General features: G+C 39.0%; 1 protein-coding gene and 1 long non-coding RNA gene across 4 annotated transcripts; one reads left to right on the top strand and one right to left on the bottom strand.

Moving 5' to 3' along the window:
* Positions 1-9185: 9185 nt before the first annotated feature.
* Positions 9186-49775, bottom strand: ATAD1 (ATPase family, AAA domain containing 1). Of its 3 annotated transcripts, none has more exons than XM_027529129.1 (10): positions 49644-49731; positions 46238-46412; positions 35588-35686; positions 33649-33769; positions 31616-31816; positions 26925-27031; positions 21102-21191; positions 17942-17992; positions 12512-12645; positions 9186-10833 (listed from the first exon to the last, which is right to left on the bottom strand). In XM_027529129.1, the coding sequence occupies exons 2-10, from the start codon at positions 46397-46399 to the stop codon at positions 10713-10715; spliced, it is 1086 nt and encodes a 361-aa protein (XP_027384930.1). In that variant the 5' UTR covers positions 46400-46412; positions 49644-49731; the 3' UTR covers positions 9186-10712. The 3 variants fall into 3 exon arrangements, with proteins under 3 accessions (XP_027384930.1, XP_027384931.1, XP_027384933.1); XM_027529130.1 differs by having other exon boundaries at positions 49230-49648; XM_027529132.1 differs by lacking the exon at positions 46238-46412 and having other exon boundaries at positions 49644-49775.
* LOC113884511 lies at positions 49775-57118 on the top strand. The gene is made up of 3 exons (XR_003508894.1): positions 49775-49889; positions 50379-50482; positions 56464-57118. It is a non-coding gene; the product is annotated as an uncharacterized LOC113884511 (long non-coding RNA).
* Positions 57119-60655: the final 3537 nt, after the last annotated feature.

Below are 60655 nucleotides of genomic sequence, written 5' to 3'. Positions count from 1 at the left end.
TACAGATAAGGGAACAGATGCCCACAAATGTAAAGAGACTTTGCCCAAGGCTACACTGTGTGTATGCTCTCCACCACACTGTTAGTAAGAGCTCCACAACTGCGAATGGAAGCCATAAAGCTGCAAGTGGACTTTACATGACTTGTAATAAATATCTGCACAACTTCTTTTGCTAGAATGTAGAAAGATGCAAGACTTTCACTTCCATAGTAATAAGAAAAATCCAGACAAAAGAAAAATAATACTTTTCTATGAAACTAGCAAAGAACAGTGGACGCAGAGTCTTCTTCATGAACTGACTTCCAGGGAGAAATAAGCCCTTCCGAGGGAGCAGAGCGCCTTGGTCCTTTTTTATACCTTTTTTATACTCAGGGTAGACTCCTGAGTCTGGATATATTGTTTGGAAGAGCAGGCCTGGCTTAGATGGGAGTCTTTGCAGGCATGAGGAGAGTTCAGTTAACACTCAAGACAGTAGTGACTGAAATCAGGAAAAAAACATTTAAAAACAAACTGCTAGGCTAGGCAAGTACCCTTTCTGGATTGTATAGAGAAAATGGCAGAAGAGGGGTTGGAAGTCTTATACAGTCTCGTGGTGACTGGATGCCAGAACCCTGTCAGAACTGAATACAAAGAACCACAAACATCTGACCATCAGAGGAACGGACTTGTACTTCCTGGAAATAAAACAAAAATCCATGTTATACTTCGGTGTCCACTGTTCTTTTTTTACACCTACTATCTTGAAAAAAATAAATTACAAGTTAGAAAAACAATCATTGTGCTGAAGAGTTTGGCATGCCAAGTAGCATTCCATCCCTCATCAAGTGGTAAAACCTATGTGATTGCACCAAGCAGTTTCTGAAGGCCTGTCCACACAAACTGGAACGTGTGTTGCTCGTATGTCCAGCATGCCCACCTGAGTCGTAATACTGCCCTTTACTCAGCAGTACAGGTCTTGTGTGACCAGCGGGTCATTTACCTGTTGTGTCTAGCCACAGTACAGGTCTTGTGTGACCAGCGGGTCATTTACCTGCTGTGTCTAGCCACAGTACAGGTCTTGTGTGGCCAGCGGGTCATTTACCTGCTGTGTCTAGCCACAGTACAGGTCTTGTGTGGCCAGCGGGTCATTTACCTGCTGTGTCTAGCCACAGTACAGGTCTTGTGTGGCCAGCGGGTCATTTACCTGCTGTGTCTAGCCACAGTACAGGTCTTGTGTGGCCAGCGGGTCATTTACCTGCTGTGTCTAGCCACAGTACAGGTCTTGTGTGGCCAGCGGGTCATTTACCTGCTGTGTCTAGCCACAGTACAGGTCTTGTGTGGCCAGCGGGTCATTCACCTGCTGTGTCTAGCCACAGTACAGGTCTTGTGTGGCCAGCGGGTCATTCACCTGCTGTGTCTAGCCACAGTACAGGTCTTGTGTGGCCAGCGGGTCATTCACCTGCTGTGTCTAGCCACAGTACAGGTCTTGTGTGGCCAGCGGGTCATTCACCTGCTGTGTCTAGCCACAGTACAGGTCTTGTGTGGCCAGCGGGTCATTCACCTGCTGTGTCTAGCCACAGTACAGGTCTTGTGTGGCCAGCGGGTCATTCACCTGCTGTGTCTAGCCACAGTACAGGTCTTGTGTGGCCAGCGGGTCATTCACCTGCTGTGTCTAGCCACAGTACAGGTCTTGTGTGGCCAGCGGGTCATTCACCTGCTGTGTCTAGCCACAGTACAGGTCTTGTGTGGCCAGCGGGTCATTCACCTGCTGTGTCTAGCCACAGTACAGGTCTTGTGTGGCCAGCGGGTCATTCACCTGCTGTGTCTAGCCACAGTACAGGTCTTGTGTGGCCAGCGGGTCATTCACCTGCTGTGTCTAGCCACAGTACAGGTCTTGTGTGGCCAGCGGGTCATTCACCTGCTGTGTCTAGCCACAGTACAGGTCTTGTGTGGCCAGCGGGTCATTCACCTGCTGTGTCTAGCCACAGTACAGGTCTTGTGTGGCCAGCGGGTCATTCACCTGCTGTGTCTAGCCACAGTACAGGTCTTGTGTGGCCAGCGGGTCATTCACCTGCTGTGTCTAGCCACAGTACAGGTCTTGTGTGGCCAGCGGGTCATTCACCTGCTGTGTCTAGCCACAGTACAGGTCTTGTGTGGCCAGCGGGTCATTCACCTGCTGTGTCTAGCCACAGTACAGGTCTTGTGTGGCCAGCGGGTCATTCACCTGCTGTGTCTAGCCACAGTACAGGTCTTGTGTGGCCAGCGGGTCATTCACCTGCTGTGTCTAGCCACAGTACAGGTCTTGTGTGGCCAGCGGGTCATTCACCTGCTGTGTCTAGCCACAGTACAGGTCTTGTGTGGCCAGCGGGTCATTCACCTGCTGTGTCTAGCCACAGTACAGGTCTTGTGTGGCCAGCGGGTCATTCACCTGCTGTGTCTAGCCACAGTACAGGTCTTGTGTGGCCAGCGGGTCATTCACCTGCTGTGTCTAGCCACAGTACAGGTCTTGTGTGGCCAGCGGGTCATTCACCTGCTGTGTCTAGCCACAGTACAGGTCTTGTGTGGCCAGCGGGTCATTCACCTGCTGTGTCTAGCCACAGTACAGGTCTTGTGTGGCCAGCGGGTCATTCACCTGCTGTGTCTAGCCACAGTACAGGTCTTGTGTGGCCAGCGGGTCATTCACCTGCTGTGTCTAGCCACAGTACAGGTCTTGTGTGGCCAGCGGGTCATTCACCTGCTGTGTCTAGCCACAGTACAGGTCTTGTGTGGCCAGCGGGTCATTCACCTGCTGTGTCTAGCCACAGTACAGGTCTTGTGTGGCCAGCGGGTCATTCACCTGCTGTGTCTAGCCACAGTACAGGTCTTGTGTGGCCAGCGGGTCATTCACCTGCTGTGTCTAGCCACAGTACAGGTCTTGTGTGGCCAGCGGGTCATTCACCTGCTGTGTCTAGCCACAGTACAGGTCTTGTGTGGCCAGCGGGTCATTCACCTGCTGTGTCTAGCCACAGTACAGGTCTTGTGTGGCCAGCGGGTCATTCACCTGCTGTGTCTAGCCACAGTACAGGTCTTGTGTGGCCAGCGGGTCATTCACCTGCTGTGTCTAGCCACAGTACAGGTCTTGTGTGGCCAGCGGGTCATTCACCTGCTGTGTCTAGCCACAGTACAGGTCTTGTGTGGCCAGCGGGTCATTCACCTGCTGTGTCTAGCCACAGTACAGGTCTTGTGTGGCCAGCGGGTCATTCACCTGCTGTGTCTAGCCACAGTACAGGTCTTGTGTGGCCAGCGGGTCATTCACCTGCTGTGTCTAGCCACAGTACAGGTCTTGTGTGGCCAGCGGGTCATTCACCTGCTGTGTCTAGCCACAGTACAGGTCTTGTGTGGCCAGCGGGTCATTCACCTGCTGTGTCTAGCCACAGTACAGGTCTTGTGTGGCCAGCGGGTCATTCACCTGCTGTGTCTAGCCACAGTACAGGTCTTGTGTGGCCAGCGGGTCATTCACCTGCTGTGTCTAGCCACAGTACAGGTCTTGTGTGGCCAGCGGGTCATTCACCTGCTGTGTCTAGCCACAGTACAGGTCTTGTGTGGCCAGCGGGTCATTCACCTGCTGTGTCTAGCCACAGTACAGGTCTTGTGTGGCCAGCGGGTCATTCACCTGCTGTGTCTAGCCACAGTACAGGTCTTGTGTGGCCAGCGGGTCATTCACCTGCTGTGTCTAGCCACAGTACAGGTCTTGTGTGGCCAGCGGGTCATTCACCTGCTGTGTCTAGCCACAGTACAGGTCTTGTGTGGCCAGCGGGTCATTCACCTGCTGTGTCTAGCCACAGTACAGGTCTTGTGTGGCCAGCGGGTCATTCACCTGCTGTGTCTAGCCACAGTACAGGTCTTGTGTGGCCAGCGGGTCATTCACCTGCTGTGTCTAGCCACAGTACAGGTCTTGTGTGGCCAGCGGGTCATTCACCTGCTGTGTCTAGCCACAGTACAGGTCTTGTGTGGCCAGCGGGTCATTCACCTGCTGTGTCTAGCCACAGTACAGGTCTTGTGTGGCCAGCGGGTCATTCACCTGCTGTGTCTAGCCACAGTACAGGTCTTGTGTGGCCAGCGGGTCATTCACCTGCTGTGTCTAGCCACAGTACAGGTCTTGTGTGGCCAGCGGGTCATTCACCTGCTGTGTCTAGCCACAGTACAGGTCTTGTGTGGCCAGCGGGTCATTCACCTGCTGTGTCTAGCCACAGTACAGGTCTTGTGTGGCCAGCGGGTCATTCACCTGCTGTGTCTAGCCACAGTACAGGTCTTGTGTGGCCAGCGGGTCATTCACCTGCTGTGTCTAGCCACAGTACAGGTCTTGTGTGGCCAGCGGGTCATTCACCTGCTGTGTCTAGCCACAGTACAGGTCTTGTGTGGCCAGCGGGTCATTCACCTGCTGTGTCTAGCCACAGTACAGGTCTTGTGTGGCCAGCGGGTCATTCACCTGCTGTGTCTAGCCACAGTACAGGTCTTGTGTGGCCAGCGGGTCATTCACCTGCTGTGTCTAGCCACAGTACAGGTCTTGTGTGGCCAGCGGGTCATTCACCTGCTGTGTCTAGCCACAGTACAGGTCTTGTGTGGCCAGCGGGTCATTCACCTGCTGTGTCTAGCCACAGTACAGGTCTTGTGTGGCCAGCGGGTCATTCACCTGCTGTGTCTAGCCACAGTACAGGTCTTGTGTGGCCAGCGGGTCATTCACCTGCTGTGTCTAGCCACAGTACAGGTCTTGTGTGGCCAGCGGGTCATTCACCTGCTGTGTCTAGCCACAGTACAGGTCTTGTGTGGCCAGCGGGTCATTCACCTGCTGTGTCTAGCCACAGTACAGGTCTTGTGTGGCCAGCGGGTCATTCACCTGCTGTGTCTAGCCACAGTACAGGTCTTGTGTGGCCAGCGGGTCATTCACCTGCTGTGTCTAGCCACAGTACAGGTCTTGTGTGGCCAGCGGGTCATTCACCTGCTGTGTCTAGCCACAGTACAGGTCTTGTGTGGCCAGCGGGTCATTCACCTGCTGTGTCTAGCCACAGTACAGGTCTTGTGTGGCCAGCGGGTCATTCACCTGCTGTGTCTAGCCACAGTACAGGTCTTGTGTGGCCAGCGGGTCATTCACCTGCTGTGTCTAGCCACAGTACAGGTCTTGTGTGGCCAGCGGGTCATTCACCTGCTGTGTCTAGCCACAGTACAGGTCTTGTGTGGCCAGCGGGTCATTCACCTGCTGTGTCTAGCCACAGTACAGGTCTTGTGTGGCCAGCGGGTCATTCACCTGCTGTGTCTAGCCACAGTACAGGTCTTGTGTGGCCAGCGGGTCATTCACCTGCTGTGTCTAGCCACAGTACAGGTCTTGTGTGGCCAGCGGGTCATTCACCTGCTGTGTCTAGCCACAGTACAGGTCTTGTGTGGCCAGCGGGTCATTCACCTGCTGTGTCTAGCCACAGTACAGGTCTTGTGTGGCCAGCGGGTCATTCACCTGCTGTGTCTAGCCACAGTACAGGTCTTGTGTGGCCAGCGGGTCATTCACCTGCTGTGTCTAGCCACAGTACAGGTCTTGTGTGACCAGCGGGTCATTCACCTGCTGTGTCTAGCCACAGTACAGGTCTTGTGTGACCAGCGGGTCATTCACCTGCTGTGTCTAGCCACAGTACAGGTTTTGTGTGGCCAGCGGGTCATTCACCTGCTGTGTCTAGCCACAGTACAGGTCTTGTGTGGCCAGCGGGTCATTCACCTGCTGTGTCTAGCCACAGTACAGATCTTGTGTGGCCAGCGGGTCATTTACCTGCTGTGTCTAGCCACAGTACAGGTCTTGTGTGGCCAGCGGGTCATTTACCTGCTGTGTCTAGCCACAGTACAGGTCTTGTGTGGCCAGCGGGTCATTTACCTGCTGTGTCTAGCCACAGTACAGGTCTTGTGTGACCAGCGGGTCATTTACCTGCTGTGTCTAGCCACATTCCCCACAATATTCCTTCCAATGAAACTCCACTCCTTTTGTAGTTGACCAGTGAATCAAGGTAGAGTTAACCCTTGAATAAAGTAGGGGTTAGGAGTGCTAACACTCCGTATCCACAGTTCCCCTATACCCAAGATTCTAAACCTTCATTCAACCAAAGGCAGGTAGACTGTGTAATACTGTAGTACTAACTGTTGAAAAAAATCTGAGGGTAAATGGACCAATGCAGTTCCAAGCTGTGTCATTCAAGAGTCAACTGTATTTGTTCTCAAACCATTTAAGCCAAAGGAGTTCCTGAAAGGTCATTCTCTTAAAGCTCCAGGATTGCCAGGAGTGACTTTTTAGTTGGGTTTGCACAATTCTAGGATTCTGAAACTTGTGTAGGGCAATTTAAACATTTGGAGTTCATTTAATCTAGTAGAGGAATAAAAGCAACTTTCTTAAGCAATTCCTGTTTAAAAATAAACCTTCTGGAGCTTTCAGAGTTCCTAACCTAAGTCCACTTTCTTAGCCTCCTATGATCTTAAGAGGTTCCTCATATCCTTCAAATAAACCCTTTATTGCTTAGGTCAGCTCGAGTCGATTGCCTGCAACAGAACCCGAAGGGGCACTCTTCCTAAGACTGTGACTGTGGCCCAGTGGACAGTGCTCATCTCCCCAGACATGTCTGCAAAGAATTTTGCTTACTGGACGATATACTACCAACCCGTTTGAGTATCTTGGTCATTTTTAGAATTTCTGGAAGCTGCGTATCCTCAGGGCAGTGAGGCATACACCACTATGTTCTATTCTCAGCTCCAAATCTTGCATGTCAGTAATTATTTCAATGTTTGGCTCTAGTTTTACCAACCTATTATGATGCGCAAACCTGTGTCCTGAATGCATTCCATACTAGCCCTAACATTCACTGAAACTATATCACAAAGCACACAAGCTTTTATCTAAAATTGTTCTCAAGCAGATTTATAACAGTAAATGTTAGACAATCACAAAAATATACTCCCAGTTGAGTATTTTGGTAATGAGACCCTTCTGTTCTGTTAGTATTAATAGTGTGTACACCAGTGTTAAGGAAGGATGTTGTGTTTTTACTCACATGCTAAATGGTTTCTTTTAGGTTTGATCTTGTTTGCATTTGGCATCTGTGCTATGCAGGCATACCTAGGACATTACTGTGCCTTTTGCTGCAGACCATTGCAATAAAGTAAATCTCTCAATAAAGTCACACAAATTTTGTTTTCCTAATGCATAAAAAAAGTTATGTTTACACCATACTGTAGTCTACTGAGTATGTAATAGCATTATATCTAAAAAAACAACGTACATACCTTTAAAAGTACTTTGTTGCTAAAAAATGCTAACCATCATCGGACAATGCAGGGTTGCCACAAATCTTCAATTTGTAGAACACACACACAAGTAAAAGCACTATCTGTGAAGCACAATGAAACAATGCATGCACGTTTACCTTCTTCTCAATACAAGAGCCTACTGTATACCATAGGGAACTATATTCAATATCTAATAATAACATACAATGGAAAAGAATCTGAAAAAGATTTTATAGACCTATATATACTTATGTATATAAGATATATACGTGTATGTTAAGTATATATAGATCTATAAAATCAAATGTGCATGTGTATATCTGCATCACTTTGCTGCACACCTGAAACTAACAAGAATGCAAATCAACTACACTTCAATTGAGAGAGCGAGCGAGCACTGTAACCTTTGAAATGATTAGTAAACTATCTTTGGTAACTAAGTTGATAATAATTTTGGTAAAATCATTCTGTCAGCTTTAAATGGAATGATTCTGTGGCTTTATCTGAGGCTTCTAATTGGTGTTGGGGTTTTAGTCTTGCAAGTTACATGCTTAGCATATTAGAATTCTAGTCAATATTCTGACATTGACCTTAAGAGAAACTAAAAAAGGAATTACAAAATATATACATAATCCAATTCCTTTCCTTTATCCAGAAGCTGTATTTGTCTACAAATAAAACAATTCCAGCTGAAAAACAAATTCCTACTGACGAATGTGTTTATTCAGGCACACTCAAGGCTTGAGACATCTGCAACACCAAATCTTCCAGTTATAGCTACTAAGTAATGTTAGGTTACTGTGATCATATAGGCTATTTAAATTACTCCAATACAGCTACTGATCACATGGTAAGTTCTGGATCACCCTATAAGTGGGGGACTGAATGAGAAAGGAGATAAACTGGACAAGAAACAATGAATTGATTCAAATATTGAGTTTCTAAACTCTATTTTAAAAAGGCCAAGGAATAGTTTGAGATACACCAGACTTACCAGAAGTCTTCCACCAATGAGGCTTTTAGAGAAACACCACAGCTGATCATTTCATCTCAATCCCTAGAATAAAGATCTAGGGAATGGAAATAGGTTAAGCATGAAGAATGCTCAAAACTGAGCCTGGCCAACAGATGTGTACATCAGTGTGTAAAAGTAGTAAAATGTGACAATGAACATTTGAACATACTATGCCAGGCTCCATGCTGAGTGTCTTACAGGCATCATCTCATCACATCATCTCATCACATCATCACATCATCTCATCACACCGCCTGTGAGTGCTGCTGCCACGCCAGTTTACAAACGAGCGTTAGGTGACTAGTCCAAGGTACAGTTAATTAACGGACAGTCTGCATTTAAACTCAGGCAATCTAACTCTAGATCTAGTACTTCTAACTGTTACCCAAAGTGAAAATATACCTTAGAACTTAGAATCCAATGCATGCCAAAAGCTTATGTCAAATATGTCTATAGCAGAAGGATCTATTACATAACACTAAACATTCTTTAAAAGCACATAATAAGGTTTCCTCAGTTACTTTAAGACACTAAGATACCTAGATGAGTCATGTGGTAATGGCTTTGTGGTGTTGGTTAGTGTATTTTTCTAACTTCATCTGATGATTAAAAGTGTGATAAATTTAACTACTACTATTGGTTATTCTGAATTTAAAAGAAAATAAAAGAACATGAAGAGAGGTATATTACCCCTATTTTTGATCAATATGCCATCAGAATTAAAATTAAATGACTACTAAAATAAAATACTAAAACAAAGTAATAAGTTAGATACTAGAATGTATTCTATAAAAATTACACAGCAAGATGAAAATAGTCTAAGGGCAAGTTTTATAAACCAAAGCAACCCCAGAAAATTTTATGTAACTGAAATAAAGGAGTAAGTAGAGAAAACTCAATTAAGAGGGACCTCTTTATTGCATATTTATAAAATAATAGTATAATAGTTATTAAAAATGGAGATGAAATATTTTATTTTTGGTATCTTGTGTTTTGCATCAATTTTTCAATCATCTTCACAATTTTTCAAAACTTGAACCTCTGCCCCATCCACCATTCAAAGAACAAATGATGAACAAACTATCCAACGGGTTCTTGTGAGAGACTTATTATCGAAGAGATTAATTAATAACTCATAAATAAACATCAGAGTTTTCAAAGAATACAATAAAAACAAAAGGTCAGAAGGCACCTCAAGATCGCATCGTGCCACTTTCCTCGTGCTTGTGTTTAAGTGCCTGTGACAGAATTCTGGTTAGTGACACTTTGGACAAAACGTGTCGTCTTTTGTGCACACAGCATCAGACTACAGATACAACAGGGGGATTCTGATGTGTGTATCCGTACTAAGTAGGGCATAATTGATAATATGCTAAGAAAACAAAAAGTCAGGATTACAAAATGGGTATTTTTAGCACATTTAGTAACAGCTAGTTTTAAACTATCATTTTTGATGACCAAATTATATTTGACATAATTAAGGAACATATACTTTTAAAATATTGAAAACCCACGGTTACAACAGAACTGTTACATTAAACGAAGAAAGGAAAAGTCACATACATGGGGCTGAATGGCACTGAGGTTTTTCAAAGTCATTCTTTTGCGAGGCTTTCAGCCCACCTTTACATACATCAATAAAAAAAAAGTCTCTACTCAGCATGCTTGCAGCAAGAGGTGAAACAGGTGTCGATCACACAACTGCCTGACAACCATTCAGTGCTGATCACCGAACAAGCATGTTTATTTAATTATCCCAACAACCATAATTGAGCCACATCTAAGTTTCTGATGTCACTGACTTCAACTATTCAACTCCAGATAAACACTCAACTTAAAAAAAAAAAACCTGAAATAAGTGACAACTAGAAATGGCTGAATCATTGTACGTTTTAGACACAACCATTAATCTTAGTTTTGCTATATGCTATTTGGTACTTTTTGATTCAGTAGTTGGGATTACAAAAAAAAGTTTCTGTATTCAAACCTATCTACAGAATGTCAATATAAAATGTGTGACTATATACATTTAATACACACATACACACATACACATACTCTCACATATCTAGAAACCAGCACTTAAGCACGTCTCCAATTCTCACTAATGACTCAATAAATCATTTGTTACCTTAAGACCAGCTTAGACACTATAAGGCTGCAACATATGGCTAAAGAGGTCAAACACAAGCACCCACAGTCAGGCTGATTAAATTGTTCCTCCTCATGATTTTTCACAAGTAGTAATACCATTTATATAACAACTATGTCTCAATAACTTAGAATTCAGAGTATAAAACCAGTGTCATGAACATAAAACTCTCTCGCTGTTGAAAGAACACTCCTCCTTCAGCTATTTCCACTGATGATAAGAGGGCACACCAAACTAGATCGTGTTGAGCTGTACAAATGATCTTTACTCTTAATCTAAACAAACGTGTGTTAGAACATTCTGAAATGCTGCATCCTTTGACTTCTTCATCTTTTCAATTGCCCGATGCAGGTCCTGTTGTTGTACAGGTCGAATTTCATCTTCATCATGGCTAAAATGTAAAAAAAAAAAAAGACAAAAACAGAACAACCCACCGATATTCACACAGCTTTAAAATACATCTCCCTAAAATATTTTACCAAGATTAAAAAATGAAGTCTCTTTCCCATCCAAAACAACCACAATTAACAGCTTAAGGAATTAATCTACACAGATAAGTATCTTAAAAATTTTTAGAAAACACGGACTGCCAAGAGGTAGGAAGCTTAAATGGCTGACTATAAACATTATAGCTTGGTTACAATCAAATACTTTACACTAAGAATATATAAGTGTGAAATTTGATCTAAATAGGATTATAATTCTAATGAATGAATAAAAAATTATTCCCATGAAAACTGGAATTAAAAAGTAGCAGTTGTACGTATCTATTACTCATGTATGTGTTTGCTTTTGACGAACTGAAAAAAAATTCACTGCTATTAATAAAAACCAACTACTCTAGGTTCTCCCCACTTCAGGAAGAAGGAAACACAATCCAATATACAATGTCTCCTCTGTCATTTACAAACACTTAGGGAAAAAAATTCAGGGAAAAAGTTATGATAACCTAAGTACATTACCCACATTTTTCATACTGAAATGTAACATTTTCAGGGCTTTAAGGACAGCAGAGAAACAATTTTCATTAATGTAATTTAGGCAATAAACAGATGGAGTGACCCTCTCCACGAAGGGGCCCACGGAAACACTGAAGATAGGTCCAGAACTAGCGCAAGGAAAAACCACAGGTTAAAAGGGCGGCTTTCATATGCGCCTCTCCACACCAAGAAACCTTTTTTGGCAAAGGTTGCTATGGCGATACAGTGTAATTAAGTGCATGAATAGGACAGGCAAATCCAGGTCACTTGGAGTGACAGCCTCAGGGGATGAATAAGGGAGACCGGGAAACAGCAGGGCAAGAGCTAGAGAATTCATTCCACACAAGCCCCCAGGGGACACTGGTTTGCTAAGAGTCACAGAAATTCTTCATTAGAAGGTTGATATTTTGAACAGGGGTTTAGAAATGGTCAGTGTTATACCAGTCTAGGGTGAATGACCTTATGGGAAACACAGGACACTGGTTTATCAGGGCTGAGCTATTCCAGTTCACTAATACAGCTGGTACAAAATTGGTTTCTTAAGCTCCAAATACTTTGAAACTGGATTCAAGTAAAGTTTGCTGCTGTCACAAATGACTTCTTTTTTTAGTAAATACATTATTAACAAGTTGAAGTCTAGTCAGCAGCAACGTCCCCATAAATGTGAAATTTCTGGAAGACATGGTACTCATTTCCATATGAAATGAAATTTAAAATTTTAAAAATAAAAATAAAAAGCAATCTAGGGATATCAGAGCAACAGTTTTCATGGTAGAAATGGGCAAGCCTCCATTTCTGTGAGCTTGATATAACCCAGTTCATGGATGTTCAGAGAAATTCACTTTTTACTTCTTTCTCTTCATTCCAGGTGCTCCCCATAACCACCCTCCCTTGCAAATTCATTTCCAGAACCCCCTTCAGAAAAAAGGCAATAAAGTTGGTGAATTTTTTATTTCAATTTATCTTTTTATTTCATAAATAGAGCTGGTATTATAAAGCAAAACAGAAGACCTAGCCTAACCTGTTAATAACCTAAAAGCTCTAAAAGGGTTTGACAAATATTAAGAGATGAACTCTAAATATACATACCTTTCTTCCGATGTAGAATTAACATATTCTCTGACACAGAGGAGGGCAGCATCTCGACACATTTCTTTTAGGTCACTGCCTGAAAACCCATCAGTTTCCTGGGCAACTTCTAGCAGGTCCACATGCCTATCCACCTTAAACAAACATAAAACATACTTAAAAAATATATATATAAAATACATGGCAAGAGATATATCCAAACACTTCTTAGAATTAAAGAAAGTTAAAGCATACTGGAACAGCAGGGGAGGAGAATCATTAGAAATTTTCAGTTCTAGAAGTTTTCTTTTTTTAACCATAAAAGTTTAAGATTTGAAATCTACTTTTCAGTAATTGTCACTATGACCAAAACTGAAATAAGTCTCACGAGACACTTCACAGAGTGATGGGGAAGAACAGGCATTCAAATATTGTTGGGTTGACTTTGGTACCTCTTAGGAAGGTCCCACGTTCTATAGAAAAGGGGCACTTTTCTATAAAAAGTCAACATACATGGCGAACAGCCCGGATCATTAAGTCCTGAGTCCATTACGAAAATCATATTCCACTGACACACTCTAACCCTCATTTGAACTGTCATGCTGTGGTATTCTATTCTAATTCCTCAACACTCATTAAGCACCTATGATTTTGCTCCCCAACTAAGCTTATATAGTGAAGCTAAGAAAGTGATCCTCCTGGGCACATAACAGACTTATAATTACGCTTATAAAAAGGTTAAGAAGAGAAAGTCAATAGTTAATTACAGTAACTAACAGTAATAAATGATTCTTATGTGTCATTTGCTGTCCTAAGTACTTTACATGGATTATGCTCATTTAATCCTGTCAGGGAAGCATTCTCATTTTTAATTTCAGATAACAGTAAAACCTGTAGAGGTTAAATAAATTGCCCAACGTCACACCACAGACAGAGCCAGCATTTGAACACTGTGCAGGGAGATCCAGCTGTGTTTTTCCCCCTACCTAGCTAACCATTTGTCTTAACATTTATTTTCCCCAAGTTGATATGAAATGCCATCTTTATCTGTTACTAAATTCCCACTTGTCTTTGTGGAAAACTCAGTGTAAGTTAAGAGTAGCAACTCTGCACAAGGACAAGAAGAGGCTTGGAGGTCAGACGACATGGAGTCTACTGTTAACTCTGCAACTGGGACTTCACATGCCAGTGTTCTCACTCCTAAATGTGGAGATTAAGTAGAGAGAAATCACATACTCATACACTCTCTGATAGAAAGAAAACTGAACCCAGAAGGGAGGTGTGAAGGAAAATGGTAAACTATATACAGATAAATGTAAATGAGTTCATATATAAACAGTAATAATAATCATTTAATTAAGGGTAGAGAACTAAGTGGGCTTCCCAGGTGGCACTCGTGGTAAAGAACCCGTCTGCCAATGCAGGAGCCATAAGAGACGTCTCACAGGGCAAGGGTCTCACAGAGTCAGACATAAATGAAGAGACTTAGTGTGCAGGCACCTAGAGAACTAAGTAGCACTAAAAAAGAACGCGTAACTTCCAAGTGACTAGAGGAAGAGGGGAAAAGAATGAGGAACACAAGAGCAACACTGAGAATGAAGGCCTGGGGCAGAGGTAAGTCAACTGGAAGGTGGGAGCGGATGGTCTGGGTGGGCTGAGGGTGCGGGGAGTCCAAGGAGAAAAAAGGCTCAATAAATGGGAAGCACTAAAATAAGAAAGAATGAATCCAAATTTATCAACAATCACCACAAACACAAACAAATCATTACATAATGATAAAAAATAATTCACCAGAAAAATATAACAATCGGACAAATCTACAATAACACTGGGAGGTTTGTCACTTAACGTCTTACGTACTGATACATCAGAGCGTGAGCTCCTAGGGCTAGTTATAGTAATAGCTAGATCCGTGATGCGCTGAACAAACGCACAAGTTGACAACCTGATTACAAGAGTTCTGTGTACTTAGGACATTAGTCTCCTGTTGGTTACAGGGTTGCAAGTATTTCCCCGGTGGCCTGTCCTTTCACTTTGTTCATTTTATCTTGTCATACTTCTAGAAGTCTTAAGTCTGATTACAGTCAGACTTTTCTAACTTTGCAGTTTAACTTTTCTGTGTGTCTCAGGAATTCTTTTTTACATGTGTACTTAAGAAATCAGACATATCAGGATGTAGTTTCTCTATAGTTTGTAAAAGTGAGGAAGAAAAAAAAACTATACAACTATACCTATACATGAATTATGTATCTATCCACACATATTTATGGAAGTACACACTACCAACTTCAGGACAGTGCTGAGAGCTCTCCACAGCGCGCTACCAATGACGGTGTAGGGTGGAGAGAGAGGGGAGGGGGTGTGTGAAGCAAAATATGTCAAGATTAACCTTTTAAGTTCAGGTGCTAGATTTAAAGTTATCTGTGTATGTGTTTACAACAAAGGACCTTCCAAATTATTCTTCGAGATGTTAAATATTAGTTGTCTTCCTCCTTCAAACAATCAATACCTCCACCCCATCCTTTGCCCACTCCTTTGCTGAGAAACACTATGTTCTCACCACTCACAAATCTTGTTCATGGCAGGGTGAAAATGCCACAAAGATGAGCAGAACAAATATAAGAAAATAAGAAGAAGAAGATTCCATTCACTGAGAGAGCAAGATTTACTAACATAGCCTTCCATAAAGGTTAAAAGAAAGGCTCTCTCACTACTCTATGTAAACCTGTGTAACTTATTATGTAACTTCTCTGGATTTTGGCTTCCTCAAGTGTAAAATGGTATTAATATGCACTGCTTAAAATGAGGATTAAATAAAACTATGTATCACCACAATACGTGGCACACAGTAAGCACTGTAGAAGTAGCCCTTTTTAAGATCATGGTTCTAGACAAACCATGTAGTGAGAATTATTTTCATTAGGCAAGTATGAAGGAAATTCCCAAGTTAAAAAAGGTTTTGAATAATAGGAGCAAAACAGGATATATAATAAATTAATGAACTGCCAAAATAGCTTGAACACTGGCTGTCCACTGCATGGTAATCCAAGCATCTTATATATATATATATATATATATATATATATACACACATACATATATATATTCACACACATTTAATATAAATTATCAAACCAATTCTATGAGATTGTTGACATCTTCAATTTCTGAGTGAGAAAATGAGGCATAGAGATGCTAGTGGTATTTGCCCAAGGTCACACAGTAGGAAATGGTCAAGCCAGAATGGAATCCTCAAGTGTCTCTTCTAAACCCATGATTTTAAATTTCCACTGTTACAGAAAATATATACATTCAGGTTAGTCTGTATGGGGGAAAAAAAAAACAACATTCTTACTGTAGTGTCAGATGTGATACTTTATTAGGTATAATGTTATTAGTTCTAATTCTTTCATACTTAACATTAAGCCAGAACCAGTATATCTTTTTTAAAAGAGTGAGCTGTATTAAGGATCTATCAATAAGGAATGTGAAAGACTGGAAAACAGTATCATTACAAAAGCTTCATTTTTTCCTTCAGAGAAGAAAAAACTCAAAATATAAGTCTATTTGTATGTTTGCATCAAAAACTCTAATTCTGCTCAGGGATGAATAAGCATGATAGTGCTCATCTTATTAAATAAATTTGTGTGCTACTGATTTGAAGCATCTTTTCGCACAATTAATTTTTTTTCATATTCTATTAAACAATATGCCTCCAGCACAGTAATAGCAGCTAGTAGGAAATCAGACATTCCTATGTCAGCAATTATCCAGAGAGCATTCATATTCTGCATTATAAAACTGACTAAAGACTCATCTGTACTTTCATGAGTAAGAAACTGAATGCTAAAAATTCCCTGTACCAATGACAAACCTAATTCTAAAAGAATTCCCAAAGATACTACAGTTAAAAAAAGGCAGAATGCCCTATTATGTTGGCACAAAGTTCCATAACATTTGCTGGCAAGGCTACAGGGCATGAAGCACTCTATCTAACACCGCTGGCATAAAAGAGTAAATTGGCATGAACAAATTTGGCAACTACTACCAAAATTATAAGTGCTTCCCAGGTGGTGCTAGTGGTAAAGAACCTACTTGCCAATGCAGGAGACATAAGAGATGTGGGTTCAATCCCTGGGTCATGAAGATTCCCTGCAGGAGGGCATCCATGCCTGGAGAATCCCATGGACAGAGGAGCCTGGCAGGCTATAGTCCATAGGGTCGAAAAGAGCTGGACATGACTGAATTGACTTAGCACAGCCACACCAAAATTATAAATATCATACTCTTTGATCTGCTGCTGCTGCTGCTGCTAAGTCACTTCAGTCATGTCTGACTCTGTATGACCCGACTCCATAGCCAGCAGCCCACCAGGCTCCACTGTCCCTGGGATTCTCCAGGTGAGAACACTGGAGTGGGTTGCCATTTCCTTCTCCAATGGATCAAAGTGAAAAGTGAAAGTGAAGTCGCTCCGTTGTGTCTGACTCTTAGCGACCCCATGGACTGTAGCCCACCAGGCTTCTCCATCCATGGGATTCTCCAGGCAAGAGTACTGGACTGGGGTGCCAGTGCCTTCTCCGATACGCTTTGATCTAGTAACTTTTTTTCTAGGAAATTCACCCCACTAATGTTTCTGGCACAAGTGCCAAATGACACATGTACAAGGTTGTTCGATGCACCGTTTTTTTAAGAGTGAAAGACCAGAATCAACCCAAACGTCCTTCAGTGCGGCACTGATTAAAGAAACTATAGTATACCCATGCAATGGACCCTATGCAGTGCAAAGGAAAAAAAGAGAACAGAATGAGGAAACCATATGCTACTATGGAATCTCAAAGATTAAGTGAAAAAAAGCAACACACAGAACACTGGATAAGCTTTATTAATGTGGCTTATGTAGAAAAGGCGAGAGGAGTAATAGTACATTCTAATTTGCTTGTATAGGCATAATGCCATCTGAAAGGATACATAAGAAACATAAGAGAGAAATGAGACTTTTCCCTGTATATCATTTAATATATGTACTTTAACTTTTGAAACATGTGACTGCACTATTTTTAAAAACCTTAAATTATTAAAGATTATGATTATCATATATTTTTAATTCTAATTTTCAACTTCAAAAAGTATTCCAATTAAATGAAAAACAAAACCTCCCCATACTTCTCTGCAAAAACAAATGTATAAAACTTGAAACTGGTCTGAAAAATATCAGAGGATTTTAATCTACAGATATGAAAACACAAGGTTATTTAAAAAACCTTTAATTATCTTTAATTAGTTCAAATATGCCATGGTGATTGAGTTATACAAGCAGCCAAGAGTTCTACAGTAATTTACAAGTTCAAAACTATATTATTCTCAGGTTCCTTTTTCATTTCTAAAATGATTTTATGAACATAATTTTTTCTTTATTTATAGGATGGGGAAAAACTGTAATTTTCTACTTACATTTTCATTTTTCAAGATGAGTTTCAGGATTGCTTCTCTTTGTTTCAGAGCCTAAAAGCAGGATAATTCTCAATTAGCATTAAAAAAATAAGGATCAACTAATTTTCCTACTATTTCTTCCTTTCCTTGTAAACTACCCAATACCTACAGGAAATGACAGAAACTCTGACAGGTCATGGAAACTTTTGACTAAAGCAAGGTCTAATTCTAGACTCTAGACTAATCATTTATGGTTCTTGTACTGAACTGTAACTTCTTATTCTGAATCCCCAGTGCCTAGCACATGCCTTGAAATGAATGACCAATGTCTTTCCTCTATAGCTCTGCAAATCTCCTTTTCTACATTTAAGAAACTTCTGAAAACTCATTACTGCCATAAAATTTTTACCAGTAACTGGATGAGATGGCAAGAACACCTACTTGGTTCTTCCACTCAACATGTAACTTTCATGTCCACTGATTTGTGTTAGTGAATTTTATTTAGTGTTGATAGTGTATTTCTTTATATGCTTGTATGCTTTTGCCTCCAGTGATGCTGCCTAATACTGTACTAGGAACAGGAGTTTTTCAAAGAATATCTTGCTGCTGCTAAGTCGCTTCAGTCGTGTCTGATTCTGTGCGACCTCACAGACGGCAGCCCACCAGGCTCCCCATCCCTGGGATTCTCCAGGCAAGAACACTGGAGTGGGTTGCCATTTCCTTCTCCAGTGCATGAAAATGAAAAGTGAAAGTGAAGTCGCTCAGTCGTGTCTGACTCTTAGCGACCCCATGGACTGCAGCCCACCAGGCTCCTCCATCCATGGGATTCTCCAGGCAAGAGTACTGGAGTGGGGTGCCATTGCCTTCTCCGAAAAGAATATCTTACATATATAGTAAATACAAATGCTTTTAAAAATTATTGTGGGTGAACTCCTCCTGCCTATTCCCACAACTGCTAAAAAAAAAAAAAAAAAAAAAAAGGAGAGCCAGTTACCAGGAGTATCAAATTAAATGATGTGAAAATCAAAACCAAACCAAACTGCTATTTCTGTAACTCAACTGTGTTAAGTATAAAGGTTAATTTGGTATGTTATGTGATCACCAATAAGTACTTGCTATTAATCAACATTTAACTTGGAAAGGAATTTTAAGGTAAGGTTTATCATATACTTCGATATCACAGTTATGCATAAGAAAAAAATCACCCTATAAAATGTGTGTGTGTTCACTAAAAACAGAATGAAAGGGAGATTAAAAAATCGTAGTTTCTGCATTAACAGTATACAAATTTATGGCAAACTTGATAAAATGTGTTACACAACCCATTCTGAACTCACACAATAAATATATTAAACTTACAACTTTAGCAAGGGCTAATTTACAGGCTGTTGTACCCTATGTTCTATTCTACTACCGTACATCAAAACCCTTTGTTTGCTATTAGACTACAAGCAGAGATTCTATCAATGTAATCTTTATTTTCAGAACCACTGAAGTGAACTAATTATTTCTAAAAATATTCTGATGTTCTGGTAATAAAATCACATATCTTGTATGAAGCATATAAAGGTCATCTAAACCTTCAGCAGTCAACCCTTTCCGCTCATAACCACTGATTTTCCTTGGCGCCTTGTAACTGAATATCCCCAAAAGTCTCCATTAAATATGGGCTTCCACACCTCCTTGCCTTTGTTCACTGTGGCAAAAAAGCATTTCCTTGCTTCAATTCAGTTCAGTTCAGTCGCTCAGTCGTGTTCGACTCTTTGCAACCCATGAACCGCAGCACACCAGGCCTCCCTGTCCATCACCAACTCCTGGAGTTCACTCAGACTCACGTCCATCGAGTCGGTGATGCCATCCAGCCATGTCATCCTCTGTTGTCCCCTTCTCCTCCCGCCTTCAATCTTTCCTAGCATCAGGATCTTTTCAAATGAGTCAGTTCCTACCATCCTTCATCCTTCAAGCCCAGCTGGATTCTGTAAGTTGCACTAACTCCTCGGATAGAATTATTAGTTTTCATCATCACCTCAGGTCCTTGCAGTTGGTTACACATATCTTTGTAAAGTACATATTGCATTATTTATTTTTGTGTCTGGTTCCCCCTGCAATACAGAGTTCTTTTAGGGCAGGGGCCATGTTCTATTCATCAGAACCTAGTGGGTATCTGACATACAAGCTCAATAAATATTAATCAAATTTTCCAGTCTCCCGTATCACATTAAAAAATCTCTCCACTGAATTATCAGGTAAATTCTCTAATAGACTGCCTAAGTAAATGTATACCCTCCAGAGGAATCAGAGGCTGTAGCTGTAGCAAACAGTCGACCAGAGTAATTTTACAGAGATCACAACTACCAATTTTACATAACCATGTTTACAGAGACAAACTGTTAGGTTAAAGAATATAAAATAGGGCAAAAGCTTCCGGCCAGAGATTTTAAATTTGAAAGGAGTGACAGTGGAAGTTCTAAACAGCGATCCGTGTAACATGATGTTTGCACGCTGCACAGTCTAGTACTAACCCTGTTTGTTTTTTCTTTTTTAATCTAAAAGCAGACAAAATTCAAGATTTGGGGATTCTGTGTAACAGAGTATCAGCAAGTTATCATCCTCTACTTGAGGGTACTTTTAACCAGCAAAAAAGAGTGCTGTAAGTTACAACTGGATCAACACCAATCTCAGATTTTCATTCTTATATTAAAGTGCAATATCGTACTTACTGGTTACTCATTAATCCTGTCAGAGGAAAGCACCAATTACAACTACTAATAATTAATCAAATAAATAGCAGATATTCTCCCTGTCCAGCCTTCTGAACAGAACAGTTCTTTAACCCTAAAACCCCTAATTTCATCCTATCCTAAAACAAATCGATAATTTACATTTTCTTGCTACATTCTAAAGAAAATCACTAACATGTCTAGGGAAACTTGAGGTAATTCTATACACTGAAGAGACGCAAATGTATACAGACGTAAACAACACTGATCTCAAAGACAGTACAAAGGCAAGAAAAGGAGTAGAAAGGACACCAGTAATTATGGGGTTCTTGCTCTATTCCTTCCCTGCCTGTGATAAATAATAAGTCTTATTTTTTAATCATTCCCTTCCTGAAATCACAGATAAAGATCTGCAAAAAATGAATATATAACTGTTCATAATATCAATCAAACCCACTTACAGGCTGGTTGATATGGAATCTCGTGGGCATTCTCCTCATTATAGCTGAATCCAGATCCTGAGGACGATTAGTAGCTCCCATCACGATGACCTAAATATATAAAGAAAACAAAGCTATTAAATATACCAGTAATACTCCTTTTAAGTTGTTACTACTAGGGCTTAGAAGATATAGAAAATTAAGTGGGGCTTATACTAAATCTTCTATAAGAAATCTGTTTTAATCCAGTATTACTCAAATATTTATAGATACAAATCAAAGTTAATCCTAAATAGATCAAATGATAGCAGAGCTGGTAAGACTGTTGCATTTCACCAGACTTCTAGTAACTAAAAAAATATACTATTCAGTTATGAAGGAATTATAAAAATTTAAAAAAACCTCCTCTATTTTGCAAAATATGGTCACTTGATCGCTACATGTTGAATAACTGAAAGCTATTTATGTTATAACAGCTTGGCAGTATATGTGACAGAATAATTCAAGTCCTTTAACAATATTAAGGAGAGAATCGTTTCCCTACCAGAGTCTGAGGATTCTGGTAATAGTAATACACATACTGTGTATTTTTTCCTCTAGAGTTCACACCATCATTTCATGGTACTATCAGCACTGCAGGTAGAATCTTCTTAATAATAATAGAACCTCAAGCAATCCAACTTTACACAAGGGCAACAAAATAAAAGCAGACATCAAAATGCTGGGTAGAATATTAAAAAAATAGAAAAGAAAAAAAAATTGCTGGCGGCCCTACCAGCCTCTGAGTCTATGCCACTTATGTATAAAGGATATAGAGATGAAAAATCAACAAGAATAAAGACAAAGATACACAAAACAATTTAATTTCTGAAGGGCTTCAATATTACTATTATTGATATTTCTGTATAATACAATAAACATATACATCTGCTCTCTAAAATGAAATTCATTGGTATTCTAATGAAAACTTTTATTTCAGCCTGAGATGTCTTAGGTTTTTGAAATAGTCTGAAATCTAACTCCAGAACATGTTGAAAAATCCACTAAGTTTTATATTCTACTTCTACTCTTTACATTAAATGTCACTCAACAGCCAAATTACTTTCAATTAACCAGGAGAGACTGCCATCTACAGGGAAAAAATATAAATACAAATTTGAGAAAAAGTTCCAAAACATAATACAATTTTATAGTTGGTTTAACTGGTCCTCAAGTCAAAATATTAATGCTCTTACCTGTTTCTCTTTATTGACTTTCTACAACTCTATAAAACTAATAAGGAAAATTTCTACCCAATGTAAAACAAAATTTATCTTTAGAAGTGATCAAATGAGTTCGTTTTTTATACGAGCAAATATCAACATTAAGTACGTTCTGAGATAGAGTATTCATAAGATATTGAAAGAGAGACTCTAAGTGACATGGAAGCTTGTTGAAGATGACTCTATTAGGTTGAGGATCACAAAAACCATTGTGGTTGAGGAAGTACCGAGAAAAAACTCAAAAGGGGGCTGAAATTTGAGAAATATTCTAGGTAAACAAACAGCCTAACACAAAAGCCCACTATGAAAGAGTAAACCCTAAAAATTAGGATCAAGGAATACAGACAGTTTAGCACAACATGGTCTAATGAATACATGTAAGGTAACAACATATATCCATGATGAATAAGCAAAGCAAGAGTGACCAACATTACTTACAGAAGCAAATTTTAAGTGGCAAAACTGATAACATTTACATATATATTAACTCTAGTGCAGATAAGCTAAAATTAAAAATGGGAAGCAACAGTAATTTTTTTGTATTTATGTAGCAAAATTAACGCACATTTTAGGTATTAGTTATGACTGAACTGACGATTTTAAAAAATCTTTAAAACAAAATATTAAAAAATTTTTTTAAATTATTTTACATTTAAAACAATCAGATCTAAATATACATCTCAAAAGTTGAACTATGTCAATTAATCCCCTAAAAACAATGTTAGCTTTTGTGTCTCATGTATTTCAAGATGAATATGTCATCAGCCAACTTGGATTTCCAGTAGCAGTGACAGGCTTAATGGGGTCATGCAACTATTTCAGTTTCCTCTGTGGCAAGAACCCCACCATGGGGCTTTGGATGAAGCAGCTCTGAAGTATACTTCATTCAGATATTATTATTTCCTTGGTTTTAAAACTATACTCTGATAAGATATAATATTAAATTATTTTCTCTTACAGGCACTAACTAGTCAATTCTCTGCATACTATAAATACTATTGCTTAGGAGATAATTAGTTTTTGGAAACCTGCACACCAATCTCATTGAATAGATTTACCAGAACCAATTATTAATAAAAATCATTTCTATTAATTCACCTACATTTATCTCTGTTGTGCTTTCTTGTCTAATCATCCAACACTAAAGGCAATTTCTTCAAAATGAAATTATATTTTCATAAAAGGGACTTTCCTGGTGGCTCAGATGGTAAAGAATCTGCCTACAATGCAGGAGACCCAGGTTCAAACCCTGGGTTGGGCAGATCTCCTGGAGAAGAAACTAGCAACCCACTCCAGTATTCTTGCCTGCAGAATTTCATGGAAAGAGGAGCCTGGGGGACTATAGGAGTAGCCTATAGCTACTCCCTATAGGAGTTGATAGGGTCACAAAGAGTTGGACATGACCGAGCGATTAACAAAAGTGACGTAGAAGGAGGATATGAGGCTTAATTTTCTTCCTGAGAATTATGTCTCAGGACTTTTGATCTGTGGTAATGTGACAAAGGATATCCTTAAACTCTGGCTACAAAATATGTAAAAATTAATAATAAGGTATTAAAAAGAAAACCTCAAATTAAACAATATGTCTGCAAAAAAGTAAAGGAATTAAACTGACAGGTTTATTTATCAGTAAAGCTTCTCCATATAATGGAGGTAAGCAGGGGCAGAAGTTGACTGCATAACATGGATGTGAACAGATCTTAGACAGTGGGGTGTGCTGGACATCTGACAGGCTAGAGGGCCTCATGAGAGCATTCTACATAAAGCTGGACTCATCAAGTACTATCACCTGAGAAACATGGTGAAAAATAAGGAAACCTACTCAGCAGAGTCAAGCCTTGGTTCCTGGTAAGACACAGAAACTTACACATATAAACATATGAACATAAACAGCTACAGTGATCAAAACAGTATGTTACTGGCACAAAGACAGATTTATAGATCAATGGAACAGGACAGAAAGCTCAGAAATAAATCCACACACCTATGATCAATTAATCTACAACAAAGGAAGCAAGAATACACAATGGAGAAAAGACAGTCTCTTCAATAAGTGGTGCTGGGAAAACTGGACAGCTTCATGTAGAAGAATGGAATGAGAACATTCTCTAACACTATACACAAAAATAAACTCAAAATGGATTAAAGAACCAGATGCATAAAACTCTTAGAGAAAAACATAGGCAGAACACTGACATAAACTACAGCAGTTTTTGGATCCACCTCCAAGACTAATGAAAATAAAAACAAAAATAAACACATGGGACCCAATTATTAATTTCCAAAATAAACAAACAGCTTATGTAGTTTAATATCAAAATAATAAACAACCTGATAAAAAAAATGGGCAGAAGACCTAAGTAGACATTTCTCTAAAGAAGACATACCGATGGCCAATAAGCACACAAAAAGATGCTCAAGATCGCTAATTATTTAAGAAATGGCAATCAAAACTACAATGAGGTATCTATCACTTACATGGGTCAGAATGGCCATCATCAAAAAATCTATAATCAATCAATGCTGGAGAGGGTGTACAGAAAAGGGAATGCTCCTACACTGTTGGTGGGAATATAATTCGGTGCAGCCACTAAGGAGAGCAGTACAGAGGTTCCTTAAAAACTAAAAATAGAGCTAACATATGATCCAGCAATCCCACTAGTGGGCATATATCTGGAGAAAACCATAATTTCACAAGATACATTAACCCCAATGATCACAGAAGGACTATTTACAATAGCCAAGACATGGAAGCAACCTAAATGCCCAATGAGAGAACAACAGACTGATTCAAACTTGGAAAGGGAGTATGTCAAGGCTGTACACTGTCACCATGGATATTTAAGTTATATGCAGAGTACATAATGTGAAATGTCGGGCTGCATGAATCACAAGCTGGAATCAAGACTGCCAGGAGAAACATCAACAACCTCAGATATGCAGATAATATCACTCTAATGGCAAAAAGCAAAGAGGAACTAGAGTCTCTTCATGAGGGTGAAAGAGGAGCTGGCTTAACCTCATCATTCAAAAAACTATGATCATGGCACCTGGTTGCATGACTTCATTTCAAATAGAAGGGGAAAAAGTGGAACCAGTGACAAGTTTTCTTTTCTTGGGCTCCAAAATCACTATGGACAGTGATAGCAGCCATGAAATTAAGACACTTGCTCCTTGGAAGAAAAGCCATAACAAACCTAGACAACATATTAAAAAGCAGAGACATCACTTTGCCGACAAAAGTCCAGACAGTCAAAGCTATGGTTTTTCCAGTAGTTACGTGTGGATGTGAGAGTTGGACTACAAAGAAGGCTGGACACCAAAGAACTGATGCTTTTGAATTATGGTGCTGGAGAAGATTCCTGAGAGTCCCTTGGACTGCAAGCAGATCAAACCAGTCATTCCTAGAGATCAACCCTGAATATTCATTGGGCGGACTGATGCTGAAGTTGAAGCTTCAACACTTTGGCCACTTGATGCAAAGAGCTGATTCGTTGGAAAGCACTGGAGAAGGGGGCAGCAGAGGAAGAGATGGCTAGATAATATCACTGACTCAGTGGACATGAGTTTGAGCAAACTTCGGGAGATAGTGATAGACAGGGAAGCCTGGCGTGCTACAATCCAAGGGGTCACAAAGAGTCGGACATGGCTGAGCGACTTAACAACAACAGAGGAATGGATAAAGAAGATGTGGTACATACATACAATGGACTATTACTCAGCCATAAAAAGGAATAAAATAATGACAACTGCAGCAATACAGATCTAGAGATTATCATACTAAATGAAGTATTTCAGACAGAACGACAAATATCACATGATGTCACTTCTATGTGTAATCTGCAACAGAAACCGATTGACAGAACATAGAAAACAAACGTAAGGATACCAAAAGGGAGAAGTGTGGGAGAGGGATAACAGAGTTTGGGGTTACTACACTATTATACAAAAAAATTAAGTGACAGAAGAACTGAGAGTAAAGACTAGAAGGACTTAGGGTAAGAGTCAAAAGAAATGTACAGAATACTCAGAGCTAGTCACTTCCTTTTCTGTGACATAATACCTGGTTTTTCTCTCTTCTGTTGTATTTGTTTTGGGCGTTTGGGAAATCTTTTTTAACATTTTATTAATTATGAAGCCCTCAATGGATGAGGGAAAAGGCAACAGCACCCCACTCCAGTACTCTTGCCTGGAAAATCACATGGACGGAGGAGCCTGGTAGGCTGCAGTCCATGGGGTTGCTAAGAGTTGGGCACGACTGAGCGACTTCACTTTCACTTTTCACTTTCATGCATTGGAGAAGGAAATGGCAACCCACTCCAGTGTTCTTGCCTGGAGAATCCCAGGGACAGGGGAGCCTGGTGGGCTGTGGCCTATGGGGTCGCACAGAGTCGGATACGACTGAAGCGACTTAGCAGCAGCAAAATGGATGAAGACATAAACAAATCATACTCTTTCAGATTCTCACCATTTATGGATAAGTATAATTTAAGAAAAAAAATTGTAAAAAAGCTTAACAAACAACTGGACACATTTTCTACCACCATCAACAATAACACAAAATAAGGCAGATTTATAATACCTGGCAGCTATGATCAGTATCCAATCCATCCCAGAGACTCATAAACTGAGCTTTCATCATGGCTGTAGCTTCATGGTCAGAACTGGAACGGTTTCGTAGAAAGGAGTCTAGAAGAAAAAAAACGTTAACCTTAGAAATTAACAATAAATTATTTATTCTTTCAGTTCAGTTCAGTCGCTCAGTTGTGTCCGACTCTTTGCAACCCCATGAATCACAGCACGTCAGGCCTCCCTGTCCATCATCAACTTCCGGAGTTTACCCAAACTCATGTCTGAGTCCGTGATGTCATCTAGCCATCTCATCCTCTGTCGTCCCCTTCTCCTCCTGCTCCCAATCCCTCCCAGCATCAGGGTCTTTTCAAATGAGTCAACTCTTCGCATGAGGTGGCCAAAGTACTGGAGTTTCAGCCTCAGCATCAGTCATTCCAATGAACACCCACAACTAATCTCCTTTAGGATGGACTGGTTGGATCTCCTTGCAGTCCAAGGGACTCTCAAGAGTCTTCTCCAACACCACAGTTCAAAAGCATCAATTCTTTGGTGCTCAGCTTTCTTCACAGTCCAACTCTCACATCCATACATGACCACTGGAAAAACCATAGCCTTGACTAGATGGACCTTTGTTGGCAAAGTAATGTCTCTGCTTTTCAATATACTATCTAGGTTGTTCGTAACTTTCCTTCCAAGGAGTAAACATCTTTTAATTTCATGGCTACAATCATCATCTGCAGTCATTTTGGAGGCCCCCAAAACAAAGTCTGACACTGTTTCCCCATCTATTTCTATTATATAATCTCAAATCATTAATCAAACCCTGGGCTTGGTAACGAGTTTTTACATATAACACCATAAGCACAGTCCATCCAAGAAAAAAGTGTAAGTTGGATTTTATTCAAAATGAACTTCCTGTTTTGGGGAGGACATGGTTTAAGAGGAGACAAGCCTGAGAACACGAAAAAAATATTTATAAAACAGATTTGACAAAAGACTTGTATACAAAATATACAAAGGACTCTTTTAAAATTCAACAAGAAAATAACCCAGTTAAAAAATGAGCAAAAGATATGGATAAAGATCTTACCAAAGAAGACACACAGATGGCAAATAAGCATATGAAAAGATGTAGCCAGGAGTTTCGGACAGAGGAGTTTGAGAGGGATAAACATGTAGAGCACTGGGGATTTTTAGGGTGAGTGAAAGTATTCTGTCCGATATTGGGAAGATACATGATATTATATTTTTGTCGGACCATGGAACTGTACAACACAGAATAATGCACCTGGACTTCAGTTATTAATAATAATGTTTCATTAATTATAACAAATACATCACACTAACACAAAATATTGATAACAGGGAAACTGTCTGCTCAATTTTAAATTTGCTGCTGCTAAGTTGTTTCAGTCGTGTCTGAGTCTGTGCAACCCCATAGATGGCAGCGCCCCAAGCTCCCCCATCCCTGGGACTCTCCAGGCAAGAACACTGGAGTGAGTTGCCATTTCCTTCTCCAATGCGTGAAAGTGAAAAGTGAAAATGAAGTCGCTCAGTCGTGTCCGACTCTTAGCGACCCCATGGACTGTAGCCCACCAGGCTCCTCCATCCATGGGATTTTTCCAGGCAAGAGTACTGGAGTGGGTTGCCATTGCCTTCTCCACTTTAAACTTGAAACTGTTCTAAAAAAATAATCTTTTAATTAAATAAAAAAAGAAGTGTTAATATCTGAGATTTTAAGAAGTAGAAAAAAAGGTGCCCAAAAGGATGTACACTTACAGAAAGTATAGACATGAAAAAAATTCTGCTCATCACTACAGGGAGTTAAGGAAGCTTGTTCTTCTGTGCCTGGGCTCTGGAGGGAAATATGTAGCCCGTGAAAAATTAAAAAACCAAGATCACAGGGGCTCTCTCTCAGGTTTGAAGTCTAAATTCGAACCATCTTTCAGTCTAAGAACATCCATATTAAGAAATTAGATCTTAAAAGCTCTAAGTGGAAGACACAGAACAACTCTGGATCATTTTAGGCAACACAGAATTCTCATACAAAACCAAGTCAAAAGCAACGTAAAGTGAGAAATGACACATGGAAACAAACTACTGTGAAAGAGTTAACAATATAAAGGACAAGTAGAATTTCAAACAGAACAATCCAAAAAACTGTATTATAATAGTATGCGTTAAATTCTGAAGACATAAAAAGGACTGAAATTCTAACAGAACAGCAAGCTATAGTGAAAACAGCTAAATCTGAAAAATAGAACTTCTACAGTTCACTTTTAATAGAATACAAACCCAATGCTTATGAGACTAAATATAGCCAAGCAAAGAAATGCTTTTTATAACTTACTCAATGACTGATATCATTTTATGCATCAAAAAATTTTTAAAATGTTGCCAAGTAAATTATAATACTAAAAGAAGAAAAAACTCAGGGCTTCCCTGGTGGCTCAGTAGGAAAGAATTCACGTGTCAATACAGGAGACATGGGTTCGATCCACATGCCGTGAAGTAGCCAAGCCCACGTGCCCCAACTGTTGAACCTGCGCTCTAGAGCCTGGGAGCTATGACTACTGAGGACAGGCGTCACACCTACTGAAGCCCTGAGCCCTGGAGCCCCTGTTTCACAGCAACTGAAGCCACCACAATGAGAAGCCTGCACTCACAATTAGAGAATAGCCTCTGCCTTGCTGCAATTAAAGAAAAGCCCATGCAGCCATGAAGACCCAGCACAGCCAAAAATAAATAAACAAAATTATTTTTTGAAAAAGAGGAAACAATTCTGCCAATTAAATTATAACATGCTATCCCAATTTCAGATATTAAAATATAAAAAACTAAAATAGTGTGTTTTAGAACTGATGAGATATGGTAGAGACCTAGATGCTAAAACTATGGAAATGACTCAAAGTTAAGAAAAGAGTTGAACAAGTGTGTGTGTACATACATATATATATATAATAGAAATCTTGTAATTTGAATAGCAAGTAACAGAAAATATATATTAAATTACAAAGAAATATTGGGTCATAAGCAGATTTCTCAAAAGCAACAAAAAGAATGATAGACAGTGGATTTCTAACTTTAAAATATTGAAAGGAAATATAATTCTGTTATCATTTAAAAATAAAAACACAGAATGAACACATTTCACACAAAGACAGAAGCTGCTATACTCACAATCTCTGCTGAAAGAATTTTTACTTCAGAAACAAGGAAATTAAATCCAGAAAAGGCAGGTTCAAGAAGTAATAGTGAACAAAAAAAGTGGCAAAGTAGATCTCTAAACAAGCAATGCCAATATAAAAATAACAACTCACATGGAAAGTAAAAAATAAGAGAAACTCTTATCAGAAACATGTAAGAGATGAGAGGAGTGATTGGTATTCAAGAGCTCTGAGATCCCTGTCTTATTTGGTAAGAGGGGAGAAATAATTAGCTTAGACTTTTAAGATGAGTAGCTATGCTAAGGGTCTTCCCTGGTGGCTCAGATAGTAAAGAATCTGCCGTGATGCAGGAGACCTGGGTTTGATCCCTGGGATAGGACAATCCCTTGGAGAAGGGGAAGGCTACTACAACAGGGGAAAGGGAATAAAAAGAAAAAGCACAAAAGTCCACTAGATTGGTAAATAAAAGGCACACAGTTAAGTGGTAAAAATAAATCTGTCAGCTATCAAAATAAAAGCAAACTGACCCTACTCCTTTATAAAAGTCTCATATTAAATATTTTAAAAATTTAGCAATATGTTCTCATGCAAAATTTAAAGCAAAAATCCAAAAAAAAAAAAGGAATAAATTGGTAAGATATACAAGGCAAACATGTAACCAAAATACTTCTATCTATACCTATCTTTCTCTATGTATAATTCTATACAGCTTATTATATTACATATAATAGTAAAATTAATTCCAAGCCAGTTTTAACTAATGTAGCTTTATTTAACTTACTGTAACGAAAATGTAGATGATCCATAAAATGTTAAATAGAGAAAAGTTCACTAATATAAAAGTCACAACAGAGAAAGATGATCTATTTATGTTGACAGTCCATATGGCAAGGAATTAAACTAGATTCTTACTTCACATTATATATTTTAAAAACAAGAGCATTTAAGGAGGTAGTGAGGGATTTGTAAACCAGACACACAAAATATAAATCATAAAAGAAAGACTCACAAACGAAACTACATTTAAATATTCATAAAAGAAACTATCATAAAGTGAAAAGACAAGCCAGTCTAGAAAATATTTGTAATCATATTAAAACATTATCAAAGAATTACTAAGAAAAACACAAATAATCCCAAAGAAAAACTGGCAATTTACACATAAGGAAACCTAAATCGCTAATCAACTTGCTAAAAGATGCACAAACATACCAGTAAGCAGCAAACACAAAACAATGAGATGATTCTTGCTCTTTAAATTGACATAAATTAACGTTACTGCCTGAAAAGAGAAGTTTTGGGGAGGAGTATGTAAGGAAACAAACTATTTACTGATGAGAGTGAAAATGGGTATAACCACTTTGAAGAACTGGTGTAACACAGTAATTAACACTAGTGATCTTAATGAAGTTGAAGATGGACATATCACACAATCTGCTGGTTCAACTTCTAGGTGCCTACCCTGGACAAACATATAAGCAGAAGGAAACATGTACATGCAAGTCCACTGCACACTGTTTAGAAAACAGCATACCTATTTCATCTATAAAGATGATGGAAGGCTGTAGCTTTATGGCAAGGGAGAACACAGCAGCAGCCAGTTTCTGAGATTCCCCATACCACTTATCCGTCAGTGTTGAAGGCTGAAGGTTAATAAATCGACAGCCTGCTTCTTTGGCTGTGGCCTTGGCAATCAACGTTTTACCACAGCCTGGAGGCCCATAGAGAAGCACACCTGGAAATTAACATGTTATTTTATTATTATCTCTTTAAGATAATGAGATTTGCTAGTTTATGGGATAATCAACATAATATTAATTCTGTTCATACTAAAATGCTCCATAATATTCATTTCTATTTTTATTAATCTTTTCTCATAGTAGAAAGGAAGGTGCCACATCCTAAGTTTGTGTCAGTGCTGACATCTACTTGGGGTTACAGCACCCTCCTGCTTCCTCCCTTCATCAAACAGTCCAGTTCAGGAGTATGATCTTCCACTAAACTGGTCCCTGGTGCCAAAAAGGTTGGGGACTGCTGCTTTAGATCACATAATAAGGAAATACTTATGTAACTTAGAAAAATTTGGAACCACCCTTAGTTTCAGATGATGCATTTAAATAAAAACCAGATTTACAAAAGGCTGTTAAAGTACCCCTCATAATTTGGCATCTGCTATGCTAATTGGGATTTTAAACCAAGTCCAGTTGGTTAAGTCACCCAATTACCTAGCCTAAAATAAAAATCACTGATGCGAAAATTTCCTACATTCATTAGCATTGTGAAACTGAGACATAAAAATTCACAAAAGTTCATTCTTCATACTATAAACAATCTGCAAGAAGGTAGGGAAGAACTTAATAATCCAATTTCTACCTTACTCTTTTGATCTGGGCACAGATAAATCATTTGAAATTTTCTTTGGGGAAAACATTCTCTTAATCACAATAAACTAAATGCATTTTGTTAGGGGAAAAAAAAGCAGTTTTGCTGTTTCAGAAAATAAAAGAAATACATAAAAAACAGATTTGTGGTTTTAGTTAATGAAAAAGTATGCGATTTTTTTATAACTGTCATCCTCTATTTACCAGAAACAAAACTTTTCTACTTCATAAAAATGTACAGCTATTTGTTTCAATTTAATGCACTTTTTGATACAGCTGTAAAATTAGTTAAGATTATAAACAACTACAATTTATACATGTTATTTTGATATTTTTAAAGATCCTACATTTTTGAGAAATGTTATTTATCTAATAATTTGATTTCAGTCTTGACTAACAACCTCGCTAGCTTTGATAACATAATAAAGAGAAGCTTCTACTAGATGGCAATAAATAAGCTACACTACAGAATTTGTATCTGAAAGCCACGGCAACACACCTCTATAGATCTCACTGTCAATTATCAAGAAAGCTACATTTGAATTGCCTTCAATAAACCTTAAACATGATCAATATGTGAATGATTAATAATAGAAGTACTGCATTTAAGGATGCATTTATAAATACTGTCGATTCTTGAGTTACAAGGCTTCTTCAGTTATTACTAACTAGGAATATTAAAATATTCCCCTTAAAAATAAGTAACATTTAATTCCTTAATTTCTAGTTCATCCATTCACTATTCCTTCTAAAAAAACAAAAACAAAAACAAACAAAAAACACTACTGTACTCTAAAAGTAAACAGAAATACCAAAAGGGAAAAAAAAATCACTAGTATAGTGAAAAAACAAAAAAGAAGTCTTATCTTCTTTTTGACAAAGACCCATATTTTTACTTTGAATCTTTTTTATCACTGATTTCCCTAATTTCATTTTCTTGTAATAAATATGAATTTGAAATAAAGGGATTATTATAACATGTAATATCTATACAGGGGGAAAATTATCCAAATTTGGTAAGCTGAAGAATGAGCAATTATCTTAAAATTATTATTTATAAAATCATTCACTGGATCTCAGCAATCTCTTAAAAATCCAACTTCAAAAACGTCGGTTCTATAAAGGCAGAAAGTTTCTGTGTTCTCCAGATTTTTAATGTTTTCACAAATATAAACTTTTAACATACCTTTTGGAGGCTGTAGAAGCCTGGAATTTTCAAACAAATGCTTCTTTTTGATAGGTAAGATGACTGTGTCTTTCAGATCTGTAATGACATCATCCAAACCTGCTATATCACTCCAAGTAACCTGGTAAAAGGTAAAGTCAGCATGAAATTTTACCACTAATGTATATTCACTGAAGTAAAAAAACAAACAAAAAAATCCCAAATGATAAGACTTGATTATACCTAAATAATAAGTTTAAAATGATATATTAATGTAAGTATTCTTAAGCAACACTGAAATTATTCAACTACCGTGAGCTGCAAAAAAGCAATTTAATAGTCAACTACCTATTATTTAAACAAAAAAAGCACTAGGTCTGGCAGGGATCTAATAAGCTGAAGTCATTCTATTAAGAGGAGGAAATACTCCATGCCAAGACGATTGAGAGCTAGCTGAGACAGATAATTTAGCACTAGCTAATAGGAAGAGCTCACCAGGAGTGTGCCTAATTCATACATGATGCCATCAAACATAACAGGAAGGAGTTTAGAAACAAGGCCTAAACCCACCAAACTGGGCTTTCGAACTTTACTGATCAAAAGGAAACTGTGTCAAAATTTCTATATTTATAAAGAGTAACAGGGGATATATGTGTTCAAAATAGATACACCTTGTGTATTTTAAAGCCTTCTGACTCAGCTTTAAAAAAAAAAAAAAAATTGGAGGGAGTTGGGGGTGGGCAGTCAACAAACTAACTGAAAAATATCTGAAAAACAAACAAAAACAACCTAGATTTGATTTAGAAGAGTAAAGGGGCTGGAAGTGGGTCTGGTCAAAAGCAATGTTTACAACAGATTTATTTATTCTCCACCAATCATAGCCAGAACTGAAAAAAAATCATCGCTTATTTTCATTGTAACTATAACAAAGGATCCTCATTTCAAATAGAGGATTAATTCTGGAAGGGCATGTATGTCTCTGTGCACAAAGATATTAATAGACCCTGTACATTTGTATTTCCTAAATTTGGAGATAAGCGTATCATATTTCATTCTATTTACTTATTTATACCTATGTTACAAAATATTCACCTAGGATTTCAGAATTTATAAATTACATTAATCTGATGCTCAAAATAATCCTTTAGAAGTAAAAAGAGCAGATATTACATTGTCCCTGGATTACTTATGAGGAAATTGAAACTCCAAAGAGGAAATAATTTGCCAAGGCCATAAATGGAAAAACTGGGATTCAGAATCTTGTGCTTTAGATCATAAAAATTTAGATTTCAACTCCAAGTCAAACATCAACTTACAGCAGTAATTTTACATGCCACAAAGGTGAATATATGAAAGTACAAGTTTAACTAAACAAATGTGTGCTAAAAAGGTTACTACAAGTGGGCCTGAGACTAGTATCCTTAGAGAGGCCTGCATGCACAGCTAGCCCTTGGCTGAGGTATGGGAGATTAAAGACTTCAGGAGCTTCCTCCATTCTCCAGATAAGAACAGCTTGCTGTGTCTAAACTGTGTAAACAATATGTTTATGGTGGACATCTATTTTCCTTATGAGAGTCTAGAATTTTGATACATGTTAGGGAAATGGGACCAATTCCAATTAAAACTCTGGGCCCTAAGTCTCTAATGAGCTTCTTTCACGGAAAGCATTTGATATGCGTTCTCACAACCTTCTGATGAAAGAATTAAGTGCATTCTGTGTGACTTCATTGGGAGAACTCCTGGGAGCTTGTCTGATTTCTTACAGACTTCTCTACATGTCCCCTCTTTCTTTGCTGATTTTGTCTTATATCCTTTTGCTGTAGTATTTTATATTCATAAATATGACTGCACTGAATTCTGTGATTCCTCCTAGAGAATCATTAAACCTAGTCACGGTCTTTGGGACTCTTGATAGAAAACGTTAAGACAAAAAAAAAAAAATAAGATTAAGGATACATACATGCATGTTAAGAGGGTCTACTAGATGAGCAGCAATACTCATTTCATATTCTGAAAGCTTCACATTTTTCACACCAATTTGTTTCATTAATTTTTCTGCCTAGAAAGAAAAAACAAGCAACCTCCTTTAGTTTGATATTTAGAGACTAGCACTTCATAACATGTATCTGTGAAGTCTACAGAGCAATGAATAGACATGCAAGATTTTCCAGATATTCTACACCAAAGGATTTCATCCTTGCCCATTGTTACGTCCTTAGGTTTAAAAAAAAAAAGAAAAAGACTTGAAAGTCGACTCTACAGAAACCAGGGCAATTTAACTCAGATCTTGGGAAATGAGAAAATAGAGCACATGACTGAAGAAATATAATACACAGCCTCTCAGTGCTACAATGAGACTCTAAGGTCCAATCAGATTTCTCTTTCCTAGGAGGATTATTATGACAGATGCAGATGAAGCCTTAAGACAAAAGATCAAGGAGTTCAGGATATTAAGAAATGGACAACTGAAATTTCTTTCCTTAAATTTGTAGAGTATCTGAAAACAGGTGTCTAACTTTCCTGAAATTACCTATATATCTACAACAGGTGTTCTGACCTACCTAATTTCAGATTGTTCTCTGATGCTACCCTTTTTAGTTAAAGTCAATTCTTGAGGCTAGGCAACCAGAGACAATAAAAGTAATTTTGAATTAGGAGTATGCTTGCACGTATTTTTTGGAGAAGGGAATGGCAACCCACTCCGGTATTCTTGTCTGGAAAATTTCAGGGACAGAGCCACCTGGCAGGCTACAGTTCATGGAGCCGTGAAGAGTCCCAAAAGACTGAGCAACTAACACTTTCACTTTCACATATTTTTCGAGCTGGGCAAAACCAGCCTTAAATTGTAAGCTCTAGTAAAGCAACAAAGCTTTCAATTAAAATAAGGATAAGGATAAACATTTACTGAATGTGCCATACATCATGCCAAAACACTCTAGATGGATTAACTCATTGAATTCTCAGAGAGATCCTATGAGGTAGGTACAATTTTTCCCCAAAACAGAAAAAGCAACTGAAGCTTAGGTCAGACTAAGTTATCTGTCTTAGTTTAAGTTAGCAAATGGAATAGACAACATGTGAATCCAGGCAGTCCCAACTTGAGCCTATATTCTAACCATCACATATATTATTTTGGTTTCCTCAATTATAAGATTAGAGTTTGTGGCCACTAGAGACAACATATTCACATTTCAATTAAGTGAATCTTTTTAGAAGTGAAGGTGCCCTGATAAATCACATTTACTTAGACTTTTGCTGTTACATTTTCCTAGAACACTTCTGATTACATATAATCTTGCTATTTGTCAGCAATATTGCTACTCTTAAAAATATTCATATCACACAGCATGGTTATAGATTAGCCACAGGATTAGGATGTGTGTTGATCATATCATAGTATTATGGGATTTTTTAAAAAGTGCTATGAACCACATCATTTTTCCTCATTAGCCACCCTCTATAAATGTACTGTATTAATGGATAAAGCAGCCTTTTCCAGATTCTTCTCTTTCTTACAAATAACTTCTCTTTCACTGACTTCAAATGTGTCAGCTGTAAAAGGTATCCTATTTTCTGCACCTATAACAGCATTTAACTCTTCTTTTTCACTGTACTTCTATAAATGTGAAGCCATTCCATATGTGTTCTTTTTAGGCCATGCTCTGAAACAGTGGTTCTCAATCAGGGGTGACTTGGTATCCCCTGGGGACATTTAGCAATGTCTGAAAATACCTTTGGCAATCACAACTTAGGTGCTAATATTTCATTTAAAATATTTACATTCATTTTAAAGTTTTGGAATTGTTGTTATGCTACCCTCATAGAAAGGTTTGGTGTTTCCTTTTTCCTACTCTCTAGAAAAGTTCATATAAAATTGTTATTATTCTTTCTTAAATCTTGCTAGAATTTGCCAGTAGAATTCTACGAGCTTGTAGTTTTCTTAATGGAAATATTTTTCCAATATCGATTTATTTCATAGTTATGGAACTATTCTAATATGTATTCTAATTCCTAAGTCAGCTATGGTAATTCACAATTTTCTAAGTTTGTCTATGTCATTTGGGTTTTCAAATTTACTGATATAATTATTAACTGTCTTAGTTTTTAGTGCCTACAGCATCTGCCACTGCATTGTCTTTTATCATTCTTAGTTATTGGTAGCTTCATTTTTTTCTTGATTGGTCTTACAAAAGTGTCAATTTTATCAGTCTTTTCAAATAACCAACTTTCTGTAGTACTGAGTTTTTCTATTATATATTCATTTTCTATATTTCTATTCATTGTCTCATTATTCTACTTTTTACTCATTCATCCTATCTTTATTATCTCCATTTGTTCACTATCCATGGGTTTACTTTGTTAAAAACATTTTCCTCAGCCCAAGTTGGATACTTAATCCATTTTCTACCTTCTTTTCTAATAAAAATACTTAAGAGCATAAATTCTCCCTGTGCTGTGCTTAGTTGCTCAGTTGTGCCCAATACTTTGACTAGCCCGCCAGACTCCTGTCCATGGCATTCTCCAGGCCTAATACTGGAGTGGGTTGCCATGCCCTTTCCCAGGATATCTTTCCATCCCAGGGATCGAACACAGGTCTCTCACATTGCAGGCAAATTCTTTACCGACTGAGCCACCAGAGAAGCCCAAGAATATTGGAGTGGGTAGCCTATCCCTTCTCCAGAGGATATTCCTGACCTAGGAATGGAACCGGGTCTCCTTCATTACAGCCGGATTCTTTACCAGCTGAGTTACCAGGGAAGCCCCATATTCTCCCTAAATACTACCTAATACTTTAACTAAATTACAATATCATTTCTATGTGTTCTTTTATCTAAGAGTTATTTAGAAACGTCCCCTACTCCCCAAACTTATTGGATAGACCTAATGATCTTAGTGTACTGCAGTACAGCCAGTGTGTGTGTGTGTGCTTTGTCGCTCAGTCGTGTCTGACTCTTTGCAACCTCATGGACTGTAAGCCGCCGGGCTCCGCTGTCCATGGAATTTTCCAGGCAAGAATACTTAAGTGGCTTGCCATTTCCTACTCCAGGGGATCTTCCTGACCCAAGGATTGAACCCGTGTCTCCTGTGTCTCTTGCATTGCAGGCAGACTCTTTACCCACTGAGCCATCAGGGGAAGCCCTGTAATAAATATGCTACCAGTAAAATGAAACTTCGGATTTTGCTTTATAAACCAGCATTTGGTTTAATGTCACAAATCTTATAAGCATGCTTGGGAGATGCACTTAACATTTGTTTTGGGTACAATGTACAACATACAGGCACAGATACAGCTTATTATTTGTTTAAATCTACATTCTCTAAAAATGTTTCATCTACCAATTATTGAAAGAAATGTTTAAAACCTTCCACCACGATGATGAATATGTTATTTCTCTCTGTAATTCCATATATTTTTGCTTTATGTATTTTAATGCTACATTAATAGATGCACATAATATAGAAATGTTATATTTCTTGGTGAATTGAATTTTTAATCATCCTGTAGGGAACCTCATTTTCTCAATTAATATTTTTACCTTAAAGTTAATTTTTGTTCAATCAGCTTTCTTGATGCTTTATGTGCATTTTTCAACTTATGTTAAATACAACTTAAATTTCTTTTTCTAAACCATAACTACAGCTTTGTCTTTAGTTAAATACATACAGTCTTTGGGGGTCAGAGAATATCATGTTTGAGGCCTTGATGGGAATATCATCTCTGGGACTCTCTACATCTTGGATTGGTACTATGCTTTGTACTCTGACCTCCTCTGGATCATAAAAGCAGAAGCTCAAATTATGTAGGTTTAGCAAATTCCACCAATTGTAAAAGTTAGCCATCAAACTCAATTTACCTTTCTGAATTTTTGCTTTACGTTTTTTATCTGCATATTTTACTTTCTTGCAAGCTCATGAATGCCTTTATATCATTTAAAATATGTAGATTGTTTAGTTATTTTCAGCAGGAAGGTCAGTCCAGGTACTTACCATACTGACCTATTCATTCTCCACTTGGTGTGCACCATCTTCCTATCCCCTAAATGAAGGTTTACTCTTCAGCCTATTATTTATATTATATAACATCTCCTCTAGAGACCTCCCAGTCACTAGTATCTACTGCAGTGACATATTACATATGCTCAACAGATATTTCAATGTATAAATCCTAATGGTTGAAGAAGCAAAGTGAAGAGTAATTTGGTTAAAAAAAACCCTCAAATTTTACTGTGGAAAATTCTTAAAGAGACGGGAATAACATATCACCTTCCCTGCCTCCTGAGAAACCTGTACACAGATCAAGAAGCAACAGGTATAACCAGAAATGGAAAAATGGACTGGTTCAGAATTGGGAAACCAATAAGACAAGGCTCTATTGGCACCCTGCTTATTTAGGTTTTATTATATGCAGAGTATATCATGTGAAATGTTGGGCTGGATGAATCACAAGCTGAAATCAAGACTGCCAGAAGAAATAACATCATCATATATGCAGATGATATTACTCTAATGGCAGAAAGCCAAGAGGAACTAAAGAGCTTCTTGATGAGGGTGAAAAAGGAAAGTGAAAAAGATGGCTTTAAACTCAACATTAAAAAAACTAAGATCATGACATCCAGTCCCATCACTTGGTGGCAAATAGAAGGGCAAAAAGTGGAACCAGTGACAGATTTTCTTTTCTTGGGCTCCAAAATCACTAATGGAGACCGCAATGATGAAATTAAGACACCTGCTCCTCGGAAGGAAAGCTATGACAAACCTAGACAGTGTATTAAGAAGCAGAGACATCACTTTACTGACAAAGATCCGTACGTATTGTCAAAGGTATGGTTTTTCCAGTAGTCATGTACAGATGTAAGAATTGGACTCTAAAGAAGGCTGAGAGCTAAAGAATTGATGCTTTCAAACTGTGGTGCTTGAGAAAACTGTTGAGAATCCCTCGGACAGCAAGGATATCAAACCAGTCAATCCTAAAGGAAATCAACCCTGAATATTCATTGGAAGGACTATACTGAAGCTGAAGCTCCAATACTACAGTCACCTGATGCAAAGAGCCGACTCACTGAAAAAGATCCTGATGCTGGGAAAGATCAAAGGTAAAAGAAGCGGGCAGCAAAGGATGAGACAGTTAGATAGCATCACTAACTCAATGGACATGAATCTGAATCAACTTTAGAAATGACAGTGAAGCCATGTGTGCTGCAGTCCATGGGGTCACAAAGAGTAGGACACAACTTAGGGACTCAACAACAACAACACACCAACAGCTCAGGGGCCTACCTTATCTTACCAAGACTCACTGCTCTAATGAGTCCAATTACTTAAGGGCATCTGATAAGCAATCTCCAAAGACTGTTGGGATTCTCTGGTGGCTCAGACAATAAAGAATCTGCCTGCAATGTGGGAGACCTGGGTTCGATCCCTGGGTTGGGAAGTTCCCCTGGAGAAAGGAATAGCTACCCATTCCAGTATTCTTGCTGGAGAATTCCATGGACAGAAGAGCCTGGCAGGCTACAGTCCATGGGGCGGCAAAGAGTCAGATACAACTGAGCAACTTTCATTTTCTTTTTGGCTTCCCTGGTGGTTCAGGTGGCAAAGAGTCTGCCTGCAAGTGGGAGACCCGGATTCGGTCCCTGGTTCAGGAAGATTCTCTGGAGCAGGAAGGAAATGGCAACTACTCCAGTATTCTTGCCTGGAGAATCCCATGGACAGAGGATCCTTGTGTACTATAGTCCAAGGGATCACAAAGAGTTGGACACAACTGAGTGACTAACACAAAGACTGATCCTTCCCCTGCCATTTAGACCTACAATTCAACAACTCCATGAATGTTCTCCCTTGGATTCCTACCACCAACACAATCTCAATATGCCCAAATCAAACGTCATCTTCTCAAGTACTTGCCCCATCTACAGATTCTAAAACTCTATAAAAGACACTATGAGTCTGAGGATTCCAGACAAACCTCATTTCACCTGTCCCTTTTCTCGTCATCACGAACTCCTCTGAACGTTTACCTACTTTACCCACTCCACTCCTTCTGTCACTCCTTTATTCTAGGTCTCTGCCAGCATTATTTGTCTGTAACCAACATATCTTGGTTCTAGTTTCCTTTGTCAGTGACATATTGGCACTTGCCAAGGGCATTTGCCTTCTGTCCTTGAGAGGACTGAATCCTGTGCTGCCATAGCTGTTGACCTTCGACATGCCCTGAAGGGAATCTAGGGTTGAGAATGAAGCATTTTGTGCTCCAGAGAAACTGCTGGAACAGGTCTTCAGACAGTTACTTTCAGGAACTGATATCTTCTTGGGCTCCAAAATCACTGCAGATGCTGACTGCAGCCATGAAATTAAGACACTTGCTCCTTGGAAGAAAAGTTATGACCAACCTAGACAGCATATTAAAAAGCAGAGACATTACTTTGCCAACAAAGGTCCACCTAGTCAAAGCTTTGGTTTTTCCAGTTGTCATGTATGGATGTGAGAACTGGACCATAAAGAAAGCTGAGGTGCCAAAGAATTGATACTTTTGACCTGTGGTGTTGGAGAGGACTCTTGAGAGTCCCTTGGACTGCAAGGAGATCCAACCAGTCCATTCTGAAGGAGATCAGTCCTGGGATTTCTTTGGAAGGAATGATGCTGAAGCTGAAACTCCAGTACTTTGGCCATCTGATGCGAAGAACTGACTCCTTGGAAAAGACCCTGATGCTGGGAAAGATTCAAGGCAGGAGAAGGGGATGAAAGAGGATGAGATGGTTGGATGGTATCACCAACTCGATGGACATGAGTTTGAGCAAGCTCCAGGAGTTGGTGATGGACAGGGAAGCCTGGCGTGCTGCAGTCCATGGGGTCACAAAGAGTCCAACACAATTGAGCAACTGAACTGACCTGAACTGATCCTTGGATCTCCTCATATTTAGAAAAGCACTAAGTAAGTCCCCTCACGGTGACATCACCTCCTTGGAACCAGTAGGAAAACCTTTTTGTACAAAAAGTGCTTGACTGCATGAACACTCCTGCACCAAAATCATGTATATTGACCACCCTCAACCTTTATAAACAGCAGTTTCTCAGAGGTATCTGAGGTGCTGTCTCCTAGGCTGCAGTCCTCATTTTGTCCCAGATAAAACTTAACTGGCAACTCTCACGTTGTGCACCTTTTAAGTTGACAGTTATGGTGACTGATGAAAAGACCCAGGGTGGACTTCCTTCCTTTGCCTGAACTCTCTGAGAAACAGAGCCTTGGTACCAGCAGTGGCCCCTTCTACCCATCCACCTCCCCAGGTAAATAAGACATATTTCCTGTCCCCTTAACAAAATCAATCCCATTCCTCGTACCTTCTTTAATAGAAAATCACATCACACTTTCCTAAACAATCATGAACTAACTGTCCTTTATATTAGTATTCTGTAGATTGGCAAACATAAATACCAGTGATCATTTCTAAAAACAATTGCTTTCTTATAGAGGACATCTCAGGATGGCACTGAACATTATTTATCTGTAGTCCAAAATCTCTAGTTTCTTTGTAAGAGAAAGTGTTCAGTAATTCATATTTCTGAATCTTATTTTTTTTCCATAAAACAAAATTTTATATAACTGAAGGATCCTTCCTGGGACTAGTTAACTGCCTTTACAAAAAAAGAGAAAAGAATGAAATTCCAGTGTTCCAAACCAACTTGTTACACATTTATATAAACCTACAGTGTCCTGGCAAACAACATGCTTTCATTTTCTGTCTCAGAGCTAGAATCCTGATTCATTTCAGCAGAGACTCCACAGGCAACAGGAAAGATTGTGGCATTAAAATATTCATTTACACTTTTGTGGTAGTTCAACAGTAGTTCTGGGAAAGCTTGCAAACCATACAAGGTTGAAAGCATCATAAGTGGGTGCTAAGACTCAAATGAGAAAAAGGAAAAAAAGAAAAAAGTGGAAAGAAAAACCTCTGGGGATAGCCAGGGGTATTTAAATGAACCATAAGAATGGCAACAATATTTAAACCCCCTTTTTTAAAAAGGGGATTTTTCTTTTTTGACTTAAAATATTTCACTCTAAACAAACTTATGTCCACTGTCAATGAAAGCATCTCACTAATATACTGTGGACGTCTTTTGCCATGTATACCCATGTATATCCATGCCCTTTTCTTTTTCACGTGGGGAACTTCAACCTAGCAATTATTACAACATATGTTATAGTCTAAAGCTCAAAAAATTTTTAGCAATTTTGGAACTGAATTGCATACAAACCAAATAAAATTTACATTATAACAAGCATTTCCACCTAAGACTGTGGGGACACTGGAGCCTTCCGCATTGATCGCAGGGCCTTTTCACCAGGTGCTTTTCTAAGTCATCAAGGTTATCTTTAGCCTCACTTTCAGGCTCCTTTTCAGGCTCTGGCTCTGCCTCTGGTATTTCCTGTGCTGATGTGGTTGTGGGAGCAGCTACGAATGCAGGGGTTATAACACATGCAGTAGCGGCAGCTACAGCCTCCTTTCTGAATCTTTATTTTATTTGGAAATGACCTAGCTATTCAATAACTTCCATCGCAATCGTTTAGCACAACCCTAGTAATTTAGACATCAGCTCCTTGTGACCAGCAGAAAATCTTTTTGTAAGATAAGTGCTTGATTGCATGAACTCTCCCTTCACCAAAATCACGAACACTGACCTTGTCCCCACCTCTTTGGAGCACTTTCTCAGAGCTATCTGAGGTGCTGTCTGCTGGCCTGTAGTCCTCATTCTGCCCCCAATAAAACTTAACTCACAACTCTTATAGTACATCTTTTTTAAGTTGACACTGATTCTAATTCCTGTTATATGCTACAGTAAGGTGAATTATTCATAAAACATTGCTATGAACATCACCTAAAATCTTTAATATATGATGGAGAAAAAAATAGTCTCTTTGGCAAGTGGTGTTGAGAAAGCTAGACAGCTGCATGTAGATCAATCAAGTTAGAAAAGATGTTCACACCATACAAAAAATAAACTTAAAATGGCTTGAAGACCTAAATACGAGACATGATACCATAAAACGCCTAGAAGAAAGCATAGGCAAAACATTCTCTGACATAAATAATAGCAATGTTTTCTAAGGAAATAAATGGGACCTAGTCAAACTTATCAGGGTTTCCTTGATAGCTCAGTTGGTAAAGAATCTCCCTGCAATGTAGGAGACTCCAGTTTGATTTCTGGGTCGGGAAGGTCTGCTGGAGAAGGGATAGGCTACCCAGTCCAGTATTCTTGGGCTTCCCTTGTGGTTCAGCTGGTAAAGAATCCGCCTGCTATACGGGAAACCTGGGTTTGATCCCTGGGTTGGGAAGATACCCTGGAGAAGGGAACGGCTACCCACTCCAGTATTCTGGCCTGGAGAATTCTATGGACTATACAGTCTGTGGGGTTGCAGAGAGTCAGACACGACTTCTACAGTCAAACTTACAAGCGTCTGCATACCAAAGGAAACCATAAACAAAATGAAAAGACAACTTATGGACTGGGAGAAAATATTTGCAAACAATGCTACTGACAAGGGCCTAATTTCTAAAATATACAAACAGCTTATGTGATTCAGTAACAACAACAAAAACCAAACAATCCAATCCAAAAATACACAGAAGTCCTAAATAGACATTCCTTCAAAGACACACAGATGGCCAATAAGCAGATGAAAGGACATTCAACACTGCTAATTATTAAAGAAATGCAAATCAAAACTACAATGAGGTATCACTTCACACCAGTCAGAATGGTCATCATCTAAAAAGTCTGCAAATAGTAAATGTTGGAGAGGGTGTGGAGAAAAGGGAACCTTCCAACACCGTTGGTGGAACTGTGCAACCACTATGGAGGACAGTATGGAGGTTCCTTAAAAAACTGAGAACAGAATTATCATAGGATCCAGCAAGCCCAGTTCTGGGGATGTATCAGGAGAAAACTATGATTCAAAAGATACATGCACCCCAATGTTCACAGCAGCACTATTTACAACAGCCAAGACCTGGAAGCAACCTAAAAGTCCTTGGACAGATGAATGAATAAAGAAGATGGGTGGAGTACATTCTTAACAATGGACTACTCCTCAGCCATAAAAAAAGAATGAAATAATGCCATTTGTAGCAACATGGATGAACCCACAGATTACGGTACTAAGTGAAATAAATCAGAGAAAGACAAATATCATATGATATCACTTATATGTGGAGTCTAAAATATGATATTTATTTATAAAACAGGAACATTTCACATGTTACACAAAGTAAAATGTATACCATTACTGAAGATAAATTTTTTTGTTTAGTGTGTTGAAAATGTTACCTAGATTCCTTCATTTATAAGCTGAAAAATTATTCTAACTAGGATATTCATTAAAAATACTGTAGTATTTTTATTCTTCACTTTTTCTCCTAAGTTGCCTACACAGCTGAAAAGGATTTAACAAAAAAAATACCTTTTTAGGAATAATGAAATTAAATATTATATAAAAACATTTCCACATGGGTCTTATAGAATTTTTCATTAATTTATAATTCTACTATATCCTCAGTTTTATGAAAAAGTATTTGTTAGCTACAAGAAAAATGATCCTCAAACATTTTAATCATACCTGTTTCTGGGCTTCTACTTTTTGCTTTCTGGTTGGATCAATTGCATCTACCATCCATTTAATTGTAAAGTATGTTACTGCACCAAATATTGTCAAACGGAAAATTAAACCAACAACTTCATTCCGACTCAAGGGACGAGAAAAGGTTTCAGCATGTACCATCTTGATTGTTAACCTTAAAAAACAAATAGAAATGTCAGTAGATAATAACTAGACTCATTAAAATTGGGAGACTGATAGGTAGCATAAACTAAACAAGAAAAACTGACTTTTAGTCAAAGTCAACATTACCTACCTTGTAAATGTTTTAGTTAAGGAGAAATGGATTTTTAAATGTTAAGTAAACAAACACATTTTAAGCTCCTCTTGGAAACAGGCTTATTTATTAAATTTTTTAATAAACTTTCCTAAAAGTTCATATAATTTTAAGTACAGAATAATTCTATTGAAAAATGCAGTACATGTTTTAAAGTATTTATTCTTTTAAAGAACTTTTAAATAACTATTTCAGGGAATCTAGATAAATGATGACTATAACACTTATACAACTGAAAAAAGGCAGCCAAACAATGAAATACTTTACTAATGTAATGGTATACGAGGTAATTTCTGAGTAAAATTCAAACTGTGAACTGACTCACGGTTCTCTCATACTTACTTTTAAAGGTTTCCAAAGCCTGCTAAAATTTATACATGCCATTTTCTCAATTCACAAGTGACATGAAATTGTTGGAGCCATTTTACTATTTCCAACAACCTACCTATGTATGAAACAAGCAGAATCTTCAAAATGTTTGAGCCACGAAAATACAGCTCTCACCCAAGATAAAGAGGAAAAAAGGAAGCAACGTGCCTATTTTTACACATATACCTAAGCAGTTACATCAACACAGCTTGGCCTACAGGAGGGATGCACACCTATGTCAAAGGCAATGACCACCTAATAAAATAAGCTTTAGGGGTGATGTGACCATCACTTTTTGAGAGAGACTCTTGGCCTCAAATAACGGCATTATACTCTCTCCACAAGGTGTGCTGAGTGCTATGTGATTTGGGGGGGTGGGGAATGTGTATTTTGCATTCGTGTGAAAAGGAATAATCCAAAATCTGTACTCAGAACAACAGGTGAAAATAGGTTCTTCATAGGCTAATTTATGGTCATTCCAGCTCTAAAATTATTGTTCCTATTCTCACTAGTACTATTTAGTTAAAGATTTTCTTCAGTCATTCCAACAGAATTGGTGTCAGACTACTGAACGATTTCCAAAAGAAAAGTCAAGGATTCCAACCTTCTGCATCACTCGGAGACATTCACTTCACAACAATACATTATTTAATTTAAACTTAACAATTGGGTTTAAATTAAGTAACTGAAAAACCTTTATTTTGGATAAAGACATTTTGGCCTAGGGATATTAAATGACTCAATTCATACAATAAAGCACTTATCAAGCATGTGTATATATTACCTACAGTATCTTGAGTATACAATAATGGCTAAGACACAATAACTTTACTCCAGGAATGCACAGTCCATTATTATCTTATTAAAAATTAAGCTAGAATAACCAACCCCCTCTGCAACAACAACAAAAAAAAGGAAGCTAGAGAGAAGCCATATAGTTAAAATCTCTTATGTAACAAATCAAAGGGTGCTTTCTATCATCAGCATGGATTTCTAAAATGGGTTAACAATACTCTTCTTATAGTAAGTGGAAAAACTGACTTCTCTAGTCTTTATTCCAACACAGTAAATTTGAAAATTCAGTTGGAACATGTGGGAGCATTATTCACAAATGAAAATAAAAGAACAGGCAAAATTAAGATTTATTAGCTTAAACTGCTGCTGCTAATGCTAAGTCGCTTCAGTAGTGTCCAACTCTGTACAACCCCATAGACGGCAGCCCACCAGGCTCCCCCATCCCTGGATTCTCCACGCAAGAACACTGGAGTGGGTTGCCATTTCCTTCTCCAATGCATGAAAGTGAAAAGTGAAAGTGAAGTCACTCAGTCGTGTCCGACTCCTAGCGACCCCATGGAATGCAGCCTACCATGCTCCTCCGTCCATGGGATTTCCCAGGCAAGAGTACTGGAGGGGGCTGCCATTGCCTTCTCCATTAGCTTAAACTAGTGATATTCAAATAAAATGTTTTCAAAAGTTTGAGTTAGTAGTGATAAAACTGCCATCTACTGGATGGTCACTGAAATACATGAACTAAGACTACTATCAGTATACCCCAGTCAACGAGGTAACAATTTTTAAACCTATCAGAAAAACCAAGACAAAGCCTTTGCTAACCATATATTTTCCTATAATTAAACTATTAACTGCAACAGAGTACTCTGGACCTAGTCACTTCTAAAAGGGATCCTTCTTCTAAAGTGACTTCAAAATCCTGAAATGAAAGTGAAACTTATACTTGTAGGTTTTAACTGTGTACTTGATTATACACTCATCTACTATTCATATGACATTGATATGCCTGCAGTGTAAGGCTGTTATGGTAACAATACCATCACAGCAGAATATATAATAAAAGTTTCACATGCATACAACACTATGGGCTGTATTTCAATTTTGTATGAACATTAGGATCAATACACAAATATAAACATGGATGATGCCATGGACAACTAAGAAATATGGCAAAACACCGTAATTCAGAGTTATTTGTTAGGCAAATGTAACAACATATAGCTTCATTATAGAGTTCTCCATTTCAGGGTAATAAACTTTAAAATCGTACCACCTCCTCAATAAGCAGGTTACTGGCAGGTTAAGGTACAAGAGTATGGTATTCATGCTACAGCATTTCTCTAATTCACTGCAGTGTTTTACAAAGTTTTTCTCAACCCCAGAGTCCCAGTTTCGCAGACATCAAGGCCCTATGAACACTGCCTGTGACAAAGAAAGCCTGCCAACATTCACATACAGGACGGATTATTAACAGCACCATCCTCTGCGAAAGCGCGCCCAGGCCTGAAGAATCACCTCCACTTTTGCAGTAGGTGGTAGCAGTGCCTGTGCGACAATCAGACCCGGTTCGTTCTGGCCGCCTTTCCCTAGGACTCCAGTTCTGAGGTCGCCCGGAACGATCTTCAAGGCACCGCAGCGACTAGGCTGCCTAGAGACTCCCTGGAAAGGGCCTACGTCTTGGGGGGCAGCGCTAACGGGGACTTAAGGGCCTAGGCCGGGCCGGGAGCCAATGCGAAGCCCGGGATGCCCTTGGAGGTTAATCCGGTGGATACGAAGGGCTGCGGGAAGCTGAGGGGCGACAATGAGGTGGGGTGTGGAAGGACGGCGAGGTGACCCGAGATTGGCTTCCCAGCCCCGCGCGGGTCCCTGAAGGAGCTCAGCGTGACCCATCGCCCGCCCTACGAAGCCCTGGGGAAACCCGCTACTCACCGCCTGGGTTGAAACAGCGGCCGCAGGAGCCCTTACCAGCCTTACACAGGAAGGAAACGCCGCCTGGGAAAGAACGCTTCCGGCCGGAGTAGCGCCCCGCCCCCTCGGACGGAGCATGCGCCGCCGTGGCCGAGTGCTTGAGGGGGTGTGTTTCCGGCTTTTAGAAGAGGTGGGCGGATTCGGCGGGTGCGAGGTCACCCACCAGATGTGTAACCTGCTGTCTGCTGAAGCGAACCTCTGAGTTGAGTTGAGTATCAGAGATAGAACTGGGGCAGGCGCTTGTCACGTAAAGTCCCTGCCCTGCTCGCAGCTCCGGTCGTAACACTGACAGATCCGGGAGCCTTCTTGAGAGTGCAAAGAAATGCTCAGTATTCTGAGTATTCAAAGAAGTTCTTTCTCGACTTCTACTTGGCCCTTACCTTGGCCCTTCACCGTCCCCCTGGCCTCCAAGCCCCGGTGCAAACCCACACGCTGCTGTTCTGTCCTTTAGCCAAAGCTCTAACGCGCATGGCCAACCCCCACCCCTCACCATCTGTCTTTCAGTTTTAGGGTGAGCTCACCCGCCTCCCCCTCGTCTGCGCAGACAAACACCTGGGGGTGGCGCCTTAAAATCTTGCTGCGAGAGGATTCTGTAGCCTATCCGGGCAGGCCTGATAGCAGGGACAAAATAGGGCATCTGTAACAGGTTTTGCATTTCGGTGACTTCCCTTTTTCTTTTCCCCTTCCCCTTTCCAGAATGAGACATGGTGAAAAAAGGTCCCCAGGGAGCAAATCTGAAAGCCGGCTTCTCCAGAACATAGACTGCCAGGGGACGAGACGACTTTAGACACCGTCCCCAGGTATACCAGCATCACTTCCTTCAGACTGAGGCGGTGAGACTAAGAAGTAATGGAACAGTTCCTCTTACTACCCTCCTCGGAAGGCAGTTTGTGCCTCTCTACTTTAGACAGCATCCTTGATGGCTAAAATTCTACAGCCTGATTGTTGAATCTAGGGAATAAAAGCTTGTGAGATTGTGAGGATAATAGGTACAGTTTACCGAATGTCTACTTATTGGCAGGCATATTGTCAGGCAGTTTGTTTCTATGGGAGCCTCTGGAGGGCTACAGTCCATGGGGTCTCAAAGAATCCGAAAGGACTGAACTCAGAGAGAGAGAGAGAGAGAGATTTCTATGCTTCACACCCATAACCTAAATTTCTCAAAATCCCCAATCCTCTAAAATAGCCATTATTTTATTTATTGTTTATAGATGAGCATATTTTAAAGCTTAGATATATTTTCCTAAGTTCATGCACCTAATAACGGACACAATTTCATTGGGACCTAGATCTGATTCAAATCCTACACTTTACAGCCTCTCTTTGAAATAGTAATTTAATATCAGTTAAATTTTAAAATCAAGGTGAACGAGATAAAACCATGACATGATGAAATCTTAATTAAGACTTTAAAGAATAACGAAGGGATGACAGGAATATAATGAATATTTTGAAACTATGATTGAATTTATTGATGAATCAGTGGGGGCCTTAGAATCTAATACTGTAGGTGGTTCATGCTTTACATCGATGCCTTTTTGTCTGTATTTTTGTTTAAAACCATAAATAAATTCTTAAAATGATATGAAGCTGGGTTTGGCAGTTCTCGACTGATTATTTAGAGAGGGTAATAAGACTCGGAGAACTACAGAATGGTTATGAGACCAAGATAATATTTACCAAAAAACACAAGCCATGTGTTCAGCAGTCTTGGAACAGATTCTGCACTGGGTCCCTGGGATTATCCTCAATGTGAGTCATTGCTTGGGATGCTCATAGGAGAGTGCCTTGACAGAGCTTAAAGGTAGAAGTTATCAAAGGAAAGAACTTTAGATTTTGTGGCCCGTAAGGATAATCATACCCCCTGGTAAGGAAAATGAGCTGAGACATTCAAGGTGGTGATAGATTTCCATCGTCCACTGAATGAAACTGGGTTAACTAAGGCCCCCACTTGCCTTACTTTAAGAACCAGGATAACCAGCCTACCCAGTTGGTCTGACATTAAGGGGCTTTCTAGGACATAGAACTTTAAATGCTAGTACAGGGAAAGTCTCAGGCAAGCCATGAGGAGTTGGTCACCCTACTAGGGACATCTAAATGAAATCTAGAACCAGGTGGAGCTATCAGTATGGTTGCATCTAGACTCAAATCATCTGCTTATATTTGGGGTACGGTTATTAGCGTACACAGGTATTCCTATTGCACAGGAAAGGTAATTGTTGGATAAATTAATTAAGGCTGACTATAAAGAGTCTAGTCACTTCAGCTGAGTCCAACTCTTTGTGAACCCCTGGACTGTAGCCTCCCAGGCTTCTCTGTCCATGGGTTTCTCCAGGCAAGAATACTGGAGTGGGTTGCCATTCCCTTCTCCAAGGGATCTTCCCAACCCAGGGATGGAACCCAGGTCTCCTGCATCACAGGCAGATTCTTTACCACTGAGCCACCTGGGAAGCATCAAGAATCTACATGCCCCCAAATAAATATTGCTGCTCATGCCTTTTTCCAGTGGTTTAACTATAAATTAAGTACCTACATCTCTCCTTTTTTGGATCTAATTTTCATTTAGCAAATCCTTAGGAAGCCTTCTATGTCTGGGACGTAAGACATCAAATTACTGCCTTCCCTTATAATGCACATTCATTTCCAGCAATCATTAAATCAGCTATGTTCTTCCAGAATAGAACTGAGTGAACATATGCTTTTCATCCCAGGATAGCTTTATATAATCCCTGGCAGCACAAAGCACCATATTTGGCCCTCAGTAGGGGCTCAATAAATAATTCACTATGTGTAATATTAATCAGGAAATTATAACAACAGATTTCTGGTAGACCTTCTGAGCCTTCCCTCCGTGATTGTCAGAATCAAGATATTAAAAATAGTTATTATATTTACTGTAAAAAGTTTTTGTTTATTTTTATCTTTTGTGATTGGTCATTAATATTTTCTATTTCTTTCTGTTTTAGTTTTGTAAAGTTATGCTTTTCTAAGAATTTCTCCATTTCTTCCAGGTTGTCCACTTTATGGGCATACAGTTGCCATAGTAGTAGTCTCATGATCCTTTGTATTTCTGCATCGTCTAGTGTAACTTTTCCTTTTTAATTTTATTGATTTGAGTCTTCTCCATTTGTTCTTGATAAGTCTGGCTGATGTTTGGTCAGTTTTGTGTATCTTCCCAAAGAAACAGCCTTAAGTTTTATTTATCTTTGCTATTATCTCCTTCATTTCTTTTTCATTTATTTCTTCTATGATCTCCATGATTTCTTTGCATCTACTAACTTTGGGGGAATTTTTGTTCTTTTTCTAGTTGCTTTACATGTAAGGTTAGGTTGTATATGTGATGTTTCTCTTGTTTGTTGAGGTAGGCTTGTGTTGCTATAAACTTCCCTCTTAGCTCTCATCCCATAGGTTTTGAGCTGTCATATTTTCATTGTCATTTATTTCTAGGTATATTTTGATTTCTTCTTTGATTTCTTCAGTGTTCTCTTGGTTATTCAGAGACATATTGTTTTGCCTTCATGTGTTTGTGGTTTTTTTTTTTATATAGTTTTTTCCCCTGTAGTGATATCTAATCTTACATTGTTATGGTCAGAAGATATATGAAATGACTTCAATTTTTTAAAATTTATCAAGGCTTGATCTGTGACCCCAGATGTGATCTGTGCTGGAGAATGGTAAAATCTACTGTTTTTGTATGAAATGCCCTGTAGATATCAATTAGGTCCAACTTGTCCATTGTATGATTTAATGCTTGTGTTTCCTTATTAATTTTCTATCTGGATGATCTGTCTGTTGGTGTGAGTAGGGTGTTAAAGTCCCCCACTATTATTGTGTTACTGTTGACTTCCCCTTTAGCATTTGCCTTCTGTATTGAGATGCTCCTATGTTGGGTGAATATATATATATATATATATATATATATATAAAATTGTTATATCTTCTTCTTGGATTGATCCTTTGATCATTGTGTAGTGTCCTTGTCTCTTGTAATGGTCTTTATTTTAAAGTCTATTTTATCTGACATGATATTGCTACTCTTGCTTTCTTTTGACTTCCATTTGCATGGAATATCTTTTTCCAGCCCCTTACTTTCAATCTGTATATGTCCCTAGGTCTGAAGAGTGTCTTTTGTAGACAGCATATATTAAAGGTCTTATTTTTGTATCCATTCAGCAGATCTGTATCTTTTGGTTGGAGCATTTAATCCATTTACATTTAAGGTAATTATTGATATGTATGATCCTGTTGTTTTGGATTTGTTTTTATAGACTTTTCCTTCTCTTGTGTTTCCTGTCTAGAGCAGTTCCTTGATATTTGTTATATAGCTGATTTGGTGGTGCTGAATTCTCTTAACTGTTGCTTTTCTGAAAAGCTTTTGATTTCTCCTTCAAATCTGAATGAGATCCTTGCTGGATAGAGTAGTTTTGGTTGTAGCTTTTTCCCTTTCATTGCTTTAAGTAAATCTGCCACTCCCTTCTGGCCTGCAGAGCTGATGTTGTTTGTTTATTTTTAAACTGTTTCCTCTTAAGACAGTTAATGGCAGTTCTCTCCTCAGGAAACTGAATTTTCCTTTGTTTTTGTTGGTTGGATGGAGGTGTGGTTAGTTTTCTCTGCAGCCAAGGTAAATCAATGCACTAGACCCTTGAAGTGGAGAAGGCAATGCAACCCACTCCAGTACTCCTGCTTGGAAAATCCCATGGACGGAGGAGCCTGGTAGGCTACAGTCCATGGGGTCGCTAAGGGTCGAACACGACTGAGCGACTTCACTTTCACTTTTCACTTTTATGCACTGGAAAAGAAAATGGCAACCCACTCCGGTGTTCTTGCCTGGAGAATCCCAGGGACAGAGGAGCCTGGTGGGCTGCCGTCTATGGGGTCACACAGAGTCGGACACAACTGACGCAGCTTAGCAGCAGCAGCAGCAGCAGCAGCAGCAGCAGCAGACCCTTGAAGAGGGAAGGGATTCCTTAGATTGGGAGCTGTAGAATTTCACTGTGAGTCTATTCACTTGAAAAACTTGGCAAAGTGCGGATTCCCAGGTCCCAGTCTTAAAAGGCTCCTATTTAACTGCTCTAGGTTTTGGTCCAAGTCTTTCTATTCTGAATAAGCATTTGAGATGATTTGGATATAGGTAGTTTGGGACCACACTTTGACAAACTTAGTATATAGAAGCGGAGAAGGCAATGGCAACCCACTCCAGGACTCTTGCCTGGAAAATCCCATGGACGGAGGAGCCTGGTGGGCTGCAGTCCGTGGGGTCGCTAAGAGTCGGACACGACTGAGGGACTTCACTTTCACTTTTCACTTTCATGCATTGGAGAAGGAAATGGCAACCCACTCCAGTGTTCTTGCCTGGAGAATCCCAGGGACGGGGGAGCCTGGTGGGCTGCCGTCTATGGGGTCACACAGAGTCGGACACGACTGAAGTGACTTAGCACTTAGCAGTATATAAAAGTCTTATATATAGTATATAAATTATAAAAAAAAACTCAGTATATAAAACTCTTAGTATATAGAACTCTTAGTATATAAAACTCATATATAAAATTATTAGTGATAATTTTGTATATATTTTTGTACAAATCTCTTTTGTCTCAGACCCAAAAGCTTATTTGATTCACTGAACCATTAAGCTAGCTGGGATACATTAAGAAATCAAGGCCAGGAAGCCTCATGACGAGATTCAGAATAAAACAGTCTTTGGAAAGAAAAATCTGAAATATTGGATAAATAAACATGGTAAACATGGCTGTATTCATTGCTCATTAGAAATGATTCACTTGACAGTGATTTAGAAAGAGCAGAACTTCAAGAAATAGATAAAATTATATAGCAGTAGTTCTGTCAGTGTAAGAATCACTTGGTAACCTTGGTTCTTTTAAAAATATTTCATTGGAAAATAATGATCTTGATTATTACTTTGACAAGTTAAATAATAGAATGGGTGGAGGAAGAAAAGTAAAGCAAAGATATGAAGCTGTCTCTGAAGCCATGAAAGCACTGAGAAAGACTAATTTTGGGTGCTTGAAACTCTAGGAGAAAGAATAAGAGGGCATATCAAGGCAAAAATAATGGAAAATTAAAATTTCAACAGATTGTATCAAGTGGAAAGATGAATTGATAGCTTCATTCTTTGAAAAGCACAGAGAGCCAAAAGACTCAATAGTAAGGTTCAAAGGATATTATAAATCTACCTTTCATGCCTTAATGTTTTTAAACTTTGTATATAATTTAAAATGAGTGTATACAGAAATTAGTGTATATGTAATTTTCTCATATCATACGGGTAGCAGTAATCCACATTCTTACATTGCTTCATAATCCTTTTTTGTCAAGGACTACTTCCAATTATGCATTTTTTTTTTTTTACAGTTTATGCTACCAGAAAATATTTTCTAGAACTTACTTTTTAAAAATGTGCAGTATTTTGTTGTTTATCTTTAATACAGTACTAAAAATAGACTAAGTGATTGTTGTTCTGTCACCAAGTTGTGTTCAAGTGATACTCTGTGAAAGGTCAGAATTGATCAACCCAGGGAATTGGTTGGGAAGGTGTCTAACCTTACTGTAGCCTTACTAGCAAGAGTTTTAAGGCATAAATGAAAGGGTAAACTCCCTAGAATTTATTTGGGCCCTTCCTAAATGCCCTTCCATATAATTTTTTTTTTTTTTAATGGGAGAGGAGAAGGGAGGGCTTGGGTAAGAATAACAAAGATATGAATTCATTAGCCAAAACAGAAGAAACTGTAGTTGAAACATTAATTCTCAATTCCTGTAACAGCAGATTGATAGATGAAGCATAAAACAAGACCAGATGCTGTGGTTTCCAGGATGCACTTGGCTTCCCATCCCTTATAACCTGGAGCATTTTTTGCTGTAAGTAGGTCATTTGCTTGCTCTCATTTACCTGATTCTAGGAAAATGCCCTTGAAAGTATTTGGAAAATAAGACTTTCATTAAGCTTTTGCTTTTGCTTAACATTTTAAAAGTTAAGATTGCATGAAACCTCTCCCAACCCCATTTCTCTATTAGCCAGAATAACCTGTAACCTTGAAGCATAAGTAAAACTGAAATAGACAAGAAAAATTCAAGATCTTTTATTTTTTAAGGACTTAAATTTATGTCCATAGCACTGGCATAGTACTCATCTCACAGAATTATAATTGAGGTTTGAGTTTCTCTGTTCTCCTATCAGTTGTGAACTTCTTGAGAAAAGAGGATGCCTAGGACATAGGAGGAAGTTAACGAATGTTTTAATTAGCTAATTCACCACCACCACCCCCCAGTCTGACATTTTGAATGGGGCAGACACCATTCTAATAGATTTACGGTGACTGGGAAGGGAAAAAGAGGAAAGAAAGACAAATGGTCCAAAGAAAAGGACATGTGCAGGACTTCCCTCGTGGTCCAGTGATTAAGAATCTGCCTGACAGTGTAGGAGACATGAGTTCGATCCCTGGTCTGGGAAGATTCGACATGCCATGGGTTTACAGCCCGTGAGCCGCAACTACTGAGCCCCACTCTGGAGCCTGTTCTCAGCAGCAAGAGAAGACACTGCAATGACAAACACATGCACTGCAGTTAAGAGAATAGCCCCCTGCTCCCTGCCACCAGAGAAAGTTCATAGGCAGCAACGAAAACCCAGCACAACCAAAAATAAATAAATAAATGAATAAAATCGTGACAAAGTTCAAATTTATAAAACAACAATAGCAGCAACAAAGAAAAGGACATGTGCAATCAAACCATTTTACTGATCATGATTATATTATCATCCTGTTGTGACAAATCTGTTCCTGATATGTCCACCAGAGACCAGTCTCATCAGGTATAGAGAGGTTTAAGAACATGGACCCTGCAGCCCAGCAGAGTTGGCTTTGGATGTAAGGTCTGTTCTTTACTAGTTCTGTGACTCAGGGCAAATTATTAAGCTCTCTAAACCTCAAGTTCCTCATGTCTCGTACACGGACAAAAGCAGTATGCACGCCATGGAGTTACACTGAGAATTAAAGGAGACAGTGCCCGAAAGCACTGCATACTATTCTTGATATTTAGCAAGTGCTCAATAAACATGCCACTGAACTGGCTCAGATGTTATTTTGATTATACCGTGAAGTGATATTCTCTCATTTCCAGAAGTTTATATGAACAAAGATTCTTTCATATCTCTTTAGAATTTGTGTGAGCACTGGTCAACCATGGCGTATTGTCTAGGAATGTTTATCTTCTCTGGCTTGTGAAGAGGCCTGGCCTCTGTCCCTTTGCCCTCTTAGTTCTCAGTTTTAATACACCGCTCTGGGTGAGTCTTACAGATTAGTATTCTATAAAGTATTAGTGATAGTTATGGAAAACCTGTAAGATTTCATCCTTGTGACTGCCCCATACAACTAAGTTATATTGATCAATCCATGAAAATGACTATCTGGATATTTCTCAGTTCACTGAAGACCATCATTAATATTGACTGTCATTCCCATCTGTCTAATAACAGCCATTTATTGAGCTTACAGTTCTTACTCTCATAGAATTCTGAAGACTCATATATCTTGTGAAAATGCAAATCTTCATAGAACTGTTGATTTTTTTAAGTTAGAGATTTAACCTGTCTTTTATTCCCATTCATTATTTGTTTTGGGAAGACATCCTTACGTGGATTGCCTAGTGAGTTTTGTCCTGAAGAAAGAAATTAGTTCAATGGATGAAAGGGAGAAGCTGAACCAGATTTGAGATTTGAGGTCGATACTTTTCCATCTCTTATCATTTTGCAAATGGCAGCATTTTCATTACCCTTGAGGACTGTCATAACATGAGAGCTGCTATTTTTCAATGTAAAATTGAATTAATTTTAGCATAACATGTTTTTAAAAAATATTTACTATGTGCAACTCTTGGAAATGCTCCTAAAGTTGAGGGAGTTTTACTGAGCAAATACAATGGTATATCTGATTAGACACTGAGTACATGGCTTTCAAAGGCAAAAGCAACAGCAAAACTTGCTAATTTTAGATGTTTAGGGGTGAAATATCTACTAGGCCTTCTTTCATCTTAGGTCAAACAGTAGTGCACTAGCAAGCTAATGTTAGATTTGCCCTCCACTCTAGTTTATGGCTAGTGTTTTTGGAACCAGAAAAACAAAACAAAGGGGTAAAAAAAGAAAGAAAGCAAAGTCTGTATGTAACTCGAGTTAGAGAAGTACAGGAACAAATATACCAAGTTGGCAGTGCTCAAAGTCCCATTCAACTTCAAAATAGTATACCTGATAGAGTTTCACAAACCTTTCTCCTTTCTAGCCTGCTCTTTATTAAGTTGAAATACCAAAACCATTCTGAGAGCTTTGAATACCCCTGTAAGGTCTAGAGCCAGAGGCATGCCCCACTCCCATTTCTTTATATTTTCTGAGTTCCCAACGTCAGAAGAAGGATCAGTAAAGGAAAGGAGACAAGGAAGTCAACTCCCCAGCAGTGTTTTCTTCCCCTTTGGTGTTTTGCAGAAAAGTTGAAGAGATGCCAATGATTCTTAACCAACCAAAAGCAGCGTTAGAATTCTGTCTAGGTATTCTTAAACTCCTGACTGGGCAGTGTTCCACCTTCCACACTGCAGTCCATCTTTCAGTCAATACTGTGTGCGTGCTAAGTTCCTCAGTTGTGTCCGACTCTTTGCAACCATAAGGACTGTAGCCTGCCAGGCTCTTCTGTCCATGAGATTGTTCAGGCAAGAATACTGGAGTGGATTGCCATGTGATCCTCCAGATGATCTTCCTGACCCAGGGATCGAACCCATTTCCTGTTTTGGCAGGTGGGTTCTTTACCACTAGCACCACCTGGAAATCCTACTTACGCTAGATAAATAGGCTCGCCATAGTTTATTATTGTGTTGTCCTCACAAGCTAGTATTCAAGGAGCCTTCCCTGACCACTTCCTTGGGACTCTTGGAAATAAACATAAAAACAGTTTAAATGACTGGTTAAAAACCTATGAAATACAGTTATTATTCTGGATGGGAGGGATTGGGGGCAGGGGAGGGGAGAGTAAATAATCATATGTCTTCAGTTGAGAACATCACAAGAATTTCCAGGACATGAACTCACTCACATTCATAGGCCAAGAACAGAAGACAACTAAAAAAACCTCTGCAGAGGCACAACATTTCCTCTTCATTCCCTTGGAAGGTAGAGATCTATGATACTCCTTTTTAATAATCATCCCCAAATTCTGTTTCTGTGCCCAACACAATAAAGTGTTTCCAAGTACAGAGTGTCAGATAGGTGAAGAACAAACAGCCTCTGCAAAATAGTTTGAAGCATGTAAAAGGTAGATTATTGAGGGCAGTACTTAGGAAATGCCAAGTTATTTGAAATTATTGTGTCCTACATGACAGCTCTGTGACCTGTCTCATGTTAGGGAGCCTTTCGGGGTTTCCTCCTCTGAAACTGAAGTAGTTCTACAAGCTTCATAATTTCATGACTTGTTCCTTCTGTCCTGTATGAGAGAACTGTCTCAGAAGACCTTGTGTAGTGAGTAATCCTTTGTCAGTTACGATTTTGCCAGTCATAGTTTTGTCACAATGTGGTTTTCTCTTTGTATGCCTAAATTTTACAGTCTGTGATCTCTGTGTATGAATGTATGGTTGAGTTTAGTTCCTTGAAACCAAAGAACTTCATCACAGTTATCCCTACCCTCATCTCCATTCCTACCGCAATCTTAAAGTCAGATGGCAAGGGACAGGAAGTCTGCCGTTCTCATCCCCTGTGTATATGATGAGGGGAGAATAACAGTTGGAGGCCAGGCCTAGAAAAACCATGCCCTTGTTTTCTGGAAAGACCAGATGAGTTGGAGGCCAGGCCTAGAAAAACCATGCCCTTGTTTTCTGGAAAGACCAGATGGTTACTAAGAATGTTGCCAAGCTTGCAAAAATGATACCAGTGGGAAAAGCAAATACAGGAAAGTGTTGAATCTCAATAAAGGCTATATCAA

This window comes from Bos indicus x Bos taurus, chromosome 26 (genome assembly GCF_003369695.1).
Source record: "Bos indicus x Bos taurus breed Angus x Brahman F1 hybrid chromosome 26, Bos_hybrid_MaternalHap_v2.0, whole genome shotgun sequence".
In the NCBI taxonomy this organism is placed as follows: Eukaryota; Metazoa; Chordata; class Mammalia; order Artiodactyla; family Bovidae; genus Bos; species Bos indicus x Bos taurus.
This window is presented reverse-complemented; position numbering and strand designations above follow the sequence as displayed.

Coding starts and splice junctions, on each gene's coding strand:
- ATAD1 (XM_027529129.1), bottom strand. CDS start 46,399: ATGGTACATGCTGAAACCTTTTCTCGTCCCTTGAGTCGGAATGAAGTT. Junction 31,817..33,648: donor GCTTCTACAGCCTCCAAAAG/GTATGTTAAAAG, acceptor GTTAATTTCCAG/GTGTGCTTCTCTATGGGCCT. Junction 27,032..31,615: donor CATCTTTATAGATGAAATAG/GTATGCTGTTTT, acceptor TTTTTCTTCTAG/ACTCCTTTCTACGAAACCGT.